Consider the following 68803-nt stretch of genomic DNA (forward strand, 5'->3'; position numbering starts at 1 on the left):
TCTGACATAAGTTTTCCACATCGGGGCTCCATCTGATGATGTCATCCATGTGTGAGGACTAACATCCTGCTTATCCTCAGAGAAAGTCACAAATGGCCTTCAGTAAAACAGGCCCCCGGTCTACTAAAAATGAAGATAATGCAATCCTTACCCAGGGAGCTCAGGGTCTCATAATTCTCCTTCATCACCTCCCTGTAAAGCTGCTTCTGCCCTTCATCTAATACTCCCACTCCTCCTGGGAGAAAGAGACAGCGATGTCCTCAAACGTCACCCGCACCTGAAACACAAACCAGAAACACTCAGGAGGGGGGAGGGAGGAGGGGCTCAGCGTGCATTAGATCTCAGCTGGATTTATTCTCCTAACGTTTTATCATGGAAGAGAGGACGCCAGGACCCCTCAACCCAAGATGCTGTCACACTTGCTCACCTCTGGGTATGGGGCCATCCATAAATGACCTCATGCTCTGATGGGGAGGGGGGTTACCATTTTTGTGACGAGGGGGCTTGGAGATTTGTGATGAGGAGGGGGGGTGTTGATTTCATGCCAGAATAGTGTGACGTCATTTATGGATGGCCACCGTGCCTCTAGAGTCAGTTCCCTCCATGGCCATCAGGGGTCTGCAAATCAAACTGCAAACAGATTCTCCGATACCGGAGACAGAGAATATCAAACGTCACTGCCTGAATAAATCCCTGTATAGTAAAACAGAAGTTGTATCAGAGCATCGGAGCTTAATTTCTGGGGGAAAGGCCTGGAACGGACTCCCCACACTTTTCCTTTTCAGATGTAAGAGACAGAACAGCAGGAGTAAATCTTCTCCGGTGCCTCCCCCTCCAGGAATCCTGCACGGGCGAAGGGAGGAGACCGAGCGGAGAAAAGCAGAGAAGAGCCACTCTGCTCCCCCCTTTCTGCTCCCCACCAGCTGAAGCCTCGATCAGGGCTTCACAAACCTGTCCTGGGGATGCGGCAAGAGATGTATTGCAGCAGGTGCCCTATTACAAACAGCTTGAACGGAAACTGACTTTAGTAAGCATTTAGTGATGGTTTGTTTTTTTTTTAATTTAGTTCATTTCACTACTTATTTAGTAGTTTAGAGAGCGTTGCTCTTTATTTACCTTTTCAGGGCGAATTGAATCGGATGATTAGAGCCGTTCTACAAATCTCATTCTAAGAATCTGAACGCTGATGTCACATTCGTAATCAACAGTGATGCTAAGCATACTGACTGCATATGTGATGCGCCACTATTTCTCCAAAATCTATGCAACTTCGTTTACAGTTTTCTCAGTCTTAAAGATTCAATGTAAACTTGTCGTCTTATAATGGAAATCCTCCCCCCTGAAGAAATTATGTTCTAGTGAAACGGGGGCCCTCTGTTGGGGATTACATGAACATTGCTGCATTTCGTACAAGAATCCTTTTTGGAGTTTATACAAACATTGCGGCATTTTGTATAAAAAGTGCTGAAGGTGTGCATGAAAACATTTTCTAATTTGTTTGAAAAATATTAAAAGCGGGAATGGTTGTGAGTTGTGGATGTGAGGTATGGTGTTGTCATTTTTCTATGAGGTGTGTGATGTTTTTATGGTACTATATTTTGGTATGAGCTTGGTGTGTGATGTTTTTATAGTACTATTGTTATTTGGTATGGTCTTGTAACGTCAATTACTTTAGATAAAAATTGCTATAAAATATTTTTCAAACACATGAAATAAAATCTATGTGAACTGTTGTGTTTACCATATTCTCTATTGCTGTAGTGTGTCACATTTGGGATTGTGTTATTGTTTACCTTTATTGTCATACCGAACTGGGGATCCCACAACCAGTCAGGTTTTCAGGATATCCACAATGAATATGCATGAGATAGTTCCACATACAATGGAGGCAGTGCAGACAAATCTGTCTCATGCATATTCATTGTGGACATCCTGCATACGAGATCTGCTTGTGGCTCTCAAAGAACAGAGTTGACCGCTGCTGCTGCAGAGTCCACTGCTGGGGCTGCTGAGAGAGGGTATTGAGAGAGCCTTTAAGTCCCCTGGTGTTTGAAAGAGCGCAGCTGATGTGAAAGATGAAACCCAGCAGACTCTGTGTCCCCTGGCACTTTCTGCTTTCTTGCTGGAAAACATACACAGTACAGATGAACCTTCTGCTCCTCTGCTACTAAAACAAAAGTGTGGACAGGAGCAGGGAAAGCTGGGGCTGCTAGGAGATGTAAACTCATGAGCCTTCCACTTCTTTGTTGCTGGAAACAGTCCAGGGACTTTGGATACTGAAGCGTAAAGAGCTCATGGTTGTCCTTTAGAGTCCTCGGTTGGGGCTGCTGGGAGTAGTATGTAACTGAGCCTTAAATTCTCCGTTGCTAGAAAGATTGTGGGGGCCATGATACTTTAACCTAGATGGCTCGCAGTGTCCTCTAGCATAGTGGCTCCTAAACCTGTCCTAGAGGACCCCCCCAGCCAATCAGGTTTTCAGGATATGCACACAATGAATAGGCAGGAGTTATATTTGCACAGCACGGAGACCTCAATGCATGCAAATTTAATCTCATGCTTATTCATTATGGATATCCTGAAAACCCGACGGGCTGGGAGTCCAGCAGGACAGGTTTGGGAACCTCTGCATCAGCATCTTCTGCAAAGGAGCCTGTTAGCTTTCAGCAGGCGGAAACAATCTGGGGACTGAGGAAGGTGAAGCATAAACAGATTGCGGTGCCTGCCAGCGTCCTCTGCTGGGAAAAGTATGCAAATACGCCTTAAGACCCTCCTGTGCTCAAGAGTGTGAGGGCCATAAAAGCTGATATTTACATGCCTTGCAGTGTCCTTTCTCAGGAAAGTAAGCAAATAAGCCTTCCAATTCTCCACTGTTGGGAAACAATTTGGTGCTGAGGAAGTTGGAGCCTGGAATGCTCTACTCAGGATACAGGGAGAAGCATTCAATGAACCTTCCAGTCCTCTCCTACAGACAGACAGACAGACACCACAGCCTTCTAAGCACATCTATATATAGTGGTGCCTGTCAGAAACAGAGGACTGGAAGATTGTATCAGAGGCAGGATGGCATCCCCTGCCCCCCTCCTGCCAGTCTCCTACCTGCTGAGCAGAAAGCCCTGCAGCCATTCTCCTGCCCCTTCCCCAGAGCAGGATTTCCAGCCCCGGCTCCCTCCCTGCACGGTCCCTGGGGTGGGGGATGGGATCAGTCCCAGGCTGCATCCCCTGCCCCCCTCCTGCCAGTCTCCTACCTGCTGAGCAGAAAGCCCTGCAGCCATTCTCCTGCCCCTTCTGCAGAGCAGGATTTCCAGCCCTGGCTCCCTCCCTGCAGGGTCCCTGGGGTGGGGGATGGGATCAGTCCCAGGCTGCATCCCCTGCCCCCCTCCTACCTGCTGAGCAGAAAGCCCTGCAGCCATTCTCCTGCCCCTTCTCCAGAGCAGGATTTCCAGCCCCGGCTCCCTCCCTGCACCGTCCCTGGGGTGGGGGATGGGATCAGTCCCAGGCTGCATCCCCTGCCCCCCTCCTACCTGATGAGCAGAAAGCCCTGCAGCCATTCTCCTGCCCCTTCTCAATCATCAGCTTCTCCCTTAATGGAGGAAGGAAGAGGACGAGAGCAACGCAAGAAGTGCAAGTAAGAGGAAGGGGAATTCGAGGCTGGGAATTGTGGGAAGTGTAGTCCCAGGGCATGGTTTGCTGTAATTCGCTGATTTAGTAAGCCAAGTCTCTTTTATAATAAGCAAAATGGTAACTCTGAAGGGAGAGGTGAAGCAGGAGAGGGAGGGATCCTGTGGCAGAGCAGGGTGAGGAGGCGCAGGAGGGAAGAGAACGGGAAGGCTCAGGGAGAGGGTAAGGAAGAGAGAGGATGTGAGAGAGAGAGAGAGCCCCTCTGACTGCTGCCCTCTGCCTCCCCCGCCCAGCACTGACAGCAGGAGCTGAGGCTGCACACAAGGCTGCAGGATTCAGGATCAGCTGGGACTGCACTCTCAGGAATATTGGGACTGGCAGACTGGGAGCTCAGATTCATACATTATCTGATTTATAGACATAAACTCCATCAACTCACAGTGCACTCTGGGAAGTGTAGTCCTTTCTAGGAGGGGTTACTGTATGTGACTGTTACAGGGCACTCTGGGAGCTGTGGTCCTTCCTAGGAGGGATTACTGTATGTGACTGTTACAGGGCACTCTGGGAGGTGTAGTCCTTCCTAGGAGGGATTACTGTATGTGACTGTTACAGGGTGCTCTGGGAGCTGTGATCCTTCCTAGGAGGGGTTACTGTATGTGACTGTTACAGGGCACTCTGGGAGCTGTGATCCTTCCTAGGAGGGGTTACTGTATGTGACTGTTACAGGGCACTCTGGGAGCTGTAGTCCTTCCTAGGAGGGGTTACTGTATGTGACTGTTACAGGGCACTCTGGGAGCTGTGGTCCTTCCTAGGAGGGATTACTGTATGTGACTGTCACAGTGCACTCTGGGAGCTGTGATCCTTCCTAGGAGGGGTTACTGTATGTGACTGTTACAGGGCACTCTGGGAGCTGTGATCCTTCCTAGGAGGGGTTACTGTATGTGACTGTTACAGGGCACTCTGGGAGCCATGGTCCTTCCTAGGAGGGATTACTGTATGTGACTGTTACAGGGCACTCTGGGAGCCGTGGTCCTTCCTAGGAGGGATTACCTTATGTGATTGTTACTGTGTGGGAGGAGGGAAGAGGAAGAGTCTGGGGACAGAGCACAGAGAGGGGAATCTGGAGGGAGGGAGGGATCCTGGGGTTGGGAGGCCTCTGACTGCTGCCCTCTCCTGCCCCCTCCCAGCACTGACAGCAGGAGCTGAGGCTGCACACGAGGCTGCAGGATTCAGGATCAGCTGGGACTGCGCTCTCAGGAATATTAGGTCTGGCAGACTGGGAGCTCAGATTCATACATTATCTGATTTATAGAAATAACAGAGAATCATAGAAACATGACAGCAGGAAAAGGCTCCACAGCCTATGGAGTCTGCCCATCCACACCAACTATTCAGCTTTACAGTCCCTCCCACTCCCTCAGAAATCCTCTGTGTGCATCCCAGGCTTTCCTGAATTCAGACCCTGTCCTTGTTCTACCACCAGCACAAGGAGACCGCTCCATGCATCCACTCCCCTCTCTGTAAAGAAATATTTCCTTAGGTTACTCCTGGGTCTCTCCTCTTTCACCCTCATCTGATGAATCCTTGTTCTAGATCCTCCTCTGCATGGAAACCTTGGAGGTATTTAAATGTCTCTGTCATACATCCCCTGTCCCACCTTTCCTTTAGGATGTACCTGTTTACATCTTTCAGTCTATCCTCCATGTGCTTTAGAAGGAAGATCTCTGATCATTTGTCACAAGTTCCCGTCTCTGTCCCTTCGGAGATACGGTCTCCAGAACTGAACGCCGTACTCCAGGTGAGGCTTCACCAAGGCCCTGTACAAGGGCATCACCACCTCCTTTTCCTTACTGGTTATTCCTCTCTCTATGCAGCCCTGCATTTTTCAGGCATTTGACAAAGTCCCTCATGAGAGACTCCTCGGAAAATCGAGAGGTCACGGGATCGGAGGCAGTGGGCTTTTAAACGGGCGGATGCAATTTAATGTGGACAAGTGCAAAGTAATGGGCTTAGGGGAATATCATCCCAACCACAGGCAGAAAATGCTGGGTTCTGCGTTAGGGGTCACCACCCAGGACAAGGACCTTGGAGTCCTAACACCTCGAAATCTTCAGCCCCGTGCGTGGGCGGCGCTCAAAAAGGCAAACTGAATGCTAGGAATTATTTTGGAAAGAAACAGAGAAGAAAGCTGAGAATATCGTGGTGTGAGCGACCGCTCCTTTGTGCGTTGTGTGCAGTTCCGGTCCACCTCATCTAAAAAAAAAAGACAACTTAGCGGGGGGAGGGGCCACTTTCAGCAGAAGTCGCGATACCGCTGCGAGCCTCGTCCTCTGCTGCGTTTCGTTGCCCCCTCGCCCTCTCTTGGTGACCAACCTGATCTCATCAGCTGGCAAGAGGCCGGGCCCATTTAAACACTGGGCCTGCGGTGTGCGGCCATCGGTGCGTGGCCGAATCCACGGGCCAAAAGGGGGCGCTACTGGAAAAGAAGTGCGGAGGAGTCGAGAGGGGCAAATTTTCCTGTGATTTTGATAAGAAGGAAAAGGAAGAGTAAGATGTTTGTTTCCTCTCCTGGTTCGACTGAGGGACCCTACGGGTCAGAGCCCTAGCGTGCCTACAGCTAATATGGCCACAGACTTAGGGGCCACTACCAAAAGGCGCCATGTGGCAATGAGAGCAGTGCAGCCGGTCGCCAGCAGGTCTTAGAAAAAAAGAAAAGCACAGCGGCCCCGTTGAAACTGACGGCGTGGACGGCGCGGCCTTGGTAAGTGGAAAAGCAGAACGGCGCTGCTAGCAACGCTGCTGATTCTGGCGGGGCCTTGTGCTTTTAAACTCTGGAATTTGTTGCCAGAGGACGTGGTTCGTGCAGTTAGTGTAGCTGTGTTTAAAAAAAGGATTGGATAAGTTCTTGGAGGAGAAGTCCATTACCTGCTATTAATTAAGTTGACTTAGAAAATAGCCACTGCTATTACTAGCAACGGTAACATGGAATAGACTTAGTTTTTGGGAACTTGCCAGGTACTTGTAGCCTGGATTGGCCACTGTTGGAAACAGGATGCTGGGCTTGATGGACCCTTGGTCTGACCCAGTATATTTATTTTATTTATTTTAGACTTTTATATACCGACTTTCTTGATACAAATCAAATCAACTCAGTTTACATCGAACTAAGCAGTTAACCATAACCAATTAACAAAAGACAAAATTTGATGAAGCATAAAGCTACATTATAACAAGGGAGCAAAAACTGGGGATAGGAAAATAAAGGGGGGAGAACAGAGATAGTATACTATATACAGGTGAGGGTGTGGGAGGGAGGCAAGGAGCCAATCTCTTTATGATGTATTAGCGAGTCTTAGTGCTAGTTTAATTACGGTGGAGATGGGAACAGTTCTGAGTCATGCTATTGGACTAGGAACAGGGAAAGGCTTGACCGAAAAGCCATGTCTTGAGTTTCTTTTTAAAAGTTAGGAGACAGGTTTCCTGCCTGAGGTCCGGGGGCATGGAGTTCCGAATGGAAGGACCATTTATTATTATTACTTACCTTCATCTTCCTTCCAGCTTATTATAAACTTCCAAGTTTTCGATTCCAGTTGATTGTAACTTTGACTTATTCATATCTATTGTTATCTATTGTTTACCTGAATTGTTTCCTTCAGTTATACCCCCTGTTAAATGTAAACCGATCCGATATGGTTATTTACTATGAAGGTCGGTATAAAAAACTGTTAAATAAATAAATAAATAAAATATTGTTGAAAATGCCCGGTCTCTGATGTTTGAGTGGTGCACCACTTTGATAGGGGGAACGTGTAAGGATCCCTTGTAGGCTTCCCTTAAGGGTCTGGCTGTAGAGTGAAGTTTGAGAGGGTGTAGCAGGTCAAGAGGCGTCTGGTGGTGAATGTTTTTGTGAATAATTGTAAGTGATTTATGTAGAATCCTAAAGTTTACTGGGAGCCAATGGAGATCTTTTAATATGGGCGAGATGTGCTCTCTCCGATTAGTATTTGTCAGGATTCTCGCCGTCGCATTTTGAAGCAGCTGGAGGGGTTTTATTGTAGTTGCAGGAAGACCTTGCAAGATGGAGTTGCAGTAATCGACCTTAGAGAACAGGATGGCTTGGAGGACCGATCTGAAATATAACATGAAGTATAGCATGTTAAAGAACATAAGAACATAAGAAATTGCCATGCTGTTCTTATGTTCTTAACCTCTTGGGAGAGACCCCTCAAGATATTGTCATGCCCCAGGGAGAGGAATCCATTGGACACCACTGACCCCCAGGGTGGAACCCCCCTAAATGTCACAGACCCCCAGGATGGGAATCCCCCAGATGCTGCCAACCCTCAAAGTGGGGACCCCCTGGATGTCACCGACCCCCAAGGTGGGAATTCTCCAGTTGTACTGACTCCCAGGGTGGGAATCCCTCATATGTTGCTGACCCCCAGGGTGGGAAGTCTTCAGAGACCACCAACCCCCTGGGTGGGAATCTTGTGAATGGCTTCCCGGGAGGGACCTCCACAGAAGTCCCCAAACCCCAGGGAAAGAATTCACCAGATGTAGCGAACCCCCCAGAGAAGGAACCCCATAGACATCTCCAATACCCAGGAAGAGAATCACCTGGAAGGCACCATCCCCAAGGGAGGAAACCCCATCCATGGTGGTGCAACCCAGGGAGAGATCCTGCAAGCACCCAGTGGCCTCCAGTGAGGAGAACGCAGACAGAAACCAGGCCCTGGGGAGGGAGCTCACAAATCGCTGCCGGTCCCCAAGGTTGGAACCTACGAGCTCCCTCTGACCCCCAGGGTGGAACATACTCAGTTGTCATCAATTCCTAGGTAGGGAATAATTCTATTACCCCCAAATCCCCAGAAAGGAACATCCTGCCTGCCCCTGAAACCCAGGGAAGGAACAGCCAGGCCACCTGTGATCAAAGAAGAGAAATCCCAGGGGGAAAGAGAAAATGCAAATCAAAACAAATGGAAGGAGAGGAGCTAAGCCCAAGCACCCAAGCCCTGGCTGTGAAACTCAGATTTTTTGGTGGCCGAAGAAGCCGGCAGCCCCCTCCCCCCACCTATCAGAAACCTTACAACCCGGCCTTCAGCAGCTCAAAACGTCAACACAGGAGGACGCTCTGGCGCAAGTCAAAAACATGGTGTGCGCCGTGAGATGACATCCACGTGTAAGCTCCGGCAGCCGCACAAGTGGTAGGGGCAGAGAGCATCCACTCTGCCAGCAAGGACAACAGCAAAGCAGTAATTTACCTGTGATCTCTTGCTGCCGACCACACAGCTCTCGTTATTGGGCTGGTGGTAGAGGACATGGTCCTTCCCTCAGGGCCCCTTGATGCACAGGGGGGTGAGGATAGTTTTATCCAGTGTCCCTCCATTTCTCACAGAGGCTGGGCTGAAGCAGGAGCTGAATACCTTAGAGGAAGTGAGATTTTCCATCTCTCTCCTTCCTCTGGGGTTTAAAAGCCAAGCCACGAGGCACATGGAGTCCCGCTGAAGGCAGGCCTGGATCAAGTTCCCCAGGGGAAGAGAAGAAGCAGAGGGATGGTTTCCTGTGTAGGATGGGGGGCCCTTCCTATAAAATCTATTTTTCTACCCTGGAGTACTGGTGCTATCTGTGCCAGGAAGCAGGACACATCCACAAGGCGTGTCTCTGGAAAAAAGGGCAGCTCCAAAACCAGCAGGGCCACAATGGGTGGACATACTCCTTAGCCAGATTGATAACTTTGTGTGGAGCAGGAACACCCTCAAATATCTTGGTGTCCACCTATCCACTGTGAATACTGAGAACTCTGTGAACTGGAAGGATTTGGAGGAGGTCACAGTTTGTCTCAGGGCGTGGAAGTGTCTAGTCCATCTGATGTCCTTCTGGAGGAGGTCCATGATGGTGAGCCAGCTGGTGTTCAGTATGCAGTGGCATCAGCTGGCCACCTTGTGGCCCCCTAGACAGAGTTCATTGCATAGACCCAGAGGAAGTTGCTGGACTTCTTCTGGGCTGTGATGCAGTTCTTGATCTCTACAGGTGTCGTCGACCTCCCCATAAAGGAGGGAGAGCAAGGGGTACTGAACATCAAATGCAAGGTCCACAGCTTGCATCTCTAGACCTTGCAGAGATTCCTGTACACATACACACCTCCGCAGTAGCACCCATTGGGGGAGTACTTCCTGCAACAGATGGGTGGTTTGTGGTATGACTGGCAGCTTTTGGTGATTGACATGCAATTTCTCGTTACTGCCAGCCTTCTAGCAAGATATTTTCAAAGCCTGGAGCATGGTCACCAGAACAAGAGACCCCCCCGCCCTCAACACCCCTGAGTCTGGACAGCCTAGAAGAGCCCTTTCTTCACAACTCCGTTCTGGTTGTGAAGGCCCTGGAGTCTGTTCAGGTATGCTGATGACCCACAGAGCCTGGGACCACATGGGTCGGTGATCTCCTGAGCGATGACCAGTGGCACTCGGTGTCCACTGAAGTGCTGATACAGTTCATGGGCATGAAGCACCTGTATGTGACTGGTCAAGTGCTCAGTGAGATATGGGTCCATTTTACCCCCTGACCATTCTTCAGGCCGGGCCAGAACATGCTCAATCTCTTGCAGGTGCTCCTGGAAGTTGGTATTCTTAATTAGTATGTCACCCATGTACACTAAGGTGCCCCTAGCATCTGCATCAGGTAATGCTTTGTGTAGGAAAATATTGAAGGCTGCTGGTGGGTTTAGATACCCAAAGGGAGTTGTGCTCCAGGTGTATTGTTTCTTCCCGAAAGAAAAAGTCAATTTATACTGATCCTTAGGTCCTACATTGACTATCCAGAACCCTGAGGCTAAATCAAGGCTGGTGAAATATTTGGCTCTCTGAATTCTGGTTAAATTCTGATCCAGGTGGGCCATGGGCCACCTGGACAAGGGTACTATTTTGTTCAGTTTTCTGTAGTCTATAGCCAGTTGCCCTGTGCCATTTTTTTTTCAAGATGGGCCATATGGGACTGTTAAAGGTACTGTTACATTGTCTGATAATTTCTCTTTCTTCTAGGGTGTTTTAAGATTTCTTCCACTGACTCGTAGGAAGCTAGCGGTATTTTGTATTGGCGTACGAAAACAGGCTTGCTTTTGGGGTCTGTTGGCACTTGAGTAACATAGAAGTCAGTCAGGCTGCAGTCATTAGGCATCGATGGCAAAGATATCTTTGTATCCTTTAACTGATCTCTTTCTGCCGGGCTCCTACAAGCATCTGCTTCCCTGAGCTGATTGTTTACTGTCTCCTCGAATCTGGGGAAGGGTTCATTCTGAGCCATCTCCTCTCGCTCCGAGATGGAGCGTGTCAGTACTGAGCTTAACTGTTCGGATTCCTTCAGCCTGGACTTTGCCTGCTGAATTTCGTCAAGTTCCCTTGACAGTAGGAGGCAGTCGTTCTCCAGCTGAACCTTGATCATCATACGGCCAAATAAACTTCAAGTTGACAAGGCCTTTAGGCTGCGTTTTGCACCACTCAGGGCGGTCTTCTCCAGGGCCTACCTTGGGATTCCCAGGGAATTTACCTATGAGCACCAGGTTTAGCTCTAAATCAGGGAAGGAGTCACCAATTAAGGAACCGAGGGGTTCTTTGTCTCTCAGTGCACTTCGGCTCAGGCTGGTATTTGTCACTAACAGCCACCTCCATACAAGGTGTGGCTCCCATAGACAATCCAGATTCTAAAAATCTGATGTTTGGCGAGAAGAAAGCCAATTTATCTAACATTGTTGACCCTTGGCTATTCTGATTTTGAGGGGATAATTTTGTACACAGCTAAGGATGTGGGCTTTCTCAGTGCTCACCACTTCACATCCCTGTGGGACTGCCTGGCCAGCCCTGCGTGATTTGGGAATGTCGGGCTACCTACCCGATCACCTTCCAGACTGCTCCAGACATCATTCACTAGGTCCTCATAAGCTCTCAGTCTGATGAGACAGTCTGAGCCCAAATTCATTGATGAATCTAAACCTCTAATTACGGAGAAGTTGTGTTTGAAGGTCTTACCTCCTAATTTCTGCTCTAAGTTACATGCTCCCACTTGCAACTTAGTTTCATGTCCGAGTATCTCTACCAGAGTGTGATGGTGATTTACTGCATCCAGTTGTATCTTACCTTTCACCTTGCAGAAGAGGGACTCACTCATGAAGGAGACCTCACTGCTGAGCATCGAGGGTACCTGTAGGTTTTGTGTGTCTGTTCACTGGACATAGACTGAAATGGCATCTCCACTCCGGTGTATATTGCTCAGCTTCCTGGGGTGTACCAGGTGTGTGTTTTTGGTTACAGGTGTGCTTATCCTTGCCAGAGGATGTGGTTAGTGCAGTTAGTGTAGCTGGGTTCAAAAAAGGTTTGGATAAGTTCTTGGAGGAGAAGTCCATTAATGGCTATTAATCAATTTTTCTTAGGGAATAGCCTCTGCTATTAATTGCATCTTTGCATGGGATCTTCTTAGTGTTTGGGTAAATGCCAGGTTCTTGTGGCCTGGTTTTGGCCTCTGTTGGAAACAGGATGCTGGGCTTGATGGACCCTTGGTCTGACCCAGCATGGCAATTTCTTATGTTCTTATGTACCTCCCGAGCTCCGGAGTCTGCTCGGCTTGGTTGAAGGTGGGTTTTGGTTGAGGCAAATCTCTGGTGTCAGCTGATGGTAAGCCTGTTGGGGTGTTGGCCTTTGATCCAGCACTCCTTCTGGGAGGAGGGGAGGGGCAGTTCCCCCTCCCCGTCCCAGGCTGTGTAGAGCGCTGCAGGTGTGCGTGTGTGTTTTGCGAGAGACGACGGCTGTATTTAGAAGATAACACCACTGCTTTGTCCCATGCTTTAAGCTTTTCCTGTGGTTCTATTTTCTCCTGATCTTGGACACAAGGCTATCTGTAGCTCTTTCCACTCTCACTGCTCCTTAGGGAGGTGCGGGAACAGGGGCGTTTCCTGAGCTATGCTGGGATATTTTGTGGCCTGCATGCTCTGCTTTGGAGAGACTAAATATTGAAAGCACGAATCCACCGAGAGGCGTTCATGCAAGAATGCAGAAGCATCATTGGCGGTTAGAAAGCTTCACCAAACTATCCGCAGGATCCAGTCCCTGAAAATGTTCAACCAAGAAAGTGTGCTTTAACGCTGGGTAGCGGTTTGATTGTTATTTCTATCCGTTGACATTAGTGTACCTTTGTTCATATTGGTAGGGTGCATCTTACCTGTGTTGTTTGCAATATCTTTTTCAATAAAAATTATAAAAAAAAAAAAAAAGAGAAAATGTGCTCTAAGCTGTCAGCCCTCTAATGCATCTCCCTGCATTGCTGGGAAATAGCTAATGCTTTCTTTTACAGGGGATGCTAAATTTAGCTTAGAGCATCATTTTGTAGGAGTTAAAACCCCTGTTAAATTCCAGAGTTTACTTACTGCAGAAAGATGTGGGCTAAACCAGGAGTAAAAACCTGCGCTGATGGCATTACAGCCTTCTCCTCAGCTATAGGCGAGGATCTCTGGCCTTTAACCTAGACCTGGCCTCACAGTTCTCCACTAGGAATCTGTGACCACAGCTCAAGCTTGTCCACTCGAGATCTGAGCAACCTCTGTGGATCCCAAAGGTCCCCACTGCAATCTCCAGCCTCTTTCTGGTCTGTCTCTGGCCTCTGACTCTTCTCTACAGTGTTTTCAACATTATGACATTATGCAGACTAAGAACAACCAGGAGGGCATCTGTCATAGAGAAGGTAGGCAAAGCCTATAGTCACACCAGGTACATTCTCCACTGGCCTGACCAATGTTAAACTCTCTCACCCCAAGGAGCCAGTTCTCATAGAGAAGTAAGATCAGCCAGCACCTGGCTGTCATACAAAAACTGACCCTCATCTCAGCTCTTAAAATGAGGAGATTGGCCCAAGGACATCTTCTTCAGAGCCCAGCTGCTTCAACTGCTGTACCGGTAAAGATACCTTCTACCATCTGTTGAGAAAGACTAAAGAGATGAAGGCAGCACTTGACCTTTATAGGGGCAGTGAAGTTAGCTTTGAACTTTTATTCTGTCTCCATCTGCTGGTGGGAGGCCATAACCAACATGTCTGGATTGGTCTGGCATGGATAATAAGGAATTTGCATTACTTTGGTGTCCCCATATGTACTTTAGAGAGAGTCTGTGAAGATTTAGGAGTGGGGCATTAGGTGCTGGTATTTGCTTTGATCTACAGGACCATCTGATGTGATACTATAAATAAGATTGGGGTCTGACAGTCAAGGCATAAAACTCTTTAATGTCCATCTTCATCATACGCCTATCGTCCTTTGTGCAATTATTTCCCCTCTTAACCTGTATCCTTATGTCCCCCTCCTTCAACCTCTTTAAACTTTACAACCAAGCTTCCTCCTCACTCCCCTCACAATTTCCCTCTTCAAAAGCATCGTTTATTAATTTTACCTATACTCTAAATATTGTATCTAGTGAGTCTGCTTACAGCTCTACAACCCTGTACCCACTAACTTAATACCTTGGATCTAGTTAATTTGACTTAAACGTTATCATATAGTTTGCTTTCCATGTTATCATATCATCTTGTTCTTGTTCCATGTAAAGGCTATGCCTAAACGATAGCTATGCTATCAAAGTTCCAAGTTATATGTAAACCGATACGATGTGCAAACGGATGTCGGTATATAAAAGATTCTAAATAAATAGCAGAACCAAGCACACTTTGTCCCTGCATTGAGCTGAATGTAAATCAGGCCAGGGAGCCCCCACCCACCCTTCCCCTGCCATACAAGATATGCAGTCCTAGAGATTCACATAGATTGAATGTCTTCCTATTTGTGTTAATTACACCTTCATGGCTGTTCCTTTGTTTGTCTGAGATGCTAAAGTAAGGTATTCTGTCATCAAATAGGTGCTTGCTCCCCTGCATTGATATACAAGTTTATTTCCTATGCATACATTCAGGTCCCCAGGTCTAAATATCTGCGCCCTCCAACAGTACATGCCACCTAACTCTCCTGATCTCCCCACCCACCCACTCTCACCTCGCCCCAGGCTTATCTGGTGATCTATGGGGCCCAGAGCACCTTCTAGGCTGTGGACCAGCTCGTCACTCTAGGTAAAATACCAGGCCATCTTCAGTCTAGCACTACCCTATCACTTGATGGGGAGGGCTCGCTCACATTGAGAATGGGGCTATTTTAGGTCCACTACTTCAGCTTTTCTCCTCTGTGTCAGCTGCTGGGAAGGCAGTCGCATGCTGCCTCTTCCTTCCAGTTCATGTTGGTTAATGCAAACACACCTTTACCTTTTCTCTATCCTTCTTACAGCTTGGGCTGGCTCATGTACGTGTGGAATCGGGTGTCTTGCTCCTTCTAGTTTGCGCAGGCTGGCATAAGCGCACTATGGTCAGAGTCTGTAAGGGTATTAGGTACCCTGGATCAGAGGTCCCCCAAAATTGTCCTGGAGTCAGCTCTTCTGGATAAATGCAATGATTTGCATGCACTGCATCTATTATTATCTGTAACTCTATCTTAGGCATAGTCATTGCAGATATCCCCGAGACCCTAACTGGGTAGGGTCCTCCAGGACAGGTTTGGGGACCACTGACCAAGGTAAGCTTTTAACTGTCCATCTCCCCCACGTCACCACAGGCTCTTCCGCACTGAGATATCGATAATTAAATTCAACAGTTATTATGACCCCCACCACCACTCCCCCTCCCAGAACAATATTTAGCTTCTGCATCCCTCGTGTTAAGAAAATCAGCCAAAGCAGTGTACAACCTTTTCTTTAAAACCATTACCAATTGGTGTACATCATAAAACAGTAAAATAAATGAAACAGTCATACATGTGCAGGTAAGTACAAATCACAGCTAACGTAAACTACCCAGATACCGAAACAGCCAACACGTAGATCTTTACGGGAGCCGCCAGCAATATTAAAACTTTGCTTCGTAATTAAAATGGGACTCACAGAATATAAATATATACTCACAAAACACATAATATAAATACTGTATGTTTGGGAACTCCCGTCAGTGTATCTGCTCAATGTGTCGTCTCTGTTTGGGAATAAACCGCACACAAAATATCAAGAAATACCTAATCCTTAGAGGTGCACAGCGGGGGTTTCCTCATATCGTTTTTGTTTCAAGTTGGGGTTTTTTTGCTTGGATTTCATCTTTAAAACGGTTCGTCGGGATGGTTTTTTTTGTTTGCTTTCCCCCCATTTTTGTGCGTTAGTGCGCCCTAACAAAATCAAACTTCTGGCGTTTTTCCTTAAGTTTCATGAAATGAAACAAAATAGTTGCTTGAAATGAATTCATATCCCTACTAATATTATAAATTAAAAGAAATTCATAACGCATCGATTGAAGGTCATCGCTGAAATGGCTGCTGGACTGAGTGAGGATATTTCCCCTTATTACTCACCATAAAAAAATCTAATTCTATGGTCATCTCAGTATCTAGTGACACAACCTCCCTCCATTACCAGATACTTTGTAAAGTAACACAAACCTTGCAGAACTGTCTCTCACAACCCGTCTAGAATACCTGCCATACTAAAACCTCACTAATGGGAACAACCCTATGTAGAGCACCTAGAGATTCTCTACTAGAAGGACTAAGCTAATACTTTTAGAAGGGAGAGAGCGCTGTAGTTAGCAGTAATTGATGGTTTTGGCTCCCCCCTGTGGGAGATTTAGATGGTGTGCTCTGACAGCCACCATCTTAGGGTGTGGATTCTTAGCTTGATTTCCCTGAGTTGACTCTCTTATGTACAGCATGTCTTCTGCTGTGCCCACTTTGGATTATGTTTTAGGGGAAAGGACTCTGGAGCTCTTATGGGACTGAGACCGGGGTAAAGAAATGGAGACATGGGACCTTGTCCCCTATTTTGTGTCCATGGCTTTGGAAAACATTTTGTTAAGTGAGGAGGAAAGTGTTCTACTCTTTCTGCCTCTTGTTTGGTGGTCACCTTGAGGAAGTGTTCTCTTTCACCTAGGGAGAACCAGAAGAGTAGCTGTGTCTTCTAGGAGAAATGGATTCACATCCATTACCAGAGAGAAGGAGTCTGAGAGTATTCATGCAAGAGTATATGACTACTGAGCCAGGGGAGGAACAACTGGGAGGAAAGGGGTAAAGCCAAGAAAATGGAAAGGAGAACAAGGAAGACTTCAGGAGAGGCAAGAGTACTGGGACCTGAGATTCAGTCAATGATTCTGGACTAAATGGCTGCTCATTTCTCAATGGGACAGAAAAAAACTTGGGTTTCCAGAACTGACTGGGAGAAGAAATTAACCTTCTACTCATTTCAGAATCAGAAAAACTTCACAATTCATTCCACATAATTGGGAAGGAGCTAAATTACTGAAGGCATTGGCTTCATCCATTTAAAGACACTGTACACAAAAATAACCCCGAGAAAAGTGGTGTCCACTAAATACAAACAGCAAAAATCAAAACCACTGAACATGAGAATGGTCTCTCACAGGGGCAATTTCTCCAAGTGGGTCTATTCTGCCCAAACCTTGACAGGAATGAACCTCATTCGTAAGCTATGGCATGTTGGGGATGATCTCAGTCTCTCAAATTTACTGCTAATGCTTTTCTTAGTACTTGCATTGTATCGAAGGGAGCCTCCTTCTGAAGTTCATAAGATGTAACTTCAACAGGCAGCACATCAAGATTCGCTTGGAAATTCTTCTTAGTTTCAAATCTATTTCTACTACTTTTCAACAAGGATACAGCAGGATCAACAACTACAATTGGATGTGCATTGTAGTAGATTGCTCACCTCACAGCCACGTGCTTCTTGCTCTTAACAGGACTTTACAATTAACATTAATTCCAATTAAAGAAACCCTACAAATCCCCGTTGCATCCCTCTTCCCCTCATTTTACAGTAACAATAGTAATAATATGGTTAGGAAACAATGTCCCACTTCAATAAAGATGAGGGGCACGTCACGCTGCTGATGATCGTGGCGTGGTCTTCAATGAAAGGCTGTGCGCCCTATGCAGAAGGGATTGGAGCTAGATATCCTAGATTTGCAGAAAGACTCTACGCTTAATAGTTTGGCCAATCTTTTCTATATGCCACTCCAAAACACATTGATGATGGACAGCTATTTTCAATGGTGTTAATGTGGGGGGGCCTCCAAGGGTAATCATTTCTGAGGCTGGCTTTGTTTGCCAACAGTAATCTCTTTCATTCCCATTGTTTAGGATGAGTATTTTCAAAGATGACCGACTGCAGTTCATCAAATAAAAAGAACTGGGCTTCCAAAGGAATCATTGTTCCAGTAATCCTTAGGATGTACTCCTGTACTTTACCCCAAAACATTTGAACGCTCGGGCAGGAGCAAAATTGGTGACCCAGGGTACCACTCGTCGTCTGATATTTGACTCAACTATCAGAATGAGAGATCTGCACTGCACGCGCATGCATATTTGAAACATACACTCATCTGTGGTACTTGACGACTGGAGGGGTGCCAATGTAACGCCAATTTTTAAAAAGGGATCAAGGGGTGATCCAGGAAACTGCAGACCAGTGAGTCCGACGTCTGTGCCAGGCAAAATGGTAGAAACTATCATAAAGAACAAAATTGCTGAACATATAGATAGGCACAGTTTAATGGGACAAAGCCAACATGGATTTAGCCAAGGGAAGTCTTGCCTTACCAATTGGCTACATTTTTTTTGAGAGCATAAATAATCATGTGGTTAAAGGTGAGCCAGTTGATATAGTATATCTGGATTTCCAGAAAGCATTTGGCAAAGTCCCTCATGAGAGACTTCTTCAGAAATTAAAAAGTCATGGGATAGGGAGGCAGCGTCCTATTGTGAATTGCCAACTGGTTAAAAGATAGAAAACAGACAGTAGGGCTGAATGGTAAATTTTCCCACTGGAAAAAGGTGAATATGGAGAGCCCCAGGGATCTGTTCTAGGACCGATGCTTTTTAATATATTTATAAATGACCTGGAAATGGGAATAACAGGTGAGGTGATCAAATTTGCCGAGTACATAAAATTATTCAAAGTTGTTAAATCGCAAGAGGATTGTGAGAAATTGCAAGAGGATATCACAAAACTGGGAGTCTGGGCATGCAAATGGCAAATGAAATTTAATGAGGACAAGTGCAAAGTTGTGAACTTAGGGAAGAGAAACCCAAATTATAGCTACGCAATGCAAGGTTCCACATTAGGAGTCGCCAATCAGGAAAAGGATCTAAGCATCATCATTGATAATATGTTGAAATCTGCTCAGTGTGCAGCAACAGCCAAGAAAGCAAACAGAATGTGAGGGATTATTAGGAAAGGAATGGAGAATAAAACAGAGAATATCATAATGCCTCTGTATCTCTCCATGGTGCGACCTCATCCTGAGTATTGTCTGCAGTTCTGGTCACCACATCTCAAGAAAGATATAGCAGAATTAGAAAAGGTACAGAGAAAGGCGACCAAGATGATAAAGGGGATGGGACGATTCCCCTATGAAGAAAAGCTACAGCGGTTAGGACTCTTCAGCTTACAGAAGAGACGGCTGAGGGGAGATATGATAGAGGTCTGTAAAATAATGAGTGGAAAGGAACAAGTAAATGTTAATCAGTTGTTTACTCTTTTGAAAAATACAACGCATAAAGCAGCTCTGGAATTTAATGCCAGAGGATGTGATGAAAGCGGTTAGTCTAGCTGCATTTAAAAAAGGTTTGGAGAAGTTCCTGGAGGAAAAGCCCATTAACCATTATTAAGGGAGAGTTGCAGAAATCCCCTGTTTATCCTTGGGATAAGCAGCTTGGAATCTTATCTATCCCTTGGGATTCTGCCAGGTACTTGTGACCTGGATTGACCTCTGTTGGAAACAGGATACTGGGCTTGATGGACCCTTGGGTCTGACCTAGTATGGAAAGTCTTATGTTATGTTCTTAAATGGAGTTTCTGTCAGGCCCACATTAGAGGTGATAAAACGCAGAGAAGCAAATAATTTTAAAATAACAAGGTGGGGACATTTCCAAATTTTATTTCCCGTTTCCAAACATGTACTATATTATGGTACTGAATGGGTGGCTCTTTCTTCAAAAGTAATTTGTAGTAGTATGAAACAGCGTGTCGGGTCGGCTCCTCGTAGTCAAGCATGTCAGTTTTAGGATTTAAATCTTGGAAGTCTAGGGACAAGATGTAATGTCTAATCTGAAGATATGCATAGAACTGTCTCTGATCAAGTTTATATTCTTGTAACTCTCGAAAAGAGAACATGGCGCCCTGGTCGTTGAGCATGTGTGTTCGTACCTGGATGCCTTTATTAACCCACCCTCAGAAAGCCCTAGATTGGAAGCCTGGTATAAAATCTATTGGCCTGGATGGGCAACATGAGGACACTCTTTTGTGTATGGAGGGGTAGCTGTGAGCAATTGCGAGGATCGAATGGGGAGGTTAGTTCCCTTTCCATCTCCAAAGGAGCGTAAAATGACGAGCCCCTCAACCAATCCCCAAGGTGTCTCAAAGCGCACGCTATGTTACAGAACCTTAGGTTCGGAAGTCCCATCAAAATGGACAGGGGGATCCACAGTCTCTTATTGTGCCATAGGAACTGTCTATGCTTCTTAATCCCCATATCGTCCTTTTTAATTAGGAACACGGGTACAGTTTGACATAAATATAACCATTTGTGTAAAAGTATCATTTGGTAAAGGCGAACGCTACCCGCCAGGGATAATGGCTATTCCGTCAATTTGGTAGTTCATTTTTTTTCGCACAGGCAGTAGAAATCAGTGGGTAAGCTAAGCAAGGAACCAAATGACAGAAGTTTGGAAAAAACTTCCCTTGGCAATTCTTGTTTGTTTTTTTTTCCACAAAATTTGGATCCATATGTATTTGGATACTCAAACAGGTGAATGTTTCCTTTGCCCACTTCATCGGAAAGTCCAGTCCCCTACATTTCCTCAACCTCATCTCTCACTGACCTAGCTTCTGTCTTATCTAAGTTTAATTTTAGACCTGCCAGTTTACCATACTGAGAGATTTGCCCCACAAGCACTGGAAGAGAGGATTTCAGACCACTTATATGCATCAGTATATCGTCTGCAAAAGCTGCCATTTAAAAAGGATTTCCCATGTTGCCAACCAAAAGATATTCCCCTCATGTGAGCATTGTCCACTATTTTCTTTAAAAGCGGTTCCAGAGAGATCAAGAACAGGAGGGGTGACAAGGGGAAGCTAAAATTATTCTTAATCCGGCCAGTGGCACCCACTATGATTGGGACTACTTCTGTCCCATTTTCCTGGTTTCCGATTGCATCTCTTGGTATTTAAGTATCTTTGCTTTCTCTATATGATCCACAGAATAATCGATGGGTAATGATACTTCTAACAATAGTGCAATTCTTGTGGTCTTCTCCTTCGCCACAATATTTGGTTTTGGCATATCGGTGGAAATAGGAATATCTGAGGTGATCACAACTTCTTTGTTCTCCACTATTCTATTACAGTTGAGCTCCCAATGTTCATTTGGTACATCAATGTTATAATGTTTGCACAGCTTCCAATGAATACACCGTGCTATCTTGTTGTGTCTCTGTTTCCAGGCCTTCTGCCATCAGCACATCGCATCCAGCAACAACAGCTCTGTTCTGCAGAATCTGCCTTTGTCCATTTTACTGGTCTTTTCTCTGCTGGCTGTGAACCATCTCGTCTGTAGTCCCCTAGCCTGGGCTGCAATTACCAATCTCTCATCCATAGGTCTGAAGTCGCCTCTCCTCAACCACTGCCATGTCAAATCTTAATCCACATGGGGGTCGCTGAAAAAGCTCTCTGTACTTACACTTCTGCCAATTATCCTTCCTTGTTCATTGATATAATTCTTTAAAGAGTTTCTTCTCTTGTTTTGCACAGTCTGTAGCTTCTTTACCTTTATGCACTGATGGATTTTCAGTCCTTCCCTCTAATTATCGGAATGATTGCCCAATTTAAGAAATGAGACTAAGGATGGATGCTCGCTTTTGTACTTCTGCACTATTTTAGCATTTGGGTCTGTTGATGCCATTAAGTATGCCTGAAGATCTATTATTGTAGCTCTTTAGGTGTAATCAATTTCAATGAGACCCAGAACACCTTCAGCTCTCCCAAGTGGATTTTCCGGTGCAAAGTTAGTATATACTTAGTATTGAAGCTTTGCTTACGCACTGGTTCTTACAGATTACCTGATGGGCGTGGAGGAGCTTTCTTGTTTTTACATCAAATTCGTCAAGATATTTATGAGGCCAGTCTACTATTCCAAAGCTCTCACTAGTGTGTTTCTTTTGATGTCCTCTGAAGGTTGCCTTCTGAAGGAAGCTTTCTCACACGGTACATGTAAATGGTTTGTCACTGGTGTGGATTTTCTCATGTTGTGAGAAAAGTTTGGCTTCCCATTGAAATGTTTTCTACATTTAGTACATGAGAATGGTCTCTCTCCCATGTGGATTTTCTGGTGCAAAGTTAATATATACTTAGTAATGAAGCTTTGCTCACCCTCAGTATATGGAAAAAGGTATCTATCCTGAGTGGATTTTCTGGTGTTGTGAGAGAACTGTCTTTCTACTGAAACATCTTCCACATTTATTACATGAAAATGGTCTCTCTCCGGTGTGTATTTTCTGATGTCGTGAGAGATTTGTCTTTCTAATGAAACATTTTCCACATTTAGAACATGAGAATGGTCTCTCTCCTGTGTGGATTTCCAGGTGTTGTGAGAGGTGTGTCTGTCTACTGAAACATTTTCCACATTTAGTACATGAGAATGGTCTCTCTCCTGTGTGGATTTTCTGGTGAGATAGTAGCATATCCTTCCGAATATAACTTTTACCACATCTAGAACATAAGAATGGTCGCTCTCCTGTGTGGATTTTCTGGTGTTGTGAGAGGTAAGTCTTCGTAGTGAAACTTTTACTACATTCAGTGCATGAGAAGTGTTTCTCTCCTGTGTGCATTTTCTGATGTCGAGAGAGGTATCTTTTTCTACTGAAACATTTTCCACATTCAGTACATGTAAATGGTCTCTCTCCTGTGTGGATTTTCTGGTGCAAGATTAGTGAATGCTTAGTAATGAAGCTTTTCCCACACTCACTACATGTAAATGGTCTCTCTCCTGTGTGGATTCTCTGGTGCAAGATTAGTGAATGCTTAGTAATGAAGCTTTTCCCACACTCACTACATATAAACGGTCTCTCGCCTGTGTGGATTTTCTGGTGTTGTGAGAGGTGGGTCTTTGTCGTGAAACTTTTACTGCATTCAGTGCATGGAAAGGATCTCTCTCGCCTGTGTGTTCTTAGGTGGCTATTTAGATTGCGCCCCACATGGATAATTTTCTCATATTTATTGCATAGAAATGGAGTTTTGAGTATGGGGGGTTTCTGAGGTAATATTACCTGCAATTTATTACCAAAGCTTTTTCCATAGGAGTTACACAGAAAGGATTTCTCCACTTCCCCCTCCCTCTGGTGGAGATCAGAAGTCATTTGATCACTGTTATTACTCTGGAAGGGTCTCTCTGTGCTCAAGTTCCTCTGGTGCTCAAGGATGACTGTGCTCTCATACTCAGTGACTCTATCCGGAGCATCTCCTGTAGTGGCTCTCGGCTTCTCCTCAGACTCCTGATGACTATTCCTTGTGTTTCTCCTCTCTATCCCCTGAGAAACATTCTCACAGGCATTTTCTAATTCTTCTGGGATCAGTCCCACTTCAATAGGATATTCTTCTTGATTCTCCTCCTCCTTTATATTCTGTGTGATCTCATCCTTTACTAGTGATAAAAGAAAACAATCAAGTATTAGTGACCAGATAAATGTTTGTGATCCTATAATCATTGCTCTAGAATTGTCACAAAGTCTAAAAGTAAGAAGAATGAGAGATAAAGAGGTCATGAATGTAGGCGAACCTGTGGGAAACAGAGCAGGTGTTCCACAGAGAAAGTGTGAGAGGGAAAGAACAGGGAGGACAGAAGGGGATAGGATAAACCTAGAGGGAAAGTGAGTGGATGTGCCCAGCTAGGATGAGAGTTACCATAAAGGGCCACGGCTAAGACTGATATTCCAAGCTGAGAAGAGGAGAGGATAGAAGAGAAGGGGAGATAAGATGACAGTGACCGGGTGAGAGGTGATGACTGAATGAGAGGAGGAAAGGTTGAGGTGCAATGGACAGGGCAGAAGAGAGAATGGTGAGGGGAGATGGAGAATATAGAGAAAGGGGACAGTGCATGAGATGCACCTAATGGATTGCAGTGGGGAATAAGTTTACGGAGGATTTGCATCAGGAAAAGTTAATGTCATAGAGCCTTAAAAAACAAAGAGAACAGGAAAAATGATCATCTGGAATCCACACTATATAGCTGAGCTGCAAACTTTCTTGTACCAGGCTCGCTGGTCAAAGGAGCACAGGGTGCTAAAAACCCAAATACCAGGTGGTCACTTTACCCACATGAGTCCATTACTGAGACAGCTAGAAATATGCATAGTTAAATATGTCACAGGGGGGGGGGTAATGAGGAATCTCAGGCCTCTTCTAGCCTGCTGCTCATATTCTGTTCTTTATCTGGGCTTGTGGGATCTGTAGTTCTGGTTCTACTTCTGTGGGCTTAGTTAGACACCACAAGGACTGCTGAAAGCAGAGCCTTCACCTGCAGGTGGTAAATTGGATTTGCTGGTAAAAAGCACTTTAACCCTCCAGCAATTTTTTTCTCAAGATTTAACTGTTAGTTTATATTGTGTACAGGTTTTAAGGTATTTTTGTTTGCTATTATTAGAATTGTGTGTGCACTGGGAAAATAGACTGATTAATTCTGTGAGCTAGTTAAAGTTATGTTTACCCGTGTTACAAATCTGTCTTTTCAAAAGGTCACTTACTTGATCTGAGAAGATGAGAGAACTCGCTCCTAGGCTAACAGTAAAAGATTTGATTTCCACCCTCTTACTCATCCCAATCACATTTATTACATATAGACTACTACCTCCACTAAGGGGAAGGTCAATTAGTATCTTAGAAGAACATTCAAGGGGGGGGGGGGGTGCTCTCGCCGCGGAGCAAGATGGCCGCGTGACCTAGAGCTCCCGTTCAGCCCGAGCCCATCACTCGCCGAAACCGCAATTAAAAATAAAAACCACAGGCATCAAACCTCCCGATATTGCAAGTGGAATCATCCAAGATGGCCCGGCGAAAGAAAGGATCCGATTTTAAGCAGTTTGCTTTCTCTAAACTCGCCGACATGGAAGACGGGCCTGTCGGCATGCCTGAGGCCTCGGACTCGAGTGAGCAGGTACCCGAGGGAGAGTGTGAAATGGGGGGAGTGGCGGTGCCGGTGCCCGATCTCGCAACGCGAGACGAATTTCGCAGATGGTTCGGGGACCTCAGAAAAAAAATGAAAGATAATAAAAAAGAACTTTTATCCTCTATAGAGCAATTAAAAGAAGACATAGCTAATATAGGGAGAAGAGTGGATGACTGACATGCACAATCAGAAAAGCTGGAAAGCCTACAAAAATCAGTACAAAATGTCACGCATGACTCAGAAGACATGCTTGCCAAACTGGAAGACTTAGAAAACAGAAGCAGGCGTAATAATTTGAGGTTCAGAGGCATACCAGACACGGAGGCTTATGCAGATTGTGAGACAAGCAGCCGGAGGTTATGTGCTTTTCTCCTACAATACCAAAAAGACAATAATACGGAACCAGTCCCTGCTCTGGATGTAGAGCTGGAACGTGCCCACAGATCTTTGGGCCCCCGGATCACCGGTAAACCAAGGGACATCATAGTGTGCTTCACTAGATATCCCATAAAAGAAAAAATCTACCAAATTGCAAGAAAGCAATCTGTGTGGGAAGGGGAATCTCAGAACATACAGATCTACACGGACCTCTCCCCATTAACCTTAAAGAAGAAGATGGAATTCAAGGAGATTACAGTGGTGCTCAGAAAAGAGAACTTTCGATACCGCTGGCTGTTCCCGTTCGGCATTGCAATCACTATTGATGGCACTATCACTAAAGCTAAAAATGTAGCAGAAGCAGCGGCCATCTTAAAAACAGCGGGACGCCACGTGAAAACAACAACTTCAGGTGGCCTAATATCTTCCGCGCCTAAGGAAACTCCTCATTGGCAGAGAGTCCGCAATGGAGGGAAAAGGCTCAGAAGGAACTCAGGGAACAGTGCATCCGACCAGGACAAAGGGAAGGGATGATACCCTTGGAAAGGCACTGAATGAAGATTACTAGGCGACAGAATCTGGACAAGATTCCTGATCTGCTGGTTCCAATTTTATGGCATGTTTCAGGTTTCTAGTTTAATTGAGGTTTGATCTAAGTTTGATGTTATGTGTGGGGACGGCGGGGCGGGCTCCGTGATCGATTTCGACCCCCATAGCCGACACAGAAATGCTGCAGGCTGAACTCTGTGTGGCATATAAGAAACACGAGGAAGAGGGGAGGGAAGGAGAGGGATTCAGTGGAAAGTTTACCATACAAGGCATGCAAGAAGGCTAACATCAAGCGTAAATTTTCTATATAGCTCAGGGAATGGAATGAGTCATGGTATGGGTGCTCTTTATATAGTGGATGAAGAACATTGGGGTGCGGGCACCAAAATGGGGTGGAATGGATCTACATTCTGGAGTGCAGATTGGGGTCTGACTAGACCGATAATGATACCCATTAAATTATGGTCCTTAAATGTGAAGGGCCTAAACAGTCCACAAAAACGGCAGCTTCTTAGACATGAGACGCAACACTCAAAAGGCAGATATTATACTTATTCAAGAAACGCATTTGCAGAAAAGATATGAACATTTACTTCAGTGGCCATTCTACTCAAGACAATTCCACGCAGCGGCCTCCAAGGAGGGGAAATATACAGGTGTTAATACACTTTTACACAAGGATTTTCAGGGTACAGAACTCAAAGACGTAGCAGATCCCATGGGGCGTTTCCTACTGGTACAAATAGATATAGATAAAGAAATCTATACTATACTAAATGTATATGCTCCAAATAATGCCCAACAAGATTTCTTGGATAGATTAGACACTGTATTGAACACAGTGGAGGAGGGACATCTGCTTATTACGGGTGATTTTAATCTCACCATCCAACCACGCTTGGATAACTCATCCAGGGGAGGACTAGGGGCTTCCGAGGGACGCAAACGCCTTAAAAAAATGTATCTGGGACAGAGATGTATTGGATATATGGCGATATAGGAATACCACCACCCACGATTATACCTTCTATTCACACCCTCATCACTCTTACTCCCGCATCGATTATTTTCTAGTAGATAAGTTGCTCAGCCTCCAAATTAGAGATTTGGGGATAGGCCCCATTACGTGGTCAGACCACGGCTCGACCTGGCTGTCTATACAGACACACAAATTACAGACGGTGTTAAAGTATTGGAAACTAAACGATTCATTATTGGAGGATAACGCATTTTGTCAGAAATTGTGCTCAGATATAGATGAGTATCAACAATTTAATGGAACAAATTCACATCCGAAACCCCTACTTTGGGAATGTTTAAATGTAGTTCTCCGGGGTAAACTCATATCCCAGGCTTCTTATCAAAAAAAGACAACCCAGGCAAAAGTAAAAGCGTTACTCTCCGATCTTTCTGTTTTGGAGAAGCAGCACAAAGCATCCCTGTCACCTAGAGTCTATAATCAGCTCCAGATCGCTCGCAGTGCATTGAAGGCACTACAAGCAAGTGACATCACTTATAAATTACAATTAGTGCGACAAGAATATTTTGAATGGGGCAATAAATAGGGTAGGCAATTAGCACGCAAATTGAAGAAACAGATAACACAAAATCAAATAACTAGAATCAAAGCGGCAGAATGTTCCATATTGTACTCTGCAGAGATGATACACAAAGATTTCAACAATTCTATGGTGAGCTATATGCTGCAGACTCCAACGTATCTCTGGCAAATATCGAGGCTTATCTTGATAATATCACTTTACCCATGCTAACAAAAAACGGAAAAACAATATTTTGAGGGCTTTATAATACCCACTGAGCTCAACCAAGCTATCAAAGCTCTCAAAGTTAATAAAGCACCGGGTCTCAATGGGTACACGGGCATGTTTTACAAAACATTTACGGACCATCTATCACCTTACTTGCTGGAGGCCTTCAATGCACTTTGAGAAGGGGGTACCCTTCCTGCTGAAGCTAATGTCGCAGGTATCACAATACTGGTGAAACCGGGAAGAGACCCCTTGGAGTGCAGGTCTTACCGACCCATATCACTAATTAATATAGATTTAAAGCTACTGGCCAAGATTTTAGCAACACGTCTCAATAGAGTGATGACTAAACTGACACACCCGGATCAGGCCGGCTTTATTCCAGGGCGGAAAGCGGCAGATAATGTCCGGAAAATAATAGATCTTTTATGGAAGACAAGGCAAAACCATATCCCGGCCATATTGTTAGCTGTCGATGCTGAAAAAGCATTTGATATGGTTCATTGGCAATTCTGGTTTAAAACCCTGAAAAAGATGAACTTTGGTCCCAAATTCTTAAATTGGCTGCTTAAACTCTATGAAAATCCGAGGGCTAGGGTGAAGGTAAATGGGGTCTACTCGAACCCATTCCCAATTTCTAGAGGAAAAAGGCAGGGATGTCCCTTATCTCCCCTGCTATTTGCAGGTATTTTTGGAGCCACGCACCACGAAGATTCGTGGAGAACGGTCCATCATGGGCATCCACGTGGGGACAGAAGACTACAAGTTGTTGCTCTTTGCAGACAACGTTCTGTTGATATTAACCAACCCTCAACAGTCTTTATCAGGAGTTGTAGAGAAATTGCTGGAATTCACTTCGGTTTTCGTTTAAACCTTGACAAGTCAGAGGTATTAAACATCTCCCTCCCCACAGCACAAGCTACACAACTTCAACAATTCCTCCTGAAATGGGCGGGGTCAAAAATAAAATATTTGGGAATTATATTAGGTACTAAATTAGATGACCTATTTAAACTCAATTACATACCTCTCACGGCCAAAGTCTTCCGAGATCTACAACACTGGACATCTTTGCCTATTTCTTGGACTGGGAGAATAGCGATACTAAAGATGACAGTACTTCCCAAATTTAATTACTTGTTTCAATCGCTTCCAATTCATATCCCCACCGCTATATTAAATACATGGCAAAAACGCTTGTTTGCGTTTATATGGAAGCGGAGACCCCCTAGGGTAGCGCAAGCTATACTTTATAGACAAACTTCGAGGAGGGTTGGGAGTCCATAAACTCCAGTGGTACTACGCAGCAGCCCAGTTCGTTGCCGTCATTTCATGGCATAGGCGAGGAGAAACTCAGAGATGGGTGGCCATAGAACAAGCTATCTTGGGATCTTTCCCTCTTAAAGCCCTCACTTGGCAACCCAAGGGGACATGGAAGATAGACTGAGAAATTCCCCCCCCCCCCCCCCCCCCCTCAAAACCACACTGCAGACCTGGAATCAGTGGAAATTTCTCCTAGTGGGCACGAGAAAATATTTCTCTAACACATTTATTCCATAACACTAAATTCTCCCTGGGGTGGGATTCCTTGTTATTTTGCGAATGGAAGAGCAAGGGAGTGATTACCCTGGGCCAGATCAGAGACAAAGACGGCATAATGACATTTGATCGCATTCAGGAATTATATCAGTTATCACCATCTGCCGTTTTCTCCTACTTGCAACTTCGACAGTTTGATCGGCAGGAGGATATCCAGGGAAAACTAATTAAAGGAAAGTCTCATTTGAGGGATGGTGTGAACACGCAGATCGCATGAAGGGTGGTTTATGAAAAATGTATAATATGTTACAGGGGTCTTTGGTGGGCAGGCCAAATTACACACACAAATGGGAGGGAGAATTGGGTATTTCTCTTTCCGATGAGGAATGGGATCAAATATTTCTCCACACTAAGAGGTGCTCTGTCTCTTCTTCCATTACTGAAAATGGTTATAAGATACTATTTCGCTGGCACCTCATACCCAGAAGGCTGTATAAAGCCAAACTGTGCAGCGATGCTGTGTGTTGGAAAGGTTGTGGACAAATTGGATCTTACCTACATATGTGGTGGGAATGCCCTAAAGTAAAGAGGCTGTGGTCTGATGAGCAGGACATCATACAATGCACTCTACAAAGACAGCTGGAATTGACCCCGGCCCAGGGTCTCTTGAACGTTCCCGTTGACGGTTCCAGGTTTGAAAGTATACTAATCAATCAGTTCTGTTTGGGGGCACGATGGCTCCTGGCGGCCACCTGGAAACAGTCTATGGTGCCCACTCATTGTTACGGAAACTGGACATAATGTGTGCAATGTACAAGATAACGGCCCCAAAACACCAACATCTTCCCAAATTTAACTGGACATAGTCACCATATCTTTTATGGAAAGATGGAATGCTTCCTGCAGCTTGGAGACTTCTGCCTCTAATGCACCTTCAGTGGTGATGTAAACCAATGAACAGACTGACATAAGAACATAAGAACATAAGAAAATGCCATACTGGGTCAGACCAAGGGTCCATCAAGCCCAGCATCCTGTTTCCAACAGTGGCCAATCCAGGCCATAAGAACCTGGCAAGTACCCAAAAACTAAGTCTATTCCATGTAACCATTGCTAATGGCAGTGGCTATTCTCTAAGTGAACTTAATAGCAGGTAATGGACTTCTCCTCCAAGAACTTATCCAATCCTTTTTTAAACACAGCTATACTAATTGCACGAACCACATTCTCTGGCAACAAATTCCAGAGTTTAATTGTGCGTTGAGTAAAAAGAACTTTCTCCGATTAGTTTTAAATGTGCCCCATGCTAACTTCATGGAGTGTCCCCTAGTCTTTCTACTATCCGAAAGAGTAAATAACCGATTCACATCTACCCGTTCTAGACCTCTCATGATTTTAAACACCTCTATCATATCCCCCCTCAGTCATCTCTTCTCCAAGCTGAAAAGTCCTAACCTCTTTAGTCTTTCCTCATAGGGGAGTTGTTCCATTCCCCTTATTTTGGTAGCCCTTCTCTGTACCTTCTCCATCGCAATTATATCTTTTTTGAGATGCGGCGACCAGAATTGTACACAGTATTCAAGGTGCGGTCTCACCATGGAGCGATACAGAGGCATTATGACATTTTCCGTTTTATTCATCATTCCTTTTCTAATAATTCCCAACATTCTGTTTGCTTTTTTGACTGCCGCAGCACACTGAACCGACAATTTCAATGTGTTATCCACTATGACACCTAGATCTCTTTCTTGGGTTGTAGCACCTAATATGGAACCCAACATCGTGTAATTATAGCATGGGTTATTTTTCCCTATATGCATCACCTTGCACTTATCCACATTAAATTTCATCTGCCATTTGGATGCCCAATTTTCCAGTCTCACAAGGTCTTCCTGCAATTTATCACAATCTGCTTGTGATTTAACTACTCTGAACAATTTTGTGTCATCTGCAAATTTGATTATCTCACTCGTCGTATTTCTTTCCAGATCATTTATAAATATATTGAACAGTAAGGGTCCCAATACAGATCCCTGAGGCACTCCACTGTCCACTCCCTTCCACTGAGAAAATTGCCCATTTAATCCTACTCTCTGTTTCCTGTCTTTTAGCCAGTTTGCAATCCATGAAAGGACATCGCCACCTATCCCATGACTTTTTACTTTTCCTAGAAGCCTCTCATGAGGAACTTTGTCAAACGCCTTCTGAAAATCTAAGTATACTATATCTACCGGTTCACCTTATCCACATGTTTATTAACTCCTTCAAAAAAGTGAAGCAGATTTGTGAGGCAAGACTTGCCCTGGGTAAAGCCATGCTGACTTTGTTCCATTAAACCATGTCTTTCTATATGTTCTGTGATTTTGATGTTTAGAACACTTTCCACTATTTTTCCTGGCACTGAAGTCAGGCTAACCGGTCTGTAGTTTCCCGGATCGCCCCTGGAGCCCTTTTTAAATATTGGGGTTACATTTGCTATCCTCCAGTCTTCAGGTACAATGGATGATTTTAATGATAAGTTACAAATTTTTACTAATAGGTCTGAAATTTCATTTTTTAGTTCCTTCAGAACTCTGGGGTGTATACCATCCGGTCCAGGTGATTTACTACTCTTCAGTTTGTCAATCAGGCCTACCACATCTTCTAGGTTCACCGTGATTTGATTCAGTCCATCTGAATCATTACCCATGAAAACCTTCTCCATTACGGGTACCTCCCCAACATCCTCTTCAGTAAACACCGAAGCAAAGAAATCATTTAATCTTTCTGCGATGGCCTTATCTTCTCTAAGTGCCCCTTTAACCCCTCGATCATCTAACGGTCCAACTGACACGTTTGACCACTGTATTTTTAGCTTATTATTATACTTTATTCATTCTCATTCTTATATCTTCAACCTGTGGATGTTTGATTGCATTTGATATGTTACATGTTGCATATAATACATTTTGGATAGCTGTACAATATTTTTCAATTGATCCATATATTCATGTGCAATTTTTTTGAGAACCAGAATATTATTGTACATTATTCATTATTTCCAAATATATAAACAAACATTACATTAAAAATTTAAAAAAAAAAAGAACATTCAATTACCCCTGATTTTAGTGACTATTTTTAGTCCTATTGCTGGTCACTCATGAAGTAATATTGTTCACCTAGTTATATTTAAAAATTATAGATATAAGAGATAAATGTGGTTTTAGATTTATTATGTAATACCCTTAAATTGAAACCTACCCATAAAGATTCCATAATGAAATTATGTACATGAACCAGTACAACCAGAACCTCTGGAAGCAGGAAGGTCTCCCGCAGCAGTCCCAAGAGGGCTTGGAATCCATTGTTCAGAAAGGATTTGAGACCAGAGAGCATGAGGTGAGAGCAGCGGCCGGTATTAGTGCCTGGTGCTGGGCTTGGCTGAAGGCCTTCGATCTTTGCCCAGAGGTCCAGGAAAAGCTGGCCAACATACCCTGTACAGGAGAGAACCAGTTTGGGGACAAAGTCTGAGATGCAATGAATCAGTTTAAAAGATCACCATAACGGATGCAGGGTTTCATCTACTACTACCTCGGATCCCTCTTCGGCAACCCGTAGAGAGCCTTGTAGGGACTCCAGGGAAGCCATTCGACAGGCAATGGAGATACTATCCTCCAGCCTCACCCGCTCACCCGGCCCGAAAGAGCCACCTACACTGAGTACCTCAGACTCAGCCAGCGCTTCAGCCCGGCTCTGCGGCTGGGTTTTGACTGGCGCAGGAAAAGCTGCAGCCTAACGCTACGGCTCGCACAGTCCGATCCACCAGTCGGGGGCCAACTCTGCCTATTCACAAGAAGCTGGACCCCCATGACCACCAATCGATGGGTCTTATCCATCATCACATGGGGTTACCACCTAAACCTTCTCAATGTCCCACCAGATTCCTCTCCCTCTCTGGCATGGAGCCCAGTGGAACACGCAACAACCCTAGAATTAGAACTCTTGGCCCTGCCACAGTCCAGAGCCGTTGAACCGGTTCCCCGTGCAGCCGAGGGTTCTATTCCAGGTATTTTCTCATTCCAAAGAGAACAGGCGGCTTCCGACCCATCCTCGACCTCCGGAGGGAGTGGTTCAAAATGGTATCCTTGGGCAGTTTACTCCTGCTTCTCCATCAGGGGGACTGGCTCTGCTCTCTTGATCTACAGGATGCCTACGCACGCATCGCCATCTTTCCACCTCATCGGAAATATCTACGCTTTGTGGTAGGCCATTAGCATTTCCAGTACAGGGTTCTTCCCTTCGGGCTCGCCTCTGCATCCCGGGTCTTCACAAAGTGCCTGGCAGAGGTGGGAGCACACTTGCGCTGCTAGGGGGTGATTGTGTTCCCATATCTGGACGATTGGCCTCAGCAGTTCTTTGGGGGAGGGAGCCCTTTAGTCCCTGAACTCAACAGTGGGGCTCCTCCAATCACTGGGGTTCCTCGTCAATTTCCTGAAATCCCAACTGACACCATCCCAGTGGCTCAGTTTCATCAGTGCGGTTCTGGACACCACTGTGGTCAAGGCGTTCCTGCCCAACAAGCACGTAGCTACCCTGGCTGGGATAGCCAGGTCCATTAGTCGCCGGCAGACAAGTCCAGCTTGCCTGCTCCTGAAGTTTCTTATGTTCTTGTGCATTAATACCTTTCCAATATTTAAATCTCTATCTAATCTCCCACCACTCCATCTCTCCTTTCTTTACAAGGCAATGCAATAAAGCATGTTCAGTTGCTGGGTCATGTACAACTGGTATGCTGCTATCCGGGCAATGAGCATTGCCCCTTGGAAGACCTTACGGCCCAGGGATTCTAAGGCTCTTTGGTCCTTCCCCAGAAGGGAATTTCAATCCATAAAGATTACAAAGTGAAGTTTGCTTCCTGCAAAACCTTTATCCAGCTTGCCTCTATGCCATTCTATATATATAGTGCCACCAATGTTTCTTTCTTTTTCTTGTTAGGTATATCTTAGAAGTTTACAATGTATTTTAGGTATTAGGATATCTGTATTTTTAACCTGTTGTGAACCGTTTCGATGGACCCTGAGCGGCGGTATACAAAAAATGTTAAATAAATAAATGTTATCTGCACTGTCCTGTCGATATAATGTGTACCCTGGTTTCACTGAATCCCATTGGTTCTCCTCCCTCCACTAGGTCTCTGAGATGCCAATTATGTCTGCATCTTCCTTCAGTGCCATTCAGTGCTAATTCTCCAGTATTATTTTTCAGACTTCTGGCATTTGCATAGACATTTTAAAGTTTTTTGTATTTCTATTTTTCTATTTTTTATTTATTTTTTTAATTTTTTAATTTATATTTAATTTTATATTTAATTTATTTTTTATATATATTTTATATTTTATGTTTTATTTATAAATATTTTATATTTTTATATATGAACCTACAACCTGTTTATTGGATGATAGGGGCAGTTTGGACTTTTCAGCTTTTACCACCCTGTCTCTTAGTACATTTTAACTAACTTACTTACGGGCCAATACAGTAAAGTCCACGGGAGAGCGGGCAAACGCCCGCTTTCCTGTGCGCACGATTCTGTATTCAAATTAGGTCCGGTGGTAAAAGAGGCGCTAGGGACACTAGCGCACCTCTTTTTGGACAGGAGCAGCGGCTTTCAGCGGGTTTGACAGCCGACGCTCAATTTTGCCAGCATCTGTTCTCAAACCTGCCGACAGCCCCGGGTTCAGAAACCGGATGCCAGCAAAATTAAGCGTCCGGTTTTCAACCCGCGAGCAGACTTCAAATGTTTGTTTTGTTTTGTTTTTTTTTTAACTTTTTGTAACTTTTGGGACCTCTGACTTAATATCGCCATGATATTAAGTCGGAGGGTGCACAGAAAAGCAGTTTTTACTGCTTTTCTGTGCACTTCCCTGGCGCCGGCAGAAATTAACGCCTACCCTTGGGTAGGCACTAATTTCTGAAAGTAAAATGTGCGGCTTGGCTGCACATTTTCCTTTCTGAATTGCGCGGGAATATCTAATAAGGCCATCAACATGCATTTGCATGTTGCGGGCACTATTAGGTTCGGGGGGGGTTGGACGCGCATTTTCGACCCCTTACTGAATAAGGGGTAACGCTATTGCGTCGAAAACGCGCGTCCAATCACGGGTTAACAGTGTGCCCCGCCGGAGTGCACTGTACTGTATCGGCCCAATAGTCAATATCCTTGGAAGATACCTCCCTCTGAACTATGATGAATCACCTTCTGCAGCAGCCATCCCAACCCTTCCCCTCCTGGGTACATCCTCTGTGTATGAGGGTAAAGCATCACCTGAAGGGCAGATCCTAGTTACAGGATCACTTCCAGCCGTACCACAGTGATGGTTTCCTTCCAGATGATTTTGGTCTTCCAAAGCAGCACAAGGGCTTCTAGATTGGAGTTGAACGTGCTCTGCTCTGTCTCTTAAGGTCTCCTCTATGCAACGCTAGGTCTGCCTCATTTTCTTCAGGTCTGCCACTCTGGCCTCCAGAGATCAGACTCATTCTCTGAGAGCCGGAAGCTCTATGCACCAGGTGCACACTTAAAACTCCCTTACTAACAGGTGGATAACCATACACGTGGCACTTAATGCTGTGGACTGGATAGCCCCCATCTCGCTGCTGGGCCTGTATCTTAATTTGTTGAGTTCTTAAAGTCTTTAAAGCTGAATAACGAGTAGGTAGGTTTGCCTTATTCTTTGAACCTCTTGCGGCTAGAATGAGGGGAAATAAGGATATTCAAGGAGTCACAATCGGAGAGAAGATCTATAAGCCTTTGATTGCTGATATTATGTTCACCCTCTCACAGCCACAGGAGTCTTTAAAGGAGGTAATGTCTGAGCTCCATAGGTTTAGCAAGTTATCCAGTTTTAAAATCAATTTTGAGAAATCTGACATCTTAAATGTTTCTGTACCACCGAATTCTCTTGCAACCTTGTATAATGCCTTTCCTTTTAGATGGCCTCTACTTAAGTATTTAGGGCTCTACTTGGGCCGGAATATAAAGGATCTATTTGCGCATAATTATACTCCCCTGGTGGACACCTTATATAAGGATCTAGTACACTGGGAAAGTTCAGAGTTATTGTGGCTTGGGAAATTGGCAATCATAAAAATGACTCTCTTATCTCTTTCTTTTCTATCTTTTTCCAAACCTTGCCAATTCTTATCTCACCCAAACTGCTAAAACAATGGCAGAAATGTTGGTTCTCTTTCATTTGGAAGAGACATCCTCCTCTGGTGTCCAAAAGGGTAGAGGTGGATTGGGGGTGCCAAATTCGGTTTGGTACTAGGCCTCAGCTCAGCTACGAGTGATGGTTGACTGGCACGGGCAGAGGGAACAGAAACGATGGGTGCCCATGGAGCAGAGTTTAGCGGGAGAGATACCTCTGGCAGCCTAAGCAGATGTGGCAGCCCGTACGGGAAATGCCTCCTAGCACTCAACACCTCGCGTCTCTGGTTGCTACGGAGGGGGGGGGGGGGACGGGACACTATTTCTCTGGTACCTCTATTTCTCATAATCTTGACTACTCTCCAGGTTTGGAGCTATGTCAGGATAGGACCTGGGTGTAGTCGCCATTATTCTCACCTGGTCCAATGGTCTTTTATCCTCTCGAACGATGGACGCTGGCACCTCCAAGTTAAAGCACCTTAAGCTTTAACCCATATTCTTTATTGTATCATGTTACAATTACTTCCTGCCTTTACCTTCTTCCAGCTATTTAAGCTTCCAAGTTTTTACTCCTTGTTAAATGTAACTTTGCCTTATTCAGCTTCAGTTATACCCTTGTTCTATGTAAACCGATCCGATATGGTTATTACTATGAAGGTCGGTATAAAAAAGTGTTAAATAAATAAATAAAATCTTTTCCCTTGGGCAGGTTTGAGAGGGTAGCTGTATATTTTCATGGGAAGAGTTTAAAAGCAAATTCATCTTAGATAAACAAAAGGTTTCATGCGTTATGCCCAATTAAGGCACTTTTTACTTTCTCCGGTAGTACGTCAGGACCTCGTCAAGCGGAGAACTGTTTTAGAGGGATATTGCTCCATGGCCGACAAAATTGAAAAAGGTGGGATTTCCAAAATATTTATTAAATAAAGAGTTATGGAGAAAACCATCTCCCATAGTGGCCGGGGAGAGAGATGTAGCACCACTTACTGAGAAAGAATGGGACCGGAATTTTTTACGCCCAGCTAAGAGTTCCATCTCCATGGGTATTTTGGGAAACTCTTATAAATTATTGTTTAGGTGGTGTCTGACGCCTGAGAGACTTCATCACATGTACCACAAAGCTAGCAATAGTTGTTGGAGGTTTTATGCAGGGCGACGGGGGCTTTCTACCATATTTGGTGGAGTTGTGCGTCTAAACAAAGAAACATAGACACATAGAAATGACGGCAGAAGAAGACCAAACGGCCCATCCAGTCTGCCCAGCAAGCTTCGCACTTTTTTTTTTTTCATACTTATCTGTTACTCTTGGCTCTTAGTAATCTTTTGGTTCTATTTCCCTTCCACCCCCACCATTAATGAGAGAGCCATGTTGGAGCTGCCTCTAAGTGAAATATCTAGCTTAATTAGTTAGGGGTAGTAACCACAGCAATAAGCAAGCTTCACCTATGCTTATTTGTTAACCCAGACTATGTAATTCAGTTCTCTGTATATAGATCCACTTTTCTTCATTCCCTCTGCCATTGAAGCAGAGAGTATGCTGGATATGAATTGAAAGTGAAATATTGGTCTTTCTCCCCTGCCGTTGAAGCAGAGAGTATGCCGGATATGCATTGAAAGTGAAGTATCAGGCTTATTAGGTTTGGGGTAGTAACCGCCGTAACAAGCAAGCTACTCCCTGCTTTTGTCATTTTGGCAGGAAGGTTATATTTCTGTAGAGAAAGTGACAGGGTTACAAATTGGCACCTTGCATGAAATCAGTTTTACTAAATCTTCCTATTTCAGAGGGTAACAATTTCGATCAGTTTACTAATACAAGGGCATGGGACAAACACTGCAGCTCGGGATGTGCAACATTACTCCCTTACCTGAATGCATGGGATTAATCTGCACGGAGCAGCTGTTACAACCAGAAACAAATGTTGGGCAGACTGGCTAAACCAGGAGTAGGGTGTACTGCTAATGGGAAGAATCCACCTGACAGCAGAGGTAGTTCCAGTATGAAGATGGATGGGTATGTGAACATACGTAGCCTTTACATCCCTAGACTACATGCGTTTGTCCTTCTGAATGTAAGGGAGAATCCTGCTGAGAGCGTTCAGTTTTGAGTTTCTCTCAAAGAACGTATTTGTTCAGACATCTCAAGCCCCGATTTCTTGGGGGATGAGGAAGTATCAAGAATATCAGCCTTGCGTAAGTTGGGATGCAGAGAGTGGCTCTATCCCATGTAGCTGGAGAAGCTGTGGCAGAAGAGATGAATCTGGATGGAGCGTCAAAAAAACAGTGAGGCTGGGACAGTAGCCCGGAGAAATGCCACCGGTAACCAGCCTGCACAGTTCGGAGGTTCCAGGGTGCTTAGCAATCTGACGCCACTTCGCCTTGAAATGCTGGATTCTATCCTTCCCCCCCACACTAGGAAAGTGGGGGAATGTGGCTTCATTCAGCGGGATCAAAAACTAGGCCTCAGTTTGGGCTGAGCCTGTTGAGTGGCTTTTTTTGGCTGCTGGCGTTCTCTTTGTTGAGACCTGGATGGAAGATGCTGCTGAAAAGGGCGGCGGGCAGTACTGTCGAGAAGACCGACAGGGCCATCCGTGGAAGGACGGTTGCTTGGGTGGACAGAAGCGACACGGCATGGACAGCTGCTCAGAAGCTCTCAAGAGGGGCGTGGTTAACGCAGCCGATGAGGGCAGACGCATAGCTCTTGAGCTCCGCTCCCCCACGAGCCCGCTATCCGCTCTAAAGGCAGCGAACCAGGTAGATTTTTTGCAAAGTTGCCTGGAACACTTGCATTCAGGGTCCGCGTACCTTTTATGATGGCCACCAAGCGAAAACCAGCCGATCTTCGGCAATTTTCTTATAACAAGTTACCGCCGGGCCCGGAGCAAGATGGCGCCTCGGACGGCGACTTCAGCACGGGGGAAGGTGAAGAGGCCGAGGAAACGCGCGCGCCGGCGCCCGGCGAGGCTGCTCCCTCGACAGCTGATTATCTCACAAGGACGGAGGTACGGCAATGGTTTATGGACCTCAGAAAAGATATGAAGCAGCATAAACAGGACATTATGGCATCTGTAGCAGATCTAAAAGAAGATTTGGCGGCTATGGGGCACAGGGTCGCTGACGTAGAAAACCGGGTGGAATCTCATGGCGAGGCCCTCAACACGCTACAAACTCAGGGCACCCAATATCAGTCTGATATTTTGGAGCTTCAGGAGAAAATAGAGGACCTGGAAAATAGAAACAGGAGGGCTAATCTCCGTATTAGGGGCGTCCCTGAGACTCCTGAATTTTCCGATGCGGCGCTTGTGGCTACCCAAATCTGCCAGCATTTGCTCCTTGGTGGCCCGGATAGTAATGATGACTTACCGGCCGATCCCCCAGAGGTGCGCTTGGAGCGGGCCCATCGTGCGCTGGGTCAGCGTCGGGATCAGCAACCCCGTGACTTAGTCATCTGCTTTCATAGCTTCCTGACAAAGGAAAGGGTGTATGCTGCTTCTCGCTCACAGAAGGACATACATTGGCGCAATCTGACTATCTCCGTTTTTCAGGACCTTGCACCCGTCACCCTTCAGAAACGGTATGCCTTGCGAGAGGCCACAGCTGCGTTACGCTCCAAGGATATCAAGTATCGTTGGACTTTCCCTTTTGGCCTGCTTTTTCAGGCTCAAGGAGTTACCTATAGGATTAAAACTTTGGCTGATGCTGCGGAAGCCTTTCACAAGGCACAAATTCCAGCCACGTTCCAGGTTCCTAAGATGGCGGTTTCCCTGGGAAAACTGGACGCCACCCCTCGTTGGCAACGAGCAGACAAGGGGGGAAAGAGGCTGAGGAGGCAATCTGATGTTCGCCGCTCCCCACAGAAGGACCTAGGGTGAAATCTTATTTTGAACAGTTTTTTTTTTCTCTACACTTGTGGGTTTCACTTCTGTGTTGCTGCTTTATAACAGAGGTGCGGACTTGTTGTTGTTTTTGGACTGACTTTTTCCAGAGACTCTTTATTATTCCCATGCCAGGCTGAATGTGTGGTTTCTTCTGGTACACTACATTTTTGTTAAGCAAGTGGGTTTCTTGTCTAGGTTTTTGTTTTGTGCTTACTTTAGGCTGCGGGCTCGGGGGAGGGAGAGTTTTGGGGGTTTGTAGCTGCTGTATATCGGGAGACCACGGCTCCCATTATCTGTGTATCCCTGGGGCGGATGCTGGGATACGGTGTAATTATGGGAACACACACGGGGACATTTGTTTTTTCTCTGTTATTCTGGATGGAGGGGGTTTGGATGGGGGTATCTCTTTTCACTTTGGTTGTGCAATGGGTTGGGGAAATCTCAATATCTTTCTTGGCTAGCTGTTTTTCTATGACCAATGGCTACTAAGATTCTCTCACTTAATGTGAAAGGGTTGAACACCCCCCGCAAGCGTTCGTTACTTGCTAGGGAGTTCCAGCGTCAGAAGGTGGGCATAGCCTTCCTGCAGGAGACTCACGTGCGTAGGCACCATGAGCGGCTGCTGACCTTTCCAAATTTTTCTACTGCATGTTGGGCAGCTAGCTCCAAGGCTCACAAGTATGTGGGAGTGGGGATACTGATTTCTAATACCTGTGTGCATGAAGTCCTGCTTACCATTACTGACCCACAGGGCAGGTATATTTTTCTACAGATTAGGGTGGGTACCAGTGTTATTTCCCTTCTTAACGTTTATTTTCCAAATACAGGTCAGGTGGCGTTTCTTAGTTCACTTGACCATCTTTTACAACAACATTTAGAGGGGGACCTGGTCCTGGGAGGCGATTTTAACGCCACCTTGTCTCCTAAAATGGATCACAGTACTGGTGCGGGGCTACCCACCAGATTTCGTACGAGATGGTGTCGCTTCCTGACCAAATGGTGCGTTGTTGATATTTGGCGGCGACGCTACCCGCACTCTAGATCCTACACCTTCTACTCTACTCCTCATGGTAGCTATACTAGAATCGACTATTTATTTGTTTCAGTGCAGATTCAGGCCCGAGTACTCCAGACAGGGATAGAACCCATTACCTGGTCTGATCATGCTCCCATTTGGATTGAGGTTGCCTTCCATGATTCAGACCCAGGATACCGACCATGGCGTCTTAACGAGGGCCTCCTTAAAGATCAGGGATTTCTCACTAAAATGGAATCTCATTTACAACATTACTTCCAGGAGAATACTACTGAGGGCACTGGTCCTTTGCTTATATGGGAGTGTTCTAAGGCTGTCATGAGGGGACACTTTCTATCGCAGGCTGCCTATTGTAACAAAACTAGGGCCCAGTCTAGGCTTACATTACTGTCCGACCTGGAAGCCTTAACTAAACAACATATTGCCACCTCCTCTCAAGCAGTCTACCGCCGCATATTACAAATTAAGAGTCAACTTAGCTCACTAGACGATGAAGCTATCAGTCATCGTCTCCTTTTATTAAAACAACAGTTTTTTGAAGGGGGTAACAAGGCGGGGCGTTATCTTGCACATAGACTGCGTGCAGCCAGGGCCATAACAACTATTGAAAAATTGGACTCTGGGACTGGATCTCACATTACCACCTCTGATGGTATCCGGCAAGCTTTTACTAAATTTTATGCCCAGTTGTATGCCCCTGATGGCGTGGTAACTGACACTGCTATCGATGACTATCTCCGTTCGGTCCAGTTACCTAAGCTCACGGATTCGCAGAGGGCATATTTAGACAAACCCATTGACCAGGATGAGGTCCATCAGGCTATCAAACGCTTAAAGCCAGGCAAGGCCCCGGGCCTCGATGGATTCACGGGCTCCTACTACCGCAAATTTGCACATATATTAGTGGGTCCCCTAACGGACGCCTTTAACTCTCTCTTACAGGGTGCCTCTCTCGGTAGTGATTCCAATACCGCAGGGATAACAGTGCTTCCCAAGCCGGGTAGAGATCCCACTAAATGCAGCTCATATAGACCCATTTCGCTAATTAACATAGACCTTAAATTGTTGGCTAGAGTTTTAGCAGTACGGCTTAATGGGGTCTTGCCCACCTTAGTGCACAATGACCAAGTGGGTTTTGTGCCAGGTCGTCTGGCAGCAGACAACGTTAGGAGGATAGTGGACATTATTGATTTGGTACACACTCAGCGGCAGCCAGCGGTCCTTCTCTCCTTAGATGCCGAGAAGGCTTTTGACTTGGTTCACTGGCCCTTTTTATTTAAAACCCTGCAGTCCATGGCCTTTGGCTCCTCTTTTATGTCTTGGTTGGCGAAACTATACGACCATCCTTTGGCTCGGGTGAAGGCGAATGGGGGTTATGGTATATCCTTTCCCATTAATCGGGGCACAAGGCAGGGGTGCCCGTTGTCCCCTCTCTTGTTCGCTCTGTTCCTAGAACCCTTCACCACGACCGTCCGGGAATCCAAGGATATAGTGGGAGTCCAGAAGGGCGGTCGTCATTTTAAAATTTCCCTTTTTGCGGATGACGTGATGCTCACACTTACTGATCCAGAAACGTCCCTTAGGGGTGTTATGACAGAGCTGGGTCGGTTCACTGCCGTCTCCGGCATGAAAGTGAACTATGATAAATCCGAACTTCTCAATTTAACTCTATTGCCTTCAGAGGCACATTTGATAGAACAAGCCTTTCCGTTTAAATGGGCCCAGCCTGCCCTGAAATATTTGGGGGTTCGCTTGGGATCTTCCAACAGTCAATTATTCTCCCTGAATTATGACCCTCTTATAAAAAAAATACTGCAGGATTTACGTAGTTGGCAGAATCAGATGCATTCCTGGTTGGGACGCTTGGCTGTCATTAAGATGAATGTCCTCCCCAGATTTTTATATTTTTTTACCACTATTCCCATTTATTTACCCACCAGTGTTCTCAAACAATGGCAACGAATTTTGTGCAGCTATATTTGGCGCAAGCGACCTCCGAGGGTGGCACGGAACACGTTGTATCGTCCAAAACTTAGGGGGGGTGTTAACTTGCCAAACTTGTTATGGTATTATTCCGCTGCGCAACTGCGAGCTCTGGTTGCTATCCATCGCTCTCATGACATTCCACAGTGGGTGCATTTAGAACAGTCACTCCTAGGGGATTTCCCCATATCTGCGCTACCCTGGCAACCCAAAGTTACGTGGGGACCACTCCTCTATTTTCCGTTTGCGCTCCGCACGACTCTTCGTGTCTGGCGCACTTGGAAACTTGCCCTTGTTGGTCCTGAGAAATACTTTACCATGACCCATATGCGGTCTAACACAGTATATTCTACCCAGGATAATTCAGCGACCCTGAGTCAGTGGGCGTCTAGGGGCCTTATTTGTTTGTCTCACGTCCAACAGTTAGGGTCTCTTTTGACTCGCGATCAGCTTTGCTTAATGTACTCCTTGCCTGCGATAGATTTCTTGCATTATGCAAAGCTGCACTATTTTGTTCAGCGGGGCCTGCGTGGACGTGACTTGACATTAAAGGGTACCCTTTTTGAAACCTACTGCAAGAATGCATCCACTATACGAGGCGTTATCTCTAAAGTGTATGGCATTCTTAATGGCCTGGCAAGGGATCCTCCCCGTCATCGTGGTCTGTGGGACCGGGACTTTCAGTGTCAGCTGGACGATCAGGATTGGGATGCTATATATATTAATGCTCATAAATGCTCAGTGTCGGTGGGTCTCCAGGAAAACTGTTATAAACTTATATATAGATGGCACTATACCCCGGTCCAATTACATAAGTATCGCCCATCCCTATCTGATTGCTGTTGGAGGGGGTGCGGGATTACTGGCACCTACTACCATTTATGGTGGGAATGCCAGCAGATTGCTCTTGTTTGGCGGGAGGTGTTCGATTGGTTGTCCACGTTTATCCCGGACCCGATAGCAGCTGAGCCTTGGCATGTGCTCTTAGGCCTTCCAGTTCCTGGACACAATAAACACACTCAGAGGTTTCTGACATGTTTTTATTGCTGTTCGCTCGGAAATTGCATTACACTGGAAAGGGGCCACAGTGCCGAACATGGCTAAAATACAACATAGGTTACACACCTTTTATCAACTCAGTAGACTTACTGCTGTTCTTAGGGATCGTTTGGGTATTTTTGAGAAAATATGGGTTCATTATGTTCACTGGCTTGGGTCTCAGGCACTCTCAGTTCCCCATGCTCCTTCCTCCTGAGCGTTTCTGAGGCTCCCTGGAGCTTGCTGATGTTTTTTGGCCTTTGGTTTTTCCCTAGTCTGTTTCATGTGCCTCCATGATCCTTCAGTTTGGGGTGCCTCACTCTGGACATATTGGGCGATTTTTCCTCAAACTGTTGTCCTCATTACTTTTTCCCCCTTTCTAGTCCTTCTACTTTTACTCTTATCTCACCCTCATTTTATTTTTTCTTCTTTTTTTTTTTGCACACTTGTATTTCGCTGTCCCGCTGTGTGTGTGTGGGTGGGTGGGGGGTGGGTTTTGGGGATGGGATATACTTATACACTGTATGAAAATTGGTCAATCGAGGTTTTATCCTTTCGTGCATGGACCTCTACGACTTTATTTGTATTTGAGTTATAATTCATGTTTCCGGTTCTTGTTCTGTTTTTTACTATGATGTAGCTTTGATTGCCAATAAAAACTTTTATACAAAAAAAAAAAAAAAAAAAGAAGCTCTCAAGAGAGATCGGACCGCCACATTTTGGGCATTTATCTAAGTGGCTCTCTTTCAGAGCTCGTCTCCTAAGTCGGCTAGATTCTTGTGCACATCCTAATGGTTACACTTCTTGCTCAAAGCCATGAACAGGTCTAGCAGAGATGGCGGCTGAGGAGATATGTGAAAGAGAATTCAACGATTCACAGACAGAGCAGAGTACAAGACGGCTTGTTTCACACCTAGGGGCGATTGGGAGCAGTGGTTGCCCTGCTCAGGAGAACGCGGTAAGGGCTTTGACTTCTGAATGCCATCATGAATATATTGCGCCATGCAGAACCGGCGAATATGTGAGCAGAAGGCATTGGGCTTTGAAAAAACTTTTTTTTTTTTGCCAAAGTTATCCAAAGAGTTTGGGGTCTTTTCATGGGGGAGAATTAGAATGAATCTGTGCCTTTTTGTTTTCTTTTTAATTTTTAGAATCAATTACATACAAGAATATCTTGATTTAAGAAATCTGCCTGAATGGAGAAAATAAAAAACTGAAGAAAAAAAAAATCATAAAAACCAAAACATCAGACCTCAAAAGCAGCCCACCTATGGGAGAGAGCAAAAAAAAAGCAACAGAATAAACGTTAGAAATCACCACCTGAACTCAATGGGGGCTTCCTAGCTGGGTGGATCAATTCCTGCAGCTGCCACAGGATCAGTAAATGCACAATGAACATCCTGATATTTTATTAAACATTTACATGGAAATCTGAAAGTAAAACCCTCGGTACTGGACCCCTTGGTTTTTGCTGCGGAAAGCTTCGTCTTCTGGCCTCTTTTCTTTCACCACATCCGGGAAAATGGATATAGTATCCAGGGTGTGAAAAAAAAAAAGTCTCACTGGCCATCGTTTATCCGCCTCTTTGGCAAAGGTAACCAGCAGGGTTGATCGTCCAACAGTCTCCGGCAATAACCCAGACCGTTCTAGGAAAGCAGATAGACCGGCTCCCAAGCCACGTCATGGCTCTTAACCAATGATATACGTCTTTTAATAGGAAAGTAACATCCTCTCGTGAACTCAGGAATCATTTCTTTAGAGAGCTCTTTCAACATTTCCTTAGGAGATAACAGGGGACAAGGAGGAAAACTGAGAAAATCCGAGATCGAAACACCCTATGGAAAATTATCCATATTCTCTACCTTCTGATGAATACATTGAAAATTTTTAACAAGGGAATCATCACATTCCTCTAAACTAGCACAGCGACCTTTCAGTTACTGAAGCTTCCCTGGCTGCGGGGGAGAAGGCGAAAACTGTCAATGCCGAGCCTTTTTCGGCCTGCAACTGCTAATTAAAAAGTTAGGTCCACGCCACTCAAGGCTACCGGACTGAGGGCACGACCCCATGGTATCACCTCAGGAGGCAAGCAGTGCCAAATAAATCTCTCGTCTTTCCGATATCTCCTTTCCAACTGCTTTCTTTTTTTTTTTTTTACTCATAGGCAATCCCCAGTAGGGAAATGCATGTCCACCATCTGTTGGAGACGGAGAATACTGACGGGCTGATGTGGCTGTGACATCAGCTTGTGCTTTATCTCCATCTGCTGGCAGAGGTGCATAAGCCACTCATGGGTACTGACCTGCCCAAATGCTGAGGAAGTCTGTTCTGAGGCTCCTTATCTCAGCAGAAACAGGGGATACATTGTAGACTGACTGGCAGGGGTTGCTCTCAAGTGAAAAAGACTCAAACCGCCAATCTCAGGTACCGGCCCAGACACAGAGCAATGTGAAAGCAGAGTCAGGAGAAAAAGGAATAATGACCCTCAGTAAATCAGGCCCTGTGTCTGATAAAGATTCAGATAACGCAATCCTTACCCAGGGAGAGCAGGGTCTCGTAATTCTCCTTCATCACCTCCCTGTAAAGCTTCTTCTGCCCTTCATCTAAATACTCCCACTCCTCCTGGGAGAAAGAGACAGCGATGTCCTCAAACGTCACCGGCACCTGAAACACAAATCAGAAACACTCAGAGACACGAGGAGGGGCTCAGCGTGCATCAGATCTCAGCTGGATTTATTCTCCTAACATTTTATCATGGATCAGAGGATGCCAGCCCCCCTCTCCCCCAGAAACTGCCAGAATTGTTCCCCTCTGGGTCTGCCCCTAGAGTCAGTTTCCTCCATGGAGCCTAGGATCTGCAAATCAATCTGTGAAAAGATTCTCCGATACCAGAGACACAGAATATCAAATGTCACTGCCTGAATAAATCCCTGTATAATAACACAAAGTATAACAGAGCATCAGGGCTTAATTTGTGGGGGGAATGGCCTTGAATGGGAGTTCTCCTATTTCCTTTCAGATGTAAAAAGCAGAACAGCAGGAATCCTCCAGGGAAGAAGGGAGGAGACAGAGCAGAGGAAAGCAGAGAAGAGCCACTCTGCTCCCTAATCCATCCCCTCCCCTTCTGTTCCCCCCTCCCCCACAGAAGGGAATAGTATGATCCTGAGACAGACTCTGCAAAGTGAAGAAATGACAAAATTAATCTACTAACTACACCATTACACACCTTATTTACATGCTTTGAACAATTGTTCTGTTATTGTGTAGTTCACAATGTCCCCTGGAGTATTCTGCTAGACTGCTGAGAAAAGTATATGGCTCAACCTTCTGGTATTCTGCAACTAAGAAGAGTATGGGGAGCCGTGCAATCTTAAACCTTCAGGTCTTGCAGTGTCCTCTGCTGGGGCTGCTGGGAGAAGTAAGCAAATAAGCCTTCCAGTCCTCCTGTTGGTGAAAACAGTGCAGGGTCTTTGGAAGCTGAAGCTGTGGGGGCTATGAAAGCTTTAACCTAGATGGTTCGCAGTGTCCTCTGGAGTCCTCTGCTGGGGCTGCTGGGAAAAGTATGCAAATGAGCCTTCTAGTTTTCTGCAGGTGGAAACAGTGTGGGGGTTAAGGAAGCTGAAGCATAAACAGCTCTTGGTAACCCCCCCTCAGTCTCATCTGTTGGGAAAAGTATGCAAAAGAGCCTTCAGATCTTCTTGTGCTCAAAAGCATGTGGGAAATGTAAAAGCAGTGTCCTCTGGAGTTCAGTGATGGGGCTGCTCAGGAAAGTCTGCAGATAAGGCTTCCAATTCTCTGCTGCTGCAAGACGTTTGAGCACTGTGGAAGCTGAATCCTAAGATGCTCATGGTGTCCCTCTGGAATGCACTGTTCTGTCTTCTGCTATAGACAGACACCACTATATACTGTAAATATATATATATATATCTCCACTTAGGAGGAAGTGGAGTTTATCTGTCTGTAGACTCATCTGCATACTTCTCCCAGCAGCCCCAGGCAAGCGCTTCAGAAGACATCTAGGCTTCAGGTTTCACAGCCTGCACAGTTTCCAGCTGTAGAGAACTGGGAGGCCCTTTCTGCATACATTTCTCAGCAGCCCCAAGAGCTATATAGGTTTTACCTTTCACAGACCCTGCACTCTTTCAAGCACTAAAGGATCTGAAGGTTCATGTGCATACTTTTCCGAGCAGTTTCAGTGGAGGATCCCAATAGGTGTCCAAGTTTCATCTTCCACAGCCCCTACACTATTTCTAGCTGCAGAAAAATTGAAGTGGGTTTTTTTTTTTTTGCATATTGTCCCCAGCAGAGGACTTCAGATGCCATTGTGAGCTATTTAGGCTTCAGCTTTCTCAGCCTCTGCACTCTCTTTAGCACCAGAGGATATGACAGCTCCTTTGCATATTTTCTTTTTTTTAATCAGCCCCAGCAGAGGACTCCAGAGATCACAATAAGATGTCTAGATTTCAGCTTTCAGAACTCCCACACTATTTCCAGTAGCAGAGAACTAGAAGGCTCACGTGCATAATTTTCCAAGCAGCCCCAGCAGAGGACACTAAGCCTTCTAGATTTGAACTTTCACCGCCCACCCCCCCCCCCCCCCCCACTCTATCAGCAGAGGACCTGAAGATTCATCTGCATGTGAATCTTGCCGTGTCCTCTAGCAGAGGACGCTAGAGGACACGGCAAGCCCTCAGCTCCCACAATCCAGCTTCTACATTTCACTTCTTTCCAGCATCATTAAATCAGAAAGCATGCTCCAAAATACCACTTCCTTTAAATTTTCAAAAAGAGATTTATTTATTTGATACTATTACAGGAAATTAGTTCTAAACAAGAGTCAATAAGATGTGTAACCGGGAAGTTATAAGTAGATTAATTGTAGTCTCTGGAGGATCATGGACAGACAAATATCAAATAAACCACAGATTAAAAGCACTTTAGAGATTAGTTTGAACATCCCTGTTCCATTAGAAATTATAAATGGCTAACAAATGAACAAAATTATTATGCAAACAGCAGTCTAGCAATGAGAGCAGGGCTAACCAGTCTATTGCACTGAGTGCAAGATGTACGATTATCTACCAGTTAGAGGTTTTATGTGGGCAAAGAGCTCCTAGCCCTCAGAGAATGGGGAAATTACTTACCTAATAATTCCGTTTTCCTTAGTGTAGACAGATGGACTCAGGACCAGTGGGTTTAAAGCTCCCCTGCCAGCAGATGGAGACAGAGCAAGCTGATGTCACAGTATATATAACCCTGCAGTGACCCCAACCTGCCAGCATTCTCTTCTAACGCAACTGTGGATAGACTAGCAAAAAAACTTGATTAAACACAGGCAACCATAACTATACTCAACCAACAAGAAAACACTGAACGCGTGTAAGAATTTAGGTACCCCAATCTAGGGACTAGATTAACATTTACCAGTAATCTCTTGGGATCCAGAGTCCCACAGGAGGGCTGTTAACATTCTCATGTGGCAGCTGAGGGCGGGAAGCTGAGTCCATCTGTCCACACTAAGGAAAACAAAATTATCAGGTAAGTAATTTCTCCATTTCCTAGCGTGTAGCCAGATGGACTCAGGACCAGTGGGATGTACAAAAGCTACTTCCCAACAGGGTGGGAGTCTGCCCACGGTCCAGCCAACAACGCATGTGCATAGAAACGACGGCAGAAGAAGACCAAACGGCCCATCCAGTCTGCCCAGCAAGCTTCGCACTTTTTTTTTTCTCATACTTATCTGTTTCTCTTAGCCCTTAGTAACCTTTTGGTTCTATTTCCCTTCCCCTCCACCATTAATGTAGAGAGCAGTGTTGGAGCTGCATCTAAGTGAAATATCTAGCTTAGTTAGGGGTAGTAACTGCTACTACCACCAAAAGCTGCATCCTCCCGGGCCTGCACATCCAGATGATAAAAACTGGAAAAAGTGTGTAAGGAGGACCACGTCGCAGCTCGGCAGATATCGACGGGAGACAACCATGTAACCTCCACCCATGACACTGCCTGAGCCCTAGTGGAATGAGCCTGAACCTGAGTAGGCAACGGCTTCTCAGCATCCACATTCGCAGCTGTGACCACCTTCGTAATCCAGCGAGCTAGTGTAGAGACCGCGAAGCTGTAGCACCCTGCTTACTTCCGCCACGAAGGACAAACAGGCGATCCGTCTTCCAGAAAGGTTCAGAAACCTCCAGATACAACAAGTTTCTTGACATTCAATGAGTGCAAGAGGCGATACTTCTCCACATCCCTGACCTTATCCAGGGACGGCAAGGACATGGACTGATTCAAATGAAAGCCCAACACCACTTTGGGCAAAAAAGATAGAACAGTACTCTGCTGTAATGCCCCTGGAGTCACCCGAAGGAATGGCTCCCAGCAAGACAAGGCCTGCAGCTCAGAGATTCAATGCGCAGAACATATAGCCACCAAGAACACTGTCTTTCAAGGTTAACAACCACAGCTGTCGGAATGTATGACCTGCCAAAAAATCCAGCACCAAGTTAAGACCCTACAAGGGACCCAGTAACCGCAAGAGAGGCTTGGCCAGTCCGGCACCACCAGGAGTACTAGCCCCATGTGGCCTTTGATTTTGCAGATTATCCTGCCTAGCAATGGCCACAGAGGAAAGGCATAAAGCAATCTGTCTTCCGGCCAGACCTATATGAGAGCATCTATGCCCAAGGACCAGGGATCTCTCCTGCGACTGTAGAATCGGGAACCTTTGCATTGTGAGTCGTTGCCAGCAGGTCTAAGAATGGAAGGTCCCAGTGATCCACAATGAGCTGAAACACCTTGGCTGACAACACTCATTCTCCTGGGTCCAGACTCTCCCTGCTAAGAAAGTCCGTTCTTACATTGTCTTTTCCTGCAATGTGAGAGACCAAGATCATCTGTAGATGTCCTTCCACCCATTCCATTAGTTGGCCTATTTCCTGTGACACTTGTTGGCTCTTTGTTGCTCCCTGGCGATTGATATAGGCCATCATCGTGTTGTCAGACATTACACAAACTGCCTGACCCTGCAAACTGTGGCTGAACTGCAAGCATGCAAACTGAACCACCTGGGCTTCCAGGCAATTGTGGTTCCAATGGGTCTCTATGGAACTCTAATGCCCTTGGGCCATCAGCTCCTAACAGCGAAACCCCCCCCCCCCACCAACCTTGGAGACTCGCATCTGTCTTGAATACCAACCAGGTTGGGAAGAACAAGGTAACTCCCCCTCTCAGATGAGCATCCTGCAACCACCATTGGAGGCAAGAGCAGACTTCCATCGGCAAGTGGAGCAAGTAGAACGGGTAGATGTGACTCTGTTATTTACCTGGCTGCTCTCTCAAGCCTTCTCCTGACAAATTCTTTCCCTAACTACTATCGAAAGGAACTGTTATGCTTGAACCTCTCATTTAATTATCCATGCTAATCAATGGTGTACTATTTCGTTTTACTCTTAGGAGAGCTTTGTTAAACTAATTCTTCCTCCTTCAATTGTCCTGTATTGTAATCCCTGTTCATTGTAACTTTCTTTCTTCTAGTTATTGGCTTCCCCTGGTTACACTGTAAACCGGTACGATAAGACTTTGTCTTGAGCATCGGTATATTAAAAAGAATTTAAATAAATAAATACATAAATACTCTTTTGGATAATAGAAAGACTAGGGAGCATTCCATGAAGTTAGCATGTGGCACATTTAAAACTAATCGGAGAAAGTTCTTTTTTACTCAACACACAATTAAACTCTGGAATTTGTTGCCAGAGGATGTGGTTAGTGCAGTTAGTATAGCTGTGTTTAAAAAAGGATTGGATAAGTTCTTGGAGGAGAAGTCCATTACCTGCTATTAATTAAGTTGACTTAGAAAATAGCCACTGCTATTACTAGCAACGGTAACATGGAATAGACTTAGTTTTTGGGTACTTGCCAGGTTCTTATGGCCTGGATTGGCCACTGTTGGAAACAGGATGCTGGGCTTGATGGACCCTTGGTCTGACCCAGTATGGCATGTTCTTATGTTCTTAACCAAATAGTTCCAACGTGACAGTAGGGAGTGCTAAAAAGGACACATATGCACCCTTGCCCATGGCACCACTACCAGGGTTGCCACCATCAAGCTGAGCAACTGTAGATAAGACTTCACCATCAGGCATATAGTGTTCATCAACTGACACACCTGAGACATCAATTTCTGAATCGGAACTTCCGGCAGAAAAAATCTTTATCCTGCCCCTTGTTGAACCTAACCCTCAGATACGCCAATGACTGGGATGGCTGAAGAAGGCTCTTGGCCAGGTTCAACACCCAAATGAGCTCCTGCAACAAGAAGATCACCTTGTGAGTCACTAGGTGGCTCTCTTCCTGAGACCTGGCTCGAATCAGCCAGTCGTCCAAGTAAGAGTGCACCAGGATCCCTTCTCAAGGCCACTGCTACTACTACCATAATCTTGGAAAACATTCCAGGGGTGGTTGCTAGACCAAGGGGCAGCACCCAAAACAGATAATGGCACCCCAACACCACAAAACATAGAAAACGTTAGTGTTCCAAATGGATGGCAATATGAAGGTAGGCCTCGTACAGATCTGTGAGATCAGAAAGTCCCTCGACTGCACTGCCATTATCACAGACTGCAAGGTTTCCAATTGAAAATGAGTCACCTTCAAATGACAGTTGACCCCTTTAGAGATCCAGGATGGGACGAAATGAACCCTCCTTCTTGGGCACAACAAAATAAATGGAATATCACCCCATACCTTCTTGAGACGTGGGCAATGGAACCACAGCCCTAAGACTGAGGAGCTTTTGAAGTTTTAACTCCACTGCCTGCTTCTTCTGCGAGGAGTGGCAAGGAGACAGCATGAACACGTCCCGATGAATACTGCGAAAATTCCAGCACATATCCTTCTCGTATCACCTCTAGGACCCACTGGTCTGATGTGATCTCGACCCACCACTGATAAGAGAGAGAGGTGACCATCTATCTCGTTCCCGAAGGTGGGTTGGCAAACCTTCATTGGGAAGCTCGGGAAGATCCGCCACCCAAGCCCATCCCTCTCTTGGGCTGTCTAGGACAAAAGGACTGAAACCTACTGAAAGGCAGAGTCCTCTGAAAAGGTCGACCCCCTATATGGACGAAACCACTTGGAACACCAGAAACGACCCCTCATACTAAAGGGGCGCTGTAACTGCTTCTTATTCTCCAGCAACTGAGGAACTGGAAATTCGCCCCACTTACTGGCCAATTTCTCCAACTTGCTCCCGAACAAGAGCGAGCCTTTAAAGGGCATCTTGGTAAGATTGGCTTCGGAAGCTGCATCAGCTGACCAATTTCGCAACCAGAGTTGACGCCTAGCTGCTATCACCGAAACCACTCCCCCGGCCGAGATACAGACTAAATCGCAGCTTGCGTCTGCTAAAAATGCGGCAGCAGGTTCCATAACCGCTCTGGAAGTCCCTCCAGAGTTATCAACCTCTTGAGAGAGAAGCAGACAAGATCATGCCACTAGGGCGCAACAGGAAGCGATCTGAAAAGTCATCGCCACTGCCTCAAAGGCTTGTTTAAGAATAGCTTCAGTCCCCCTATCATGTACGTCCTCCCTCCACAGGGATAGTCATCCGCTTAGAGACGGCACAGACCAGGGCATCCACCTTGGGAAAACACAAACACTCTCTCATAGCCGGATCCAGGGTACACAGGCTTTCTAACGTCCAACCCCCTTTAAAATTCGCTTCTGGAGTGTCCCATTCAAGACCAATCAATTCCTGAATGGCATCCATCACAGGGAAGAAGAAGAAGAAGAAAATGCCATACTGGGTCAGACCAAGGGTCCATCAAGCCCAGCATCCTGTTTCCAACAGTGGCCAATCCAGGCCATAAGAACCTGGCAAGTACCCAAAAACTAAGTCTATTCCATGTAACCATTGCTAATGGCAGTGGCTATTCTCTAAGTGAACTTAATAGCAGGTAATGGACTTCTCCTCCAAGAACTTATCCAATCCTTTTTTAAACACAGCTATACTAACTGCACGAACCACATTCTCTGGCAACAAATTCCAGAGTTTAATTGTGCGTTGAGTAAAAAGAACTTTCTCCGATTAGTTTTAAATGTGCCCCATGCTAACTTCATGGAGTGCCCCCTAGTCTTTCTACTATCCGAAAGAGTAAATAACCGATTCACATCTACCCGTTCTAGACCTCTCATGATTTTAAACACCTCTATCATATCCCCCCTCAGTCGTCTCTTCTCCAAGCTGAAAAGTCCTAACCTCTTTAGTCTTTCCTCATAGGGGAGTTGTTCCATTCCCTTTATCATTTTGGTAGCCCTTCTCTGTACCTTCTCCATCGCAATTATATCTTTTTTGAGATGCGGCGACCAGGAAAAACAAGAGGCTTTACGCAAGGAAAGCAAAATGGGATTCTTCTTTGGCTCAGAATTGGCATCCGAACCAGGAACACCCAGCTGTTTCAATGTCTGGGAAATCAGGGCCGGCAGTTCATCTCTATGAAAGAACCGCAACATGGTTCTAATTGGTTCCAGTCCCGGAGGAATTTCCCAACAATGCCATCTGGATTCCTGTCGGGAACACCAGCAGGGAGAAGAGGTGAACCCCGCTGCTGAAGCCTAGGACTGGAAGAGGGAGGAGCCACCGGCTGAGGGTCTGACCTGACAGGATTGGATGAAGCGGAGGACTGTACCTGAAGAAAAGCTTGTAAGCCTTGAAAAAATTCCACCCAAGAAGAGGCAGCCGGACCCAAAACAAGCCCAGAAGGAACTGAACTGGTCTCACAGCACTGCCCTCGCCTGCGGAGGAGCCAATCAAGGAAGAACCAAGATCTGAGTAGAGTAGCCGCCTAGTGGTTAGAGCAGTGGGCTAAGAACCAGGAGACCAGGGTTTGAGTCCTGCTGTTACTCCTTGTGACCTTGGGCAAGTCACTTTACCCTCCTTTGCCTCAAGTACCAACTTAGATTATAAGCCTCTCTGGGGAGAGGGAAATACCTATAGTACCTGAATATAATCCACTTTGAAGCGCTGAAAAAATTGGAATATAAATAAAATGGAGAAATTACTTACCTGATAATTTCATTTTCCTTAGTGTGGACAGATGGACTCAGGACCAATGGGTATAGTGTATTCCTGCTAGCAGTTGGAGATGGATCAGATTTCAATCTGACGTCAGCCCCTAGTACTTATACCCCTGCAGGAAGTGCAGCTCTTCAGTATTCTCCTCGAAAAGCATTGTGGATATATGTGTGACTGACTGACTGATTAACTTAATAATTTGGTTAACTTGGATAACTTCATAACTTGGATAAACGTTAAAACTTGATTAACTTGATTAATTTGAACTGGTTGATTGACTATAGCTGGAGACCACCAGTGTACTCAACCGGAAAGCGTCGACAGCCGGCAGGGTGGATGCCCTAGGTAAATGAAAACATGGCTTACCCTTGAATCATTTGAAAGACCATGCGAGACGGCAGCCAAGGGTGGGATACTGAGTCCATCTGTCTACACTAAGGAAAACGAAATTATCAGGTAAGTAATTTCTCCATTTCCTAGCGTGTAACAGATGGACTCAGGCCCAATGGGATGTATAAAAGATACTCCCTAACCGGGTGGGAGGCTGCCCGTGACCCACTTAGTATCGCCCTTGCAAATGCCGTGTCCTCCCGAGCCTGAACGTCCAGACAGTAGAATCTGGAGAAGGTGTGGATGGAGGACCATGTCGCCACCCTGCAGATCTCGGCAGGTGACAGCATTCTAGTTTCTGCCCAGGATACTGCCTGGGCTCTGGTAGAATGGGCCTTGACCTGTAGAGGTGGTGGCTTGCCAGCTTCTACGTAGGCCGCCTTGATGACTTCCTTGATCCAGCGGGCGATGGTTGCCCGCGAGGCCGCTTCCCCTTGTCTCTTTCCACTGTGAAGGACGAAAAGGTGGTCCGTTTTTCGTACGGGTTCGGACATTTTCAGGTATCTGGATAGGAGTCTGCCGACGTTGAGGTGGCGTAGACTACGGACTTCTTCTGAATTCTTCAAGCCATCTGTCGTTGGTAGTGAGATGGACTGGTTAAGATGGAAGTGAGACCATTTTGGGGAGGAAGAAGGGAACTGCGTGTAGTTGGATGACCACGGGGTGAGTCTGAGGAACGGTTCACGGCAGGACAGTGCTTGTAGTTCCGATATGCGGCGGGCTGAACATACCGCCAGCAAAAACACCGTCTTTAAGGTTAACAGGCGGAGGGACAGGCCTCGGAGGGGTCTGAAGGCGGTTCCCGCTAGGAAGTCCAAAATGAGATTGAGATTCCACAGAGGTACCGGCCACTTTAGTGGTGGGCGAATGTGTTTGACTCCTTTTAGGAAGCGTGACACGTCCAGGTGAGAAGCTATGCTGTTGCCCTCGCTCTTGGAGCCGTAGCATGACAATGCGGCCACCTGTACCTTGATGGAGTTGAGGGACAGACCCTTCTGTAGTCCGTTCTGTAAGAATTCCAGGATCACGGGAACTGTAAATGGATTGATGTTGTGGTCTTCGCACCAGGCTTCAAATACTCTCCAGATCCTTATGTACGTTAGCGATGTGGAGAACTTGTGCGCTCTGAGGAGAGTGTCGATTACCGCCCCCGAGTATCCGCTCTCTCAGGCAAGCCCTCTCAATTGCCAGACCGTAAGAGAGAATTGAGCTGGGTCCTCATGGAGGATCGGACCTTGTTGTAGCAGGTCCCTATGTGGGGGCAGGGGTAGTGGGTTCCCTGCCAGCAGTCTTCTCATGTCTGCGTACCAGGGTCTTCTTGGCCAGTCTGGAGCCACCAGAAGAACTAGTCCCTTGTGTAGGTGTATCTTGTGAATGATTGCGCCCAGTAGGGGCCACAGTGGGAAGGCGTATAGTAGGGTCCCCGGGGGCCAGGGCATTGATCCCTTGGGACTGCGGTTCCTGCCTGCGGCTGAAGTATCTGGATACTTGGGCGTTGGATCTGTTTGCCAGAAGGTCCATGTCCGGTGTCCCCCCACCGATCCACTATCATCTTGAAGGCTGTGGACGACAGCCTCCATTCTCCTGGGTCTAGACTTTCCCTGCTGAGCAAGTCTGCCGTGATGTTGTCTTTCCCAGAGATGTGGATGACGGAGATCTCCTGGAGGTTTGCTTCCGCCCACGCCATCAGGGGGTCTATTTCTAGGGACACCTGTTGACTTCTGGTTCCCCCCTGCCGGCTGATGTAGGCCACTGTCGTGGCGTTGTCCGACATTACTCTGACCGCTTTGTTTCGAAGTCTGTGAGTGAACCGCAGGCAGGCCAGTCTGACTGCCCGCGCTTCTAGGCGGTTGATGTTCCATCCCGCCTCTTCTGCGTTCCACTGCCCTTGGGTGGTTAGCTCCTCGCAGTGTGCTCCCCATTCTCGCAGACTGGCATCTGTGGTGAGTAGGGTCCAGGTTGGGGAGGATAGTCTTGATCCACGGCTCATGTGGCTGGCCTGCAGCCACCACCGTAGCTGGGTTCGAACACTGCCCAGGAGTAATAGACGTACAGTGTAGTTCTGGGACCATGGGCTCCACCGTGATAGAAGTGAGCGCTGTAGGGGCCTCATGTGAGCTCGCGCCCATGGCACAACTTCCAGTGTGGATGCCATCAGCCCGAGGACTTGCAGGTAATCCCATGCTGTGGGACGAGGATCGTTCACCAAGGTTTGCAGCCGGTTCCACAATTTTGATCTCCTTGTGGGGGTCCTCTTTGGCGTTGAATCGGACTCCTAGGTATTCCAGCGACTATGAGGGCTGTAGAGAACTTTTGTTTGTGTTGACTATCCATCCTAGGCTTTCCAGTAGAGTTATGACTCTGCTGGTTGCTTGGCGGCTTTCCTCCGGTGACTTTGCCCTGATTAGCCAATCGTCCAGGTAAGGGTGAACGAGGATTCCTTCCCTTCCTCAGTGTTGCCGCCACCACCACTATTACCTTGGTGAATGTCCGGGGAGCTGTGGCTAACCCGAAGGGAAGCACCCGGAACTGGTAGTGACGGTCCAGGACTTTGAAGCGTAGGTAGCGCTGGTGTTCCTGATGAATTGGGATGTGTAGGTAGGCCTCCGCAAGATCCAGGGATGTGAGAAACTCTCCTGGTTGTATCACCCTTATAACGGATCGTAGGGTTTCCATGCGGCAGTGAGGGATCCTGAGGTGGCGGATGACCGACTTGAGGTCCAGGATGGGCCTGAATGTTCCCTTTTTCTTGGGAACGATAAAATAAATGGAATAATGGTCAGTATTTAATTCCTGTGGAGGCACTGGGGTTATGGCCTCGAGGGCCAGTAGTCTGGACAGTGTAGCTTCCACTGCCACCCTCTTGGAGGGGTTGTGGCAGGGGGACTCCACGAACTTGTCCGGAGGGGTTCACAGGAAATCCAGATAGTACCCCTCCCGAATGATGGCTAGGACCCCACTTGTCCGAGGTTCTCTCAACCCATCTGTGGTAGAATAGGGCTAGTCTGCCCCCTATGGCTTCTTCCCTTGGACGGGTCGGCTGAATCTCATTGTGGGGTGCGGCTGGGGCCCGTACCCGAGCTGGCTCCCCTCTTGTTGTGCTTGGTCCGAAAGGACTGGTCCCTGCCCGTAGGGTGGGGGCGCTTGATAGTTGCTCCTGTAAGGGTTGAAGCGCTGCGAATTTCTGCCCCTGGAGGCCCTGGGAGTCTCTAACTGCTATGGAGATGGAAAATACTGAGGAGCTGCACTTCCTGCGGGGTAAATGTACTAGGGCTGACGTCAGATTGAAATCTGATCCGTCTCCAACTGCTATCAGGAGCACACTATACCCACTGGTCCTGAGTCCATCTGCTACACGCTAGGAAAGTGAAGGTTTTCATCTACTAATAGGAGAAATTTTGCATTCACAGGGGATTCCCTCTCAGAAGTTCAGTTGTGAACTCATTTCAAAGGAATTCCAGGGTCAGACATAAAAATATTCCTTTGTTTGCCGAATAAATCCTTGATCGCAGCATCAGGGCACAGACATTCCCACTCTGCAGTTACTTTGTTGTGTTTTAGCTGAAAGAAGCAGCTGCAGGATTTATAATCCCTTTTATTCTCGGTTCCCTTTGCCTTCTTTGTATTCCATTTTCATTAGCACAGACAAACAAACATGCAACTTATTTCCTCTGTTTCTATCTCACTACAATTAAAGAGGTTGGTCTCCTTTTCTCCTGCAAATCATTCACCCTCCTCTTTCCTGGAGCCCTGCTGTCAGCACATTCAAAGCTCTTCTTCCTGCCAGCCCTCTCACCTTCAATCTTTTACTGAGACTGATATGGACGTCCCTGGAGAGGAATGAGCAACAACAGACCTTGGCAGGAAGATCTTTCACCTGGGGAAGTATTCAAATCTCTGCAGCCATTCTCCTGCCCCTTCTCCAGAGCAGGATTTCCAGCCCTGGCTCCCTCCCTGCAGGGTCCCTGGGGTGGGGGATGGGAGCAGTCCCAGGCTGCATCCCCTGCCCCCCTCCTGCCAGTCTCCTACCTGCTGAGCAGAAAGCCCTGCAGCCATTCTCCTGCCCCTTCTCCAGAGCAGGATTTCCAGCCCCGGCTCCCTCCCTGCACGGTCCCTGGGGTGGGGGATGGGAGCAGTCCCAGGCTGCATCCCCTGCCCCCCTCCTACCTGCTGAGCAGAAAGCCCTGCAGCCATTCTCCTGCCCCTTCTCCAGAGCAGGATCTCCAGCCCCGGCTCCCTCCCTGCACGGTCCCTGGGGTGGGGGATGGGAGCAGTCCCAGGCTGCATCCCCTGCCCCCCTCCTACCTGCTGAGCAGAAAGCCCTGCAGCCATTCTCCTGCCCCCTCTCCAGAGCAGGATTTCCAGCCCCGGCTCCCTCCCTGCACGGTCCCTGGGGTGGGGGATGGGATCAGCCTCAGGCTGCATCCCCTGCCCCCCTCCTGCCAGTCTCCTACCTGCTGAGCAGAAAGCCCTGCAGCCATTCTCCTGCCCCTTCTCCAGAGCAGGATTTCCAGCCCTGGGGTGCGGGCAGGTTTGGGCTTCTCTCCAGCGTTTCCGGATCGAAGGACTGTGCTGGAAAGCAATCCCCGCCCCCTTCCAGCAGGAAGTGACATCACCAAAGGGAAAGGAGAGGATGGGAACTATGGGACTTGTAGGTCCAGACCATGGCTTTTTGTAATAGGGATTTAATGAGCCCAGTTTTATTTATAATAAGCAAAATAAGTGACCCTGCTTCTGAGAGCCTGGGAACTAAGCGCTGGTCCCTGAGGGGAGAGGAACAGAGCAGGGAGAAGTAAGAGGGAGAGGGGAAGGGACAGAGCACAGAGAGGGGAAGCAGGAGGGAGAGAGACTGGGAAGGATCAGGGAGAGGGTAAGGAAGAGAGAGGATGTGAGAGAGAGCCCCCTCTGACTGCTGCCCTCTGCCTCCCCCGCCCAGCACTGACAGCAGGAGCTGAGGCTGCACACAAGGCTGCAGGATTCAGGATCAGCTGGGACTGCGCTCTCAGGAATATTGGGACTGGCAGACTGGGAGCTCAGATTCATACATTATCTGATTTATAGAAATAACAGAGAATCATAGAAACATGACAGCAGAAAAAGGCTCCACAGCCTATGGAGTCTGCCCACCCACACCAACTATGCAGCTTTACAGTCCCTACCACTCCCTCAGAAATCCTCTGTGTGCATCCAAGGCTTTCCTGAATTCAGATCCTGTCCTTGTTCCACCACCTGCACAGGGAGACCGCTCCATGCATCCACTCCCCTCTCTGTAAAGAAATATTTCCTTAGGTTACTCCATAATGTGCCCCTCTCACCTTCATCCCATGACTCCTCTTTTTAGACCAGGGATTCCCAAACCTGTCCTGGGGACCCCAGAGCCGGTTGGGTTTTCAGGATATCCACAATGAATATGCATGAGATAAATTTGCATATCATGGAGACTCAGTATATCCTGAAAACCCGACCGGCTGTGGGGTCCCCAGGGCAGGTTTGGGAAGCCCTGTTTTAGTCTCTCCTTTCCTCTGAAGGAGGCTTGACTGCTCTGCAAGGAAACCTTGGAGGTATTTATATGTCTCTGTCACAGCTCCCCTACAAGAACATAAGAAGTTGCCGTACTAGGTCAGACTGAGGGTCCATTAAGCCCAGCATCCTATTTCTAATAGTAGCCAATCCAGTTTGCAAGTACCTGGCAAGTAAAAAAACATTAAATAGATTTTTTGGAGATTTTTTATATACCGCGCGGTACGTATAGGTCTACATGCTGTTAATGCCAGTAATAAGCAGTGGCTATTCCCTAAGTGAACTTGATTAATAGCAGGTACTGGACTTCTCCAGGAACTTGTCCAAACCTTTTTTAAATCTAGCTGTGCTAACTGCCTTAACCACATCCTCCGGCAATAAATTCCAAAGCTTAATTGTGCATTGAGTGATTTGTTTTAAACGTGCTCCTTGCTAAACTCCTAGAGTTTCCCCTAGTCTTTGTATTATCTGAAAGATTAATCAACCGATTCACATCTACCCGTTCTAGACCTCTCATGATTTTAAACACCTCTATCATACCCCCCCTCAGTAGTCTCTTCTCCAAGCTGAAAAGTCCTAACCTCGTTAGTCTTTCCTCATAGGGGAGCTGTTCCATTCCCCTTATCATTTTGGTAGCCCTTCTCTGTACCTTCTCCATCGCAATTATATCTTTTTTGAGATGCGGCGACCAGAATTGTACACAGTATTCAAGGTGCGGTCTCACCATGGAGCGATACAGAGGCATTATGACATTTTCCGTTTTATTCACCATTCCCTTTCTAATAATTCCCAACATTCTGTTTGCTTTTTTGACTGCCGCAGCACACTGAACCGACGATTTCAATGTGTTATCCACTATGATGCCTAGATCTCTTTCTTGGGTAGTAGCACCTAATATGGAACCTAACATTGTGTAATTATAGCATGGGTTATTTTTCCCTATATGCATCACCTTGCACTTATCCACATTAAATTTCATCTGCCATTTTGATGCCCAATTTTCCAGTCTCACAAGGTCTTCCTGCAATTTATCACAATCTGCTTGTGATTTAACTACTCTGAACAATTTTGTATCATCTGCAAATTTGATTATCTCACTCATCATATTTCTTTCCAGATCATTTATAAATATATTGAAAAGTAAGGGTCCCAATACAGATCCCTGAGGCACTCCAGTGCCCACTCCCTTCCACTGAGAAAATTGTCCATTTAATCCTACTCTCTGTTTCCTGTCTTTTAGCCAGTTTGCAATCCACGAAAGGAACTTTGTCAAATGCCTTCTGAAAATACAAGTATACTACATCTACTGGTTCACCTTTATCCACATTTTTATTAACTCCTTCAAAAAAGTGAAGCAGATTTGTGAGGCAGGACTTGCCCTGGGTAAAGCCATGCTGACTTTGTTCCATCAAACCATGTCTTTCTATTTGTTCTGTGATTTTGATGTTTAGAATACTTTCTACTATTTTTCCTGGCACTGAAGTCAGGCTAACCGGTCTGTAGTTTCCCGGATTGCCCCTGGAGCCCTTTCTAAATATTGGGGTTACATTAGCTATCCTCCAGTCTTCAGGTACAATGGATGATTTTAATGATAAGTTACAAATTTTTACTAATAGGTCTGAAATTTCATTTTTTATTTCCTTCAGAACTCTGGGGTGTATACCATCCGGTCCAGGTGATTTACTACTCTTCAGTTTGTCAATCAGGTCTACCACATCTTCTAGGTTCACCGTGATTTGATTCAGTCCATCTGAATCATTGCCCATGAAAACCTTCTCCAGTACGGGTACCTCCCCAACATCTTCTTCAGTAATCACCGAAGTAAAGAAATCATTTAATCTTTCACGATGGCCTTATCTTCTCTAAGTGCCCCTTTAACCCTTCGATCATCTAATGGTCCAACTGACTCCCTCACAGGCTTTCTGCTTCGGATATATTTAAACAAGTTTTTACTGTGAGTTTTTGCCTCTACGGCCAACTTCTTTTCAATTTCTCTCTTAGCCTGTCTTATCAATGTCTTACATTTAACTTGCCAATGTTTATGCTTTATCCTATTTTCTTCTGTTGGATCCTTCTTCCTATTTTTTAATGAAGATCTCTTGGCTAAAATAGCTTCTTTCACCTCCCCTTTTAACCATGCCAGTAATCGTTTTGCCTTCTTTCCACCTTTCTTAATGTGTGGAATACATCTGGACTGTGCTTCTAGAATGGTATTTTTTAACAATGACCATGCCTCTTGCACATTTTTTACTTTTGTAGCTGCTCCTTTCAGTTTTTTTCTAACAATTTTTCTCATTTCTGTAAATGGCGTTACATCTACTCCACTCCCCTCCAGTTTCTTGTTAACTAGTGTTGGTCCTTCTTCAGGGTCCTCTTTAGTGAACACAGAACTGAAGTATTTGTTTAATATTTCTGCCATTTCTTCATCTCTCTCCATCCATTGATCCTTTCCACCTTTCAATTTCACTATACCACTTTGAACTTTTCTCCTTTCTCTGATGTATCTGAAAAACATTTTGTCACCTCTCTTTATCTCCTTGGCAATCCTCTCTTCCGCTTGACTTTTCGCTTTCTTGATTAATTTCTTCGTCTCCCTCAGTTCTATCAGATATTCTTCTTTGTGCTCCTCCCTTTGGGATCTTTTATATTTCTTGAACTCTGTTCTTTTAACTTTTATTTTGTCAGCCTCCTCCTTTGAGAACCAGATAGGTTTCATTTTTCTTTTGCTTTTCTTTACATTTCTAACATATAGATTAGTTGCCTTGGTAATTGCTCCTTTTAGATTGGTCCACTGTTGATCCACATCTCTCTCGTTCTCCCAGCCTTTTAGTTCTTCCTCCAGGTACTTCCCCATTTCATCAAAGTCCGTGTTTTTGAACTGAAAACTTTGGATGTGTGTGTGTGGGCGAGAGAGTGAGGGAGCCTGTATTGGGGGTGTGTTTATGTGTACTAGAGAGAGGGAGCCTGTGTGAGGATGTATGTGTGAGAGAGAAAGGGAGTTTTTGTGTGGGTGTGTATGCAAGAGAGAGGGCCCTGTATGAGGGGATGTGTGTGTGTGTGAGAGTGAGGGAGCCTGTATGAGGATGTGTGAATGTGTATTAAAGAGAGGGAGGATGTGTGTGACAGAGGGAGCCTGTGAGAGGATATATGTGTGAGAGAGAAAGGGAGCTTGTGTGGGTCTGTATGCAAGAGAGAGGGCCCTATATGAGGGGATGTGTGTCTGTGAGAGAGTCAGGGAGCCTGTATGAGGGTGTGTGTATGTGTATTAAAGAGAGGGAGCATGTGTATGACAGAGGGAGCCTGTATGAGGATGTATGTGTGAGAGAGAAAGGGAGCTTGTGTGGGTGTGTATACAAGAGAGAAGGCCCTGTATGAGGGGATGTGTGTGTGTGTGTGAGAGTGAGGGAGCCTGTATGAGGATGTGTGTATGTGTATTAGAGAGAGGGAGCATATGTGTAACAGAGGGAGCCTGTGTGAGGATGTATGTGTGAGAGAGAAAGGGAGCTTGTGTGGGTGTGTATGCAAGAGAGAGGGCCCTGTATGAGGGGATGTGTGTGTGTGAGTGTGAGGGAGCCTGTATGAGGGTGTGTGTATGTGTATTAGAGAGAGGGAGCATGTGTGTGAGAGAGGGAGGGACAGAGGGAGCCTGTGTGAGGGTGTATGTGTGAGAGAGAAAGGGAGCTTGTGTGGGTGTGTATGCAAGAGAGAGGGCCCTGTATGAGGGGATGTGTGTGTGTTTGAGAGTGAGGGAGCCTGTATGAGGGTGTGTGTATGTGTGTTAGAGAGAGGGAGCATGTTTGTGTGAGAGAGGGAGGGACAGAGGGAGCCTGTGTGAGGTATGTGTGAGAGAGAAAGGGAGCTTGTGTGGGTGTGTATGCAAGAGAGAGGGACCCTGTATGAGGGGATGTGTGTGTGTGTGAGAGTGAGGGAGCCTGTATGAGGGTGTGTGTATGTGTATTAGAGAGAGGAAGCATGTGTGTGACAGAGGGAGCCTGTGTGAGGATGTATGTGTGAGAGAGAAAGGGAGCTTGTGTGGGTGTGTATGCAAGAGAGAGGGGCCCTGTATGAGGGGATGTGTGTGTGTTTGAGAGTGAGGGAGCCTGTATGAGGGTGTGTGTATGTGTATTAGAGAGAGGGAGCATGTGTGTGAGGGAGGGAGGGACAGAGGGAGCCTGTGTGAGGGGCAGTACTGAGAACGGGGTCAATCTCTGGGGCTGGCGATAGAGTGTAAGGAGTAGAGCCTAGAGGTGGAGGGCAGAAATATTGGCAGGGGGAGGAGATGGGGCCTGAGGGCAAAGTGGCCAGGGGAGTAGGGAGAGCGAGTGGAAGGGGCTCTCTTACAGTGAATTTCTAGGGAAATTCTGCTCAAAATATTTAAAATTCTGCATCATTAAGTAATAATTTTTTTCTGTATTAATTTAAAATGTAATTACTTAAAGAATATTATGTACATTGTGTTATTTTGACCAATATAAAGTTTGCAGAATTTTGCAGAATTGTACATTTTTTTGCGCAGAATTTTACATTTTTTTGCGCAGAATTCCCCCAGGAGTCAAGGCACCAGATGGGGGTCATGAGGGTTTCACTCCGGCCCAATACAGAACATGAAAGCCAGACAGCAGCCTCCTCGGCTCCTAGTCGGAGGTCTCTTTCCTCACACAGGGAGGTAGGGGATGAGGAGCATCCCATCGTAGGAGGGTCAGTGAATGGTACAGAGTCCACTGGCCTCTCAGGGCCCCTCGACCCCCTGACTGAGCTGACCCCACCCCTCACCCTTCCTGTTATCTGATTGGGTTGGAGACAGAGGATCAACATGGGGCAGGCAGCCCTTTGTAAGCTGCCACTCCTTGTGACCAAACATTTGCCATCTGAGAATGGCTCTGACGTTTGACTTTATGAATGTCAATGGCTGCAGGTGGGATCTCCGAAGGCACTGGGAGCTCTCCTTCCTTCAGGCAGGAAGGTATTCAGTGACTTTCTTACGGAGACTCCCTCCCTCCGAGGCAACTTGGCTCCTGGGTACAGCGGCAGGATGGAGTTCCAGCACTGGGGTGGTGAAAGTGGTGGGTGGCCCTCCTGCTGGTGGAATCCCTGCAGTGCAAAGTGCTGAATGTCAGACTTGCTGTGCCAGGCCCGATGTTCCACCTCGAGGGCTGCACAATTAACCTAATTAACGTGTGTGGCCTGACAGCGGAATGGGAAGGAGGAATAGCCTTCTGCCGGATGTCAGCCTATCTGGACACCTTGGACGCCGATGAGGTCATGCTTAGGAGCGATTTCAATTGCACCCTCAAGCAGCGCGACTCTTGGGGTGAGGACTATCTTGCTCCTTGACAGCTGTCCTAGGGGAGGTGGGCTCACTGCCTCTCCCTGGTCAACGCCTGGCAAAAGCATCCCTCTGAGGCATCTGAAGGCCACACCTGCATTAGCGTGTGGTTTGGGCAGGTGCTCCACTCTTGGATTGACCTTTTTTCACATTCAGGATAATGTCACAAGCCCCTTTCTAGTGCCAGTGAGGTGGCAGCCTTCATGGACCACCCGGTTGTTACAGTTTTGGCTGCAGTGCAACCGCCTCACCACCAGGGGTCCCTCTAGTGCTGGCTCTCCTGACAGGCCCAGGCCATCTCCCCTGTCCACTCTATGTTCTGGGTTGGCCCTTATAACCCTGCCTGACAGTTCCCTCGGTGCTTCGGCATCGAGCTCACCTGGGCTCCCTGCTCTAGCCCTGTGCGGCCTTCGGGCCTTTCCTTGCCTTGCGCGGCCTTCGGGCCTTCTTCCTCGCTTTTCTTACCTGGCCTACGGGCCTTCTGACCTGCCTGCTCTGCTTACGGTGTGTGGCCTACGGGCCTTCTGTGTATGTGTGGCCTACGGGCCTTCTGTGTGTGTGTGTGTGTGGCCTACGGGCCTTCTGACCTGCCTTGCCCTGACTACGGTGTGTGGCCTACGGGCCTTCCGTGTGAATGTGTGGCCTACGGGCCTTCTGACCTGCCTGCTCTGCTTTCGGTGTGTGGCCTACGGGCCTTCTGTGTATGTGTGGCCTACGGGCCTTCTGACCTGCCTGCTCTGCTTTCGGTGTGTGGCCTACGGGCCTTCTGTGTGTGTGTGTGTGTGGCCTACGGGCCTTCTGACCTGCCTTGCCCTGCTTACGGTGTGTGGCCTACGGGCCTTCTGTGTGTGTGTGGCCTACGGGCCTTCTCTGCCTTGCCTTGCTTACTGTGTGTGGCCTACTGGCCTTCTGTGTGTGTGTGGCCTACGGGCCTTCTGACCTGCCTTGCCCTGACCCAGCCTGAACCCAGACACTGCTACTTGCCGCCTGCCCTGACCCAGCCTAGACCCAGACACTGCTACTTGCCGCCTGCCCTGACCCAGCCTAGACCCAGACACTGCTACTTGCCGCCTGCCCTGACCCAGCCTGAACCGAGACACTGCTACTTGCTGCCTGCCCTGACCCAGCCTGGAACCAGACACTGTTTCTAGCCATTCCTGTCTCTCTCCACCTGGAGCCACCCTGCTGGGTGGTGTTCACTCCTGACCGGAGCTCAAGCGTAACAGTATGCCGAAGCCACCAAATTTCCAGGTGAAGAGATAGGTCTTGGTACTACCGGTGAGCCAATTTTTTCTTTTTCCTTCTACTCACATTATGCCTCAGCCTCCAAGTTTTTATGTCTGTGCTTGTTGCCAGACTTTGAATTATCCCAGTTACAAGAACTGTCTTGCCTGTCAACTCTCAGACCAAGAACACTGGGTATGCAGTGGTTGTCATAAGAGGAACGTCTCAGTCTATCAGGAATGTTTAAATTGTTTAAATCCTAAACCAGGGTGGTGGAAATGCTCCTGTCTTCCGTGTCTGTTACCACCAGGCAAACCCTGCCCCCGTTGTTCTGCTTTAGGATCAGCTGTTCCATTAGAAAGAACAATCAGCTCTCCTAACCGGTATTCTGCTTCTGACTCCACTAAAACAGACATTTTAGCTGGCAGTTTGTGGATAGAAAAACCCAGGACTTACCTGGCCAAGAAGGCTTCTGTGACACCAGTGCTAGAGCCTCAGGAACAGGTTTCTCTCAAACGGAGAGAGTTGATTAACTCTAGCAGGGCTCTGCTTCCCACAGCTGCTGTTGAGACACTAACGAGCACATTCCCTAGACGTCCTAGAACTGCCTGTGCCTTCTCTAAACTGCTCCTCCAGAAACAAAATAAGGAGCCTCAGAGTTTGGCTCGAGGTATCAAGCCCACGGCAGTGCAATCTGTGTCTTCTATGTGCACTGCTTCTAACCTTGCTGCTCTGCCATCTGAGCCTGTTTCATCGCCCCAAGAGGGGTCCGAGCCTGCTGCATCGCCCCAAGAGGGGTCCGAGCCTGCTGCATCACCCCAGGAGGGGGCCAAGCCTGCTGCATTGCCCCAAGAGGGGGCCGAGCCTGCTGCATCGCCCCAAGAGGGTCCGAGCCTGCTGCATCACCCCAGGAGGGGGCCAAGCCTGCTGCATCACCCCAAGAGGGGGCCAAGCCTGCTGCATCGCCCCGAGGAGGATCCAAGCCTGCTGCATCGCCCCAAGAGGGGTCC

The 68803-nt window shown here is 46.5% G+C and overlaps 1 protein-coding gene across 2 annotated transcripts; it reads right to left on the reverse strand.

Moving 5' to 3' along the window:
• Positions 1-19424: 19424 nt before the first annotated feature.
• Positions 19425-60529, reverse strand: LOC115083538 (gastrula zinc finger protein XlCGF52.1-like). 2 transcript variants are annotated; one of them, XM_029587421.1, is made up of 3 exons: positions 60178-60529; positions 46800-46926; positions 19425-23388 (listed from the first exon to the last, which is right to left on the reverse strand). In XM_029587421.1, exons 1-3 carry the CDS (start codon positions 60334-60336, stop codon positions 22142-22144), a joined length of 1533 nt encoding a protein of 510 aa, XP_029443281.1. In that variant the 5' UTR covers positions 60337-60529; the 3' UTR covers positions 19425-22141. The 2 variants fall into 2 exon arrangements, with proteins under 2 accessions (XP_029443281.1, XP_029443282.1); XM_029587422.1 differs by lacking the exons at positions 46800-46926; positions 60178-60529 and adding an exon at positions 32388-32526.
• Positions 60530-68803: the final 8274 nt, after the last annotated feature.

This window comes from Rhinatrema bivittatum, chromosome 2, assembly GCF_901001135.1.
Source record: "Rhinatrema bivittatum chromosome 2, aRhiBiv1.1, whole genome shotgun sequence".
In the NCBI taxonomy this organism is placed as follows: domain Eukaryota; kingdom Metazoa; phylum Chordata; class Amphibia; order Gymnophiona; family Rhinatrematidae; genus Rhinatrema; species Rhinatrema bivittatum.

Excerpts from the sequence above, each read along its gene's own strand:
- LOC115083538 (XM_029587421.1), bottom strand. The coding sequence starts at position 60,336 with ATGTCACTTCCTGCTGGAAGGGGGCGGGGATTGCTTTCCAGCACAGTC. Across the intron at positions 46,927-60,177 it reads CAGGGCTTTCTGCTCAGCAG|GTGCCGGTGACGTTTGAGGA; the intron begins GTAGGAGACTGG and ends TTTGTGTTTCAG. Across the intron at positions 23,389-46,799 it reads CGAGACCCTGCTCTCCCTGG|TAAAGGATGAGATCACACAG; the intron begins GTAAGGATTGCG and ends TTTTATCACTAG.